Below are 72,089 nucleotides of genomic sequence, written 5' to 3' on the forward strand. Positions count from 1 at the left end.
TCAGAGTCAAAGTTTTCATTCAAAATATTTAAAGTCGGGTGGCACGGTGGTGTAGTGGTTAGCGCTGTCGCCTCACAGCAAGAAGGTCCGGGTTCGAGTCCCGTGGCTGGCGAGGGCCTTTCTGTGCGGAGTTTGCATGTTGTCCGCGTGGGTTTCCTCTGGGTGCTCCGGTTTCCCCCACAATCCAAAGACATGCAGGTTAGGTTAACTGGTGACCCTAAATTGACCATAGGTGTGAGTGTGAATGGTTGTCTGTGTCTATGTGTCAGCCCTGTGATGACCTGGCAACTTATCCAGGGTGTACCCCACCTTTTGCCCGTAGTCAGCTGGGATAGGCTCCAGCTTGCCGGCGACCCTGTAGAACAGGATAAAGCAGCTAGAGATAATGAGGTGAGATATCTAAAGCTTTAACATTCAACATGTATCTTCCCTGTTATGATTTCACTCTTTTATTACTTTGATGCATCCTGGACGTGAAATGTATAAAGCCATCACAAGTAATATATTATTTTCCCAACAAAACAATCCAGCAAAAGTCAGAACATTCTGGATTGCAATCCATTCAGTGGGCTTTTGTTAAGGATTATAATCAATTAAACAATAGACACTGTCACAATTATTCATGTCTTAAATATGTAAGAACAAACCATTTAGCTTTAATAAGGCCATCTGGAATGAGTTATTTTGATGATTATCATATTGATCATTGTTTCTTCTGATTATGAGAGACAGGAGTCTATGCATGCCTGTGTGAGAGATCATAGTAATGTGTTGCTTTATTAGTAAACAAAGTGATAACAAAGGAATTGTAGAGTTATGTCTTGCAGCAAAACATCTTCAAGGTTATAACACAATTCCAGGCAGCTTGACTTTTTGCAGCTATGAAACATGCAGCAAAAAAGAGAGCTGACTACACACCACTCCAAAATAGCTCCAAGGTGTTCAGGTGGATTGAGATCTGGTGAGTGTGAAGGACATAGCATGTGATTTACATTATTTTTATAGTCATCCAAACATTCAGTGAGTCCTCGGAGCCATCCTGGAAGAGATCACTTCCCCTGAGGAGAGAAATGCTTCATAATAGGATAAAGGTGAAAAGTTGGAATAATTTTTGTATTATTTTTATACACCTTGCTGTCTAAGTGGACAACTGGACCCAAACCATGCCAGCAAAATTCCTCAGCACAGCCATCTCCTTCAATTTGCCACTCATTTCATTGTCTATATTGTGTGTGTACACACAGCTATGGAAAAAGTTAAAAGACCACTTTTAAAGGATAGATAGACAGTGCCATCCACAATTATTGGCACCCCTTGTACAGATTAGTGTAAAAAAAAAAAGTTACCACTACCCCTTTTGGTGAAGTTGCTTCATCTTTGGAAAAATCCAAAGTTTAATTGAAATAAGTTTATTCAAAGAAAAACAAATAAATAAATAAATAAAAAAACACGTGCCACTATTATTGGCACCCCTGGAAATGATAGTGAACACATCCATCCATCCCATCCATTATCTGTAGCCGCTTATCCTGTGCAGGGTCGCAGGCAAGCTGAAGCCTATCCCAGCTGACTATGGGTGGGAGGCAGGGTATACCCTGGACAAGTCGCCAGGTCATTGCAGGGCTGACACAAAGACAAACAACCATTCACACTCACATATGGTCAATTTAGAGCCACCGATTAGCCTAATCTGCATGTCTTTGGACTGTGGGGGAAACCCGTGCAGACATGGGGAGAACATGCAAAATCCACACCGAACGGCCCCTGTCTGCCACTGAGCTTGAACCCAGAACCTTCTTGTTGTGAGGTGACTGTGCTAATCATTACACTACCGTGCTGCCGATAGTGAACACAATGTAACTGAAATGTTTCCCATTTAATAATACATTTTTAAGTTGACTCGAGTGTGTAGGAACTTTCAAGCTGTAATCCATGACTTCCTGATTAACAGGTACAAATATGAGGTGACCCAAATTCCATTAGTCATCCATCAACATTGGAAAGATAAGAGAACACACAAACCAAATGAGGGAACAGTGTGTAGACCTTTGTAAATCAGGGAATGGTACTTAAAAAAAAAAAAACTGCTTGCCTGAAAATATCCATTTCTACTGTTAGGGCAATAATAAAAACGTGGACAACTGAAACTGTTATAAACTTACCTGGAAGAGGACCCAAGTTTATTTTGCCCCCACGTACAGTGAGGAGGATGGTAAGAGAGGCAAATATATATATATATATATATATATATATATATATATATATATATATATATATATATATAATATAAGAGAGGCAAATATATATATATATATATATATATATATATATATATATATATATATGCTCTTTTTATACCCAGTCATGTTAATGACCTATTGACAACTGATCAGTTTTTGAGATTTGTAAATTATTGCATTCCGTTTTTATTTACAATTTGTACTTTGTCCCAACTTTTTTGGAATCGGGGTTGTGTGTGTGTGTGTGTGTGTGTGTGTGTGTACACATATATACACACACACACATATATATATAAAACCCCGATTCCAAAAAAGTTGGGACAAAGTACAAATTGTAAATAAAAATGGAATGCAATAATTTACAAATCTCAAAAACTGATATTGTATTCACAATAGAACATAGACAACATATCAAAATGTCGAAAGTGGGACATTTTGAAATTTCATGCCAAATATTGGCTCATTTGAAATTTCATGACAGCAACACATCTCAAAAAAGTTGGGACAGGGGCAATAAGAGGCTGGAAAAGTTAAAGGTACAAAAAAGGAACAGCTGGACCAAATTGCAACTCATTAGGTCAATTGGCAATAGGTCATTAACATGACTGGGTATAAAAAGAGCATCTTGGAGTGGCAGCAGCTCTCAGAAGTAAAGATGGGAAGAGGATCACCAATACCCCTAATTCTGTGCCGACAAATAGTGGAGCAATATCAGAAAAGAGTTCGACAGTGTGAAATTGCAAAGAGTTTGAACATATCATCATCTACAGTGCATAATATCATCAAAAGATTCAGAGAAACTGGAAGAATCTCTGTGCGTAAGGGTCAAGGCCAGAAAACCATACTGGGTGCCCGTGATCTTCGGGCGCTTAGACGGCACTGCATCACATACAGGCATGCTTCTGTATTGGAAATCACAAAATGGGCTCAGGATTATTTCCAGAGAACATTATCTGTGAACACAATTCACCGTGCCATCCGCCGTTGCCAGCTAAAACTCTATAGTTCAAAGAAGAAGCCGTATCTAAACATGATCCAGAAGCGCAGACATCTTCTCTGGGCCCAGGCTCATTTAAAATGGACTGTGGCAAAGTGGAAAACTGTTCTGTGGTCAGACAAATCAAAATTTGAAGTTCTTTTTGGAAATCAGGGACGCCGTGTCATTCGGACTAAAGAGGAGAAGGACGACCCAAGTTGTTATCAGCGCTCAGTTCAGAAGCCTGCATCTCTGATGGTATGGGGTTGCATTAGTGCGTGTGGCATGGGCAGCTTACACATCTGGAAAGGCACCATCAATGCTGAAAGGTATATCCAGGTTCTAGAGCAGACCTGGGCATTTTACGGCCCGCGGACCGCATCCGGCCCTTTGGTTCATTCTGACCGGCCCGCATAAGGTTAATTAGAAATTACAAAATAAATGTATTTTCTAATTTTACTTCATGCATGGACTGAATGTGCATTGCTTTTATTTTGAAGTTGTGTTCAACAAAAATGCAATGCGCGCGACATGAACATGATATGAAATCCTACTTCCGTAATTTGTCCAGACCAACCACAAACTTGTACGTCATCCTTCAAACGGTCCAGCCAATCACATAGTGTGACGTCACCAGCAGGCGCCGGAGCCCGAGCCAATCTGTAGATCTGATTCCTACACCGAATCGACTGATGATCATCTGTCAGCTGTGCTTCGCATCTCCACCTCAGACATTCAACCTGACTCTGATGCACTCGTTAAAGACCAACAGAGACTAGATTTCTCTCACTGAACAAATAAAAAACTGAAAAACACCAAATGAGGTGATTAGACTACAAATGTGGGCATCATTATTATAATATGATGTATCTTGCTTGATATTTGGAGTAGAAAGACAATATTGTGATGTCTTTATTGTGTTTTGGGGTGAATGTGACTGAAAAAAAAATGGTACAAACGTTCACATTTTGTTAACCATTGTTTTGGGAAATTTGATTGAATAAATGACATTTTTTGTAAGGTAACCTCGTTTTTTTTCCATACTCTTACCAGTCTTAGCAGCTTGTAAAAACAATGTTATTTACTGCTTTATACAAAGAAATACAATTAATATTATGCAGAATTTAGTTCAGCCTTTTGGTCCGGCCCTCCACAAAATTTTCTGTTTCTCATGTGGCCCCATGGAAAAAATAATTGCCCACCCCTGTTCTAGAGCAACATATGCTCCCATCCAGACAACGTCTCTTTCAGGAAAGACCTTGCATTTTCCAACATGACAATGCCAAACCACATACTGCATCAATTACAGCATCATAGCTGCGTAGAAGAAGGTACTGAACTGAACTGAACTGGCCAGCCTGCAGTCCAGATCTTTCACCCATAGAAAACATTTGGCGCATCATAAAATGGAAGATACGACAAAAAAGACCTAAGACAGTTGAGCAACTAGAATCCTACATTAGACAAGAATGGATTAACATTGCTATCCCTAAACTTGAGCAACTTGTCTCCTCAGTCCCCAGACGTTTACAGACTGTTGTAAAGAGAAAAGGGGATGTCTCACAGTGGTAAACATGGCCTTGTCCCAACTTTTTTGAGATGTGTTGTTGTCATGAAATTTAAAATCACCTAATTTTTCTCTTTAAATTATACATTTTCTCAGTTTAAACATTTGATATGTCATCTATGTTCTATTCTGAATAAAATATGGAATTTTGAAACTTCCACATCATTGCATTCCGTTTTTATTTACAATTTGTACTTTGTCCCAACTTTTTTGGAATCGGGGTTTTATATATATATATATATATATATATATATATATATATATATATATATATATATATATATATATATATATATATCCTCAAGGATCACTGGTGGTGAACCACAAGAAAAAGTAAACTCTTGGGGTTTTCAAGTCTCCAAAACCACCATCGGATTCCACCTCCATGCCAACAGATTATTTGGAAGGTATGCCAGAAAAAAAGCCTTTTCTTTCAGTTAACTACAAACATAAGCACCTGAAGTCTGTGAAATGTTCCTACAGCTTTAACTAGAACTGTGTTCTATGGTCTGATTGAACAAAAAAAAATGGAGCTTTTTGTCAGTAAACACTTAAGGTAGATTTGGTGTAAAAAGAAGGATGGCTATAATGAAAAGAACCCAATACCAACTGTAAAATATGGTGGAAGTTCTGTGATGTTTTGAGGCTGTTTTTCCTCCAGAGGCCCTGGAAACCTTGCTAGTGTGCATGGCATCATGGACTCCATGAAATACCAGGACGTTTTAAATCAAAATCTGTCTGCCTCTGCCAGGAAACTAAAGCTATCATCACTGGCTCTTCCAGCAAGACAGTGATCTGAAGCATATGTCCAAATCAACACAAAAATGATTAGCTGACCACAGAATGAAGCCTCTGCCATGGCCATCTCAGTCCCCTGACCTGAACCCCATTGAAACCCTGTGGGGTGAGCTGAAGAGGAGAGTGCACAAAAGAGGGCCAAGGACCCTGGATGATCTGGAGAGATTGTGTAAAAAGGAATTTTCTCAGATTCCCTGCTCTGTATCTCCAACCTTATAAAATGTTATAGGAGACTCAGTGCTGTTGTACTGGCAAAGGGAGGGTGTACAAAGTATTAAATGGCAGGATGCAAATAATAGCGGCACATGTTTTTGTTGAAAATAATTATTTCTTCATGAGGGATTTGTTTTTCTCTGAAATAAATTATTTCAATTTAAGGTTTGATATTTTTTCTCATTTTTTAGTGTGAGATAAAGCAACTTCACCAAAATTTGGATTTTTTTTTCCTAACTTTTTTGACTAATGTTTACGAGGGGAGGGGCAATAATCATGGAGGGAACGATAGATAGATAGTCAGTTAGTCAGTCATTCAGTCCTGTTCTTCTGTGAACTCTGGTTACTCTCTGACCAGCACTTTTTCAAATGTTAGCAATTATATGAGGGGTGAATATTGGGTGGATAGGTTTGCTCAGTTAACCAGGGAATTGTTTGTAAAATCTGTGGTTCTTTGAAAATCATGTCACTTCATGGTGTTGCATTGTCTCTGGGTGAACAATATTCCTGTTTGGACTGATTGAAAACCATAATCTTTATTGTGGCCAGAAACATAAATGAAAATTTTGCACCTTAACAAAAATGAAGTGAATAATTTCCAAATAATGTATTTTATATTGATAGACATTTTCAGAGTCACTGACCATGATGGAAATGTGTCTTATTTGCAAGGATAATCAAAATGATCCTCAAAGACAGATTCCTGGTGCTGTTATTCACTTCCTCTTCTGCCTGTTCCAGTACCAGGGACACTGACATAATATCTCTGCACAGCAAAAGTATAGTATATGTACTTGGACTTGACTTGGAATCTGAATTTAAAGGTGATGCTCTTCTGTGCTCATTAGCCACAATTCATTTTCTGTTTGTGCTCTGAGTCTTGACTTGCAAATTCTGCTCACCTACGCTCATTAACTGAAGAGTGTGAGGCACTCCGCCTCTTCCCTTTGAATGTCAGATGAGGAGGTATTTAAAAAGGCTCTCTACCCTCGTCAGAGCTGTTTTTAACTTGTAATGACTGTGGTGAAGTGGAAGCCATGCCACCAAAATCATTTCTGGCAGCATAAATGTGAAGCACAATCAATGAATTCATCAAGGCAACTCCATACTGGTAACAAATATTGCATTTGTGATATTAAGATATTATTGAAGGTCCAATTTGCCAACCCAGTCCACCTGATTAGTATCTTTCTTCAATTTTTTTTTTTTTTTTTTAAGTCTTAAGCCATTTCTGACCAAGTTTCTGACAGAAACCGTGTTTGATTTGTTGGGAGTAAATTTGTGTGAATCTGTCTCATCTGTGCATTACAAATGGTAATATTCTTTATTACAGTGCATGGTTGATGTATTGACAAGACACACACACCGAGTACAGCTCAGTCAGAACATTTACTTGAAGACTGCTTCGTAGTATATAACTTCCCTTTACCAGGTTATGGCCTAAACGTCACACTGCCAACTAGTGGTGAAACACATTTCACATCACATATCAATACATCTCCCTTTTTTCAAATAAGGTAATCTTGTCCAAACCATAAACTTAAGACTGTTGATATCCTTACAAAATAAAATCCATTTCTTCTGTTAACATCATACATCCTTGTGTCAACCTAATACATTGCATCATAAATTCCATTCAACAGTTTGACTGGTCACGATTCAACAAAACACTTTTTCCTTAACAGTTTTGAACTTTTTTTTCCACTTTCTCACATTTCCTCAATCAATCTCTTTGGTCTCACAATTAGTCTTTTTGAACCTTGACCCTGTGTTACATCAGTTTGTTCGTCTTCGTCTGTCTCTAGATTGTTCTGATTGTCTACCATTTTTGGTTGCTCTGTCTGGCTTGGAATTGTCATGTTATTTGTGTTACTGTCCATGACCCTGATTTCTTTCTGAGGCACTTTCAGTAGATGACGTCTATTTCGCCTCATTGTTTTCCCATGCTCTGTGAGGACTTCATATGATCTGGGTGTTGTCTCTTGGACCACTTTAGCCAGTGGTCCCCACTGCCCATCACATCTTACCTGCACTATATCCTCCTGTGCAAGTGGTCTCAGAGGCTTGGCTGTTCTGTTGTACAGTTCAGTTTGCCTCTCGTCTTGCCTCACATCATTCCTTTCCATCTGATGCATTGCAGATGGAAGTCTCGTTCTGAGCTTCCGGTTCATGAGCACTTCTGCTAGCGAAAGACCGTTCTCCAGTGGTGATGCTTGGTAGTTCAGAATAGCCAGATGAGGGTCTTCTGCATTGTCTGCAGCCTTTTTCAAAATTCGCTTCACAATTTGCACTCCTTTCTCTGCCAACCCATTTGACTGTGGGTACAGAGGGCTTGAGGTTATATGTTTGAAACCATATGCTTCTGCAAAGTCTTTAAAGCATTGGCTCGTGAATTGCGGTCCGTTATTGCTTATAACAGTCATTGGAATTCCATGGAGTGCAAACATGGCTTTTGTATGTGTGACAACCCTTTCTGCTGTTGTGTCACTCAGCCCTGCAAATTCAGGGTAGTTGGAATGATAGTCCATGGCTAACAGGTAGTCCTTGCCTTTTAGCTGAAATAGATCCATTCCAACTTTTCTCCAAGGTTCTTGAGGCTTTTCGTGTAGCCTCATTGGCTCCTTTGGCTGTTGGTATCTGTGGCGCTGACAGGTCTCACAGCGCTGCACATATGACTCAATGTCCTTGTGCATGCTTGGCCAATATAAAACATCACGTGCACATCTTTTGCACTTTTCAATTCCTAAATGTCCTTCATGAACTAATTTGACCATTTGTGATCTCATGGAGGTAGGTATGACTATTTTTGTGCCCTTTAACAGAACTTCATCTAACACTGACAGCTCCCCTTTAAAGTGTTGTTATGGCTTATCCAGCTTTACCTGACCTGGTAAGTGTACAGTATCTGTTCCATTACTCTCCTCAGCTTTTCACCCTTCTGTGTTTCTTTCACTATCTCTGCCCATTTTGCGTCTGACACTGGCATTTGAACTCTAATAGAGTCTACATGGATCTGCACAGCCTCTTCTGTCATGCTTTTGGTGTTGCTTAAGCTAGCCCTACTCAGTGCATCGGCTACCACTAGGTGTTTGCCAGGCTTAAACTCAAATGTCAAGTCATATTTCTGGAGTCTTAACATTAGGCGCTGGATGCATGGTGGTGCATCACCCAGTGGTTTCTGTGAGATCGCTATCAGTGGCTTGTAATCAGTTTCTAATATCACTGATCATCCATAGACATATTCATGAAACTTTTCACAGCCAAAGACTGCCCCTAGTGTTTCCTTCTCAATCTGTGCGTAATTTCTTTCTGCACTTGTCATAGTGCGTGATGCGTACGCAACTGGATACCACTCTGTGTCGTGCTTCTGAAGCAGCACAGCTCCTAGGCCTGCTTTGGACGCATCAGTGGACACCTTTAACAGCTTGTCCTGATCATAGAATTTTAAGGGTGTTTTCACACCTGGTCCCCTTTAAAGGAACCAGACTCAGTCCTCTTTAAGTGGACCAAAAAGTGGACCAACAGAAAAATAACTCAGTTCTTTTTGTGTTCACACTGTGAATTTATTACAAAGAGGACTGGGTTCTCTTTCTGGTCCAGTTAAGCTTTGATGGGGCCTCAGTCCTCTTTCTGTTCACACCAGGTCCTCTAGAGCCCTCAGACCCCCAGTGCATGGAATTCTGGGTAATATTCTCTTGAATCAAAATGTCTGCTGCCATGCTTGCCCTGTTGTATTCTTTGATCAAAATAGTGCGGATTAAGGAAAATAAATGTATTTTATATATATATATATATATATATATATATATATATATATATATATATATATATATATTTTTTTTTTTTTTTTTAAGATTTTTTGGGGGCTTTTTTCACCTTTATTGGATAGGACAGTGTAGAGACAGGAAATGAGCAGGAGAGAGATGGGGAGGGATCGGGAAATTACCTCGGGTCGGAATATATATATATATATATATATATATATATATATATATATATATAATATAGTTATATTATTGTGGACGACTCATCAGTCAGTAAGTTCAGAGAACTGTAAAGCGGCTGTGGTAAGTTCCAAAAGGAAGTTGAGTTTCCCTGCTACAGTCACGTGACCAACTACAGCAAACGAAGAAGGTTAAACTACAGTGAAAAAGGCGAAATGAACCCGGTGCGCTTTTTGTTCACAATGCGCAGATTAGGCGAACCGTACCATTGATTTTTAGCGACCTCCTGAGGTGGTCTCAGTTCGGTTCGCTTTAAAGGGGTCTGGGTACGGTTGGAGTGTTCACATATGTGCAAAAAATGCTGAGTCATCGATCTGAGTTTGGTTAGATGGCTGAAAGGGACCAAGTGTGAAAACACCCTAAAACTGGCTCTTGAGTTAAACTGTTTTTCAGCCACTCCCATTCTCTAGCATGTTCTGCCATCCACTGCCACATTGTGTTAGTCTCCAACAAGCTTCTCAGAGCTCTTGTGTTTGCTGATAAATTTGGAATAAATTTCCCTAAGTAGTTAACTAGCCCTAAGGCTCTCTGTAAGTCATTTTTCTCCTGCTATAGCCCGAACCTTCTCCAGATCCGGTTGAACTCCTGCCCCAGACAATTTCTCGCCCAGGTAAGTAATCTCTTGCACCCCAAATTGGCATTTACTTTTATTTAGTTTCAGACCTGATCTTTGCACCTGACTAAGAACCCTGTCCAATCTTTCATCATGCTCAGCTTTTGTTTTTCCCCAGACTACCACATCATCGATTAAGACTCCTACTCCTTCTATTCCATCGGAGTTGCTGCACAGTTCTATGAAAAACTTCAGGGGCTGAGCTAATCCCAAATGGTAATCGTAAAAAGCAATGCCTTCCAAATGGTGTATTAAATGTGCACAGTTTAGAGCTTTCCTCATCAAGCACAATTTGGTAGAACCCAGATGAAGCATCTAATTTAGTAAAATAGCATGCTTCACTCATTGTGCTGGTTACTGGTTATGTCTGATTTTGTCGGTAGCCTGTAGTGCTCTCGCTGAATCACTTTATTTAGATCTTTAGGATCTATGCACAGTCTCAGATCTCCATTGGGTTTCTCTATGATAACCAAGGAGTTCACCCATCCAGTGGGTTCCTCAATTTTCCTGACGACTCCTTCTGCTATCAGTGAGTCTAATTTTCCCTCAGTGTCTTTTTAAGCGCAACTGGCACTGTTCGTGTTGGATGTATAACTGTTCGTGCTGGATGTATAACTGGCTCTGTATTATCCTTAAGCCTTATTTTATGTTTGCCTGGTAGGCGGCCTATGCCTTTGAACACCTCTTTGTACTCTTTCACCCAGTCAGTGTGTTTAGTCCTACTTGTAGTAGCATCTGTGTTTTCACTTTGCCCACAGGCTGTCACTTTATCTGTGTCTATGACATGGATCCTCTTTATCAGACCTAGCTGATCACAGGTTTTCAACCCCAAAATTGCTTGTCTATTTTCCTCAACAAGCACAAACAATGCATTCACTTTCTGACCTTTGCTAGATAGTGTAACTCTACACATTCCCTTTGTAGGTATTGGCTTATCATCATATGTTCTGAGATTTATCTTTTTGTCTCTTACTTTAGGTTTGTTTATCAGTCTATTATAGTCTTTCATTGGCAGGATGTTTACCTGTGCCCCTGTGTCCAGCTTCAGTGAAATGTCCGTGCCATTCACGTTCAAGCATGCAATCCATTCATCGCTTGAAACACTGCTCTCCCTCAATTGCGTCCACGAAGAACGGTGTCTTGTCGTCCTCCTCGCTGTCGCTCTCCTTTTCCACAAGCTGCACCCTTTTCTTTGAGAAACAGCACTTAGCGAAGTGGTTCTTTCTGCCACATTTTCAGCATTCCTTCCCAAAGGCTGGGCACTGTCTCAGTGCATACTTCATTCTGCATCTTTCGCAGTTCCCGCTCTCTTGCTTGGGCCTTGCATCTTTTTTCTTTGCGTTTGTTGTTACTTTCAGTTTCGTTCGCTGCACTGCGTGGACCTCGACGGTCTCATTTTCCTTGCTGAAAGTCTTTATTTGCGCCTTTGCACTCTCTGATGCTTGGCATATTTTAATTGCCTTTTCTAGCATTAAGTCTGTCTCTTTCAAGAAATGCATCCTCACTTTATTGTCTTGGACTCCAATTACAATTTGGTCCCTTATCAACGAGTCACACAGTGGTCCGAAGTTGCATGACTGACTTTTCAGTCGTAGGTCTGTGACATACTATTCTATCGATTCTGACTCTTTCTGAAGCCGGTTCCTGAACACATGCCTCTCGTACGTTTCATTCTTTCTCGGTGTGCAATACTGTTCAAATTTCTCCATAACTACGTCGAACTTATCTTTCTGTTCTTCTGTGAAGACAAATGTATTGTACACATCCAGTGCACCGTGCCCTGCCACTGTTAACAGTAGTGCTATCTTCCTCTTGTCATTCCCTTGAAGACCAATAGCAAGCATATAAAGTTCAAAACTTTGTTTAAACACTTTCCAGTTCTTGTTGACATTACCGGTCAACTTTAACTCGTCAGGTTGACGGACGAAATCCATCTTTATAGTCGGTTTGAGATATTTTATCCTGGTACCATGTATTGACGACACACACACACACCCCAAGTACCGCTCAGTCAGAACACTTACTTGAAGACTGCTTCATAGTACATAACGTCCCTTTACCAGTTTATGGCCTAAACGTCACACTGCCAACTAGTGGTGAAACACATTTCACATCACATATCAATACAGTTGATACATTGTGTAGACTCAGTCAATATAAATTTCAGACTATTTGTCATGCTTGATTTAGAAAATGAAGAAATGAGCCCTTACAGTTCACTAACTAGCTTTGTATTAACTTTTTAATATGGCAAAAAATGTAAGCTTTAGCTAAACTGGCATTTGCTTTCTTTGGACAGAAATGCAATTTTATAATTGAATATTGAATTTGTCTTTTTCCCCAAAGTTTAACACAACTCAGGGAAATTCAGTCTGAAATTGATGTCAATAATGTCTGGAAATTGTAACTCTTTTACAACATTTGTTGCTTTTACATAAATGATTGGTGGGGGGGGGGGGGGGGAGTATAGACGGCTGACAAGTTACAGGAAAAACAAACCATAAAGTGTCTTAGTAAGGTGTTGGGCCACCACAAGCTGTCAGACCAGCTTTAATACCTCTTGGCACAGACACTGCACATCTCTGGAACTGTACTGGAGGAATAAACACCATTCTCCCAAAAGATATTCTCTCAGGTGATAGTGATGGAAAGTGCTGTCTAACACACCAGTCCCAAATCTCCCATCAGTGTTCAAATGGGTTACAATCTGATGACTATGGAGGGCATAGCATGTCATTTCTTATTTTTTTTAATTGCATAATTGTATCATTTAGTGCATCTGTCTGTATCTAGTGGGCTTTCTAGTTGTTTCTAGTTTATGTGTCATTCATTTAAATATGTGATTTTTACACCAACTGCAGTCGTTTGAGGCTAGCTAACATTTAAAACTGTCTAGGGATGGAAACCAGGTTTATCATTTGAGTTAAACAGTCTTAGGCTACAATCCACACGACAACGGCAACGAGATGTTATTTAAAAAAATATTGCATCCACATGAGCAACGATCAGTAAAATATTAGGTCCATGGAGCACTTGCATGTGACGTCACAGCCGATCAAGATTGTGACAGACGCCATCTTGTCGGTCAAACGCCATATTTCCGCCTTCTGGTTCTACTTCTGCTTCTACTTCTACCTTTTCTTCTGGAAAACCCTACTATATACAATTCTACAATTCAACGGCTGCGGCTACAAGCTCTCCCTACCTGTGCACGTTTTTTATGTTTTTTGTGTGTATTTTTGCGTGTTGTTCGTCTGTACTGGACTTCAATATCCACTACAACCGTATGGACTTACTGGACATTGGTTTCCAGCAGAAAATGACGGTTTGTAGCGATTTCCATCGCATGCACAACATTCCGGACGAGATCGCGAGACCAGCGGGGTCTCCGTGGATTGTTATCGGAAGCAAAGCGAAGGAGGCGGTGCCGGGAGCGGAAGCAAAAGCGAGGCTGCAGAGCCGGCCTGTTGACTAAGCTCAGAAAACAGCCACTCAAATCTCCACTGCTAAGCCTCTACCTCTCCAACGCCAGATCTATGGTAAACAAGACGGACGATTTGGAATTACAGCTGGAATTACCTTATTCTATAATCGGCTGGTCAGTGCTATACTAGATACTGATATAGTGTTAGTACTCAATACTTAAGTGACTTACCCGTCCAATGAGGATAGTTATTTTCTTGTTTACAAGATGCCACATCTGAGTCGCTGACAAATCCTGAATTTCTGTAAAGATAACTGTCCAGAGATTTATAAGCACGCAGTGCTTCACCACTGAACAGCGAGGGAAAGTTAATGAGGTAATTATACACATCCGGGTATTCCGCTGGCAGTTCCATATCCACTGACATGGTCATGAAAACCCACGTCCGGTAAGCCATAAGGGTCACTAATCTGTAGATCGTTTATTTTAGACATATCTAGTTATCTGTTCATTAGAAAAATGAGCTGTGTAGTCCGTCGGTTGAAATTGATCCATTCTGTACACGAGTGCAGCAGTATTCAGCTATGTTTTTTACCGACAAGATGGCGGCTGTGTACTTTCCGGTCACGTGACTGCAAGATCTCTATATGGCAACGCAACGCTTGCTGAAAACGATGCAATACACATGCCACACCTCTAGGGGCACTGTAAGACAGTCCCTTCGGAGACACCAGAACAATAGAAGAAGTAAGGACGCATGCGCATAAACTATTATGCATGAGACTTCATATTAGCCACAAAGTCAGAAAAATCTGTTCGTAAAATTACATTATAATGACCAAATACAATGAAAAGTATTTTTCCAGTCTCACCTGTGAAAGGTAATCCCATGTGATCTCGTTTGGACGGTAAACCTGTTGGTACAGTTAAACGCAGCACATGAATGAGGCATCTTTATTCTCCGCTTTGACCCATCCAATGTGGTGGCGAGGATGACGTATGATTCTATGTGGAAGGCGGCGTCTTTAATGGTCCGGAATAAATTGAATGCTACACGTTGATGGATTAATTTGTTCTTCTATGCCCTTTTTGAGGAATGTATTGTAGGACTTAAACCAACATCTGAAGAGGTGAGATCGCTCCTTTTTTTTCCCTATTTTTGCTGGCGGGATTGACTCTGCCCTAAGGGCTATTCTCTCTCTCTCTCTCTCTCTCTCTCTCTCTCTCTCTCTCTCACTTTGCACCATTACACAATAAATATTCAGAGTGAAAATATTTTGTAAGCGCGTTTCATGAACCAAGTTATAGGATTTGTTGACAACTCGCATTGAGTTCGTTACACTTCTACCCAGCGTGAAGCACTGACAGTCATGTGGTTGTGATGTCATCGTAAACAAATCCGTTCTACTCATCCAGATGACTTCGCAACGGCAACGTTGCCAGATCTTTCCACTCTGGAACTCGTTCTCAAAAGATTGCATTTTGGGGCACCCAAAACGCCGGTGCCGTGTGGACGCCAGGCCGAAACAATAAACGATTGTATCGGATTCACCTGAATCCGTTGCCGTGTGGACAGGGCCTTAAGCTATACTATCCTAGCACCCTTTAAGGATGCATTAGATCTGTGTAAAAGTGGGGTTCCCAATTTCAGGGCATTCACCCAATCATTTGGAGATCACGAGTTCTCAAGAGAGCAGAATTGGGCTATACTCTCCATCCCCTGTAATTACAGCAACAGTAGCCAATCATGGGCATCTTTGAGCTCATGCGTGTGGAGGTGGGTAGATAGCTCATTCTGCCAAGTGTGTTATGCCACCCTTGATGCTTCATGAGCAGTAGTTTGAAATAATGCAGTTGGCTGATGGGGAAGGATGTGATAGCCTTTGTAGTTCTTGTGTGATAGGGGAGAGCTGTCTGGTGGGTGGGAATTGGCCATGAATAAATTAGGGAGAAAATTGGAGGGAAAAAAACTTACTTACTTAAGGTGGCCTCAGCCGAACTGCACACCTCGAAGACCAGTCTCTGCGGTTGGACATGTAGGCGGCAAGCTCGGCATTGTTGGCTACCCCAACATCTCTCATGAGTGTATCGATGAGTGTAGTCACTGGATGACCAGGACACTGCAATCCATGCGTGGGCTCCCACAGAATGAGTTGACTAGCAGGGAGCTCATTGTTCCTAAAGCAGTGACCTGCCAGGCCAAGCCTCTTCCAGGCCACCTTGTTGGAGATCCTTGGGAGGTCACCGGAGAGCTCTTTGTTGGGAATGTGGTCCTGCCAACTGATGTTTAAGGCAACATGCAGCATGCGGGTGGTATGAGCCATCCAGCGACTTCTGGAGGGAGATGTTCAGGGCCCAGCACTCGCTACCATACAGGAGTATGGATTCCGCCATTACACAGAACAGCTTGATCTTGAGTTCTCGTGATATGGTGGATTTCCAGACAGCTCTCATGTTGTTAAGAGCCTTCCATGCAAGAGCCTTTCGGATCTTCATGTCATGTTCGGTGGAGCCAATCCATGAGCTAAGATATTTAAAATTGCTCATGACCTCAAGGAGCTTTCCAGTTTTTGTCCTAGGTGAAGCTGTGAGGGGAACATTGCAGGTCATAACTTTGGTTTTCTAGTCATTGACAAAGGACTTCAGTACACTCCTCTTCTACATGTAGCAGCAGTTCCTGGGCCTGCAGGATGTCATCAGAGAGCAAGGCAGTGTCATCAGCGAAGTCCAGATCTGCAAGTGCCTTCGGAGGGATCATGAAGGTTCATGATCTTCGGGGAGTGAGCATAAGACCAAGCTCAGTTTCTTTCCCATCAATGGCGTTCCTGAGAGCGTAGTCAAGAACCATCACAAACAAGAATGGAGCGAGTGTGTCCCCTTGGAGCACGCCTGCGATGATCTTGAACTCATCAGAAATACCATCAGCAGTGACAACTGTGGCTCTAGTGTTGGTGTATATTGCTCTGATGGCACTAAGCAACCTTGGTGGGATACCATACACTTTTAGGATCTTGAACATGTTGTCATGCCGGATGGAATCAAAAGCCTTCTTGCAGTCTAAGAATGTGATGACTGCTGAGAGATTGTTCTTCCATACTTCTTCAAGGATGTGGCGTAGTGCCAGGATGTGGCTCACTGTAGATCTGCCTTCCTGAAATCCATTCTGATTGAATCTAAGGTGAGGTTCAATGGGACCATGGATGTGATTGAGTATCATTCGGTTAAAGATCTTGGCAATGACACAAGTGAAGCTTATTCCTCTGTAATTGTTGGTGTTAGAGAGGTTGCCTGATTTGGGAAGTGAGATGACATTGGAGAGTGACCACTGATTTGGCTTTTCACTATACATCAGCACCTGGCTACAGAACAACAAGATTGTCATCCAGGTCACAGGTTTTGTAGATCTCTGGTGGAATGCCATCAGGGCCAGCACTTTTGCCCAGTTTCAGATCTCCCTTAACCTCAATGTACTGTTCCATAGAGAAAGGATCATCGTCAATGTCCAGATCGCATAAGACGTCAGGGATGTCGTAGGTGATGTCTGCTGTGTCTTGGGAACCTCCCAGGAGTTTGATGAAGTGATTGAGCCAGTTGGTAACACACTGATTAGATAATTGCATGGATGAATAGGTCTACAGGAATTCTGAATAAAGTGCTCTGAGTGTAAGAACAACCACTTTTGGTTGTTTGGTTCTTACAACCAAAAGTGTTGCTCTTACATCTAGCTCTTACAACTGTCCAGTTGTGAGAGCTAGAGAGAAGCTTAGGGAAAGGCCGAAGCTCTAGCTGTAACAGCATCTATAGAACAACAATTTGACACCCAGGTTGTGGAGGAGGCCAGAAAATCCCTCTATGGAGTGTACGACCAAATTCTAGCAGACGATCTACAGGAGAAAACTGAGAGAATTGAGCGGGCCCACTTAAGCAGACAGTACAGTGAGGCCTGGAGAGTAGTCAACGAAATTAGTGGCCAGAAAAGACTTCCCAGAGGCCAAATTGCTGGAGCTGGCCCTGAGGAGCGTGTTACCACCTGGAGGGAAAAAAAGATGTGCAAAAGTAATTGTTTCAAATTGAGACTAATCCCATGTGTGAGATGATAACAGACAATAATTGAGTGACATACATGATGTTCTTGTCAAACATGACTGACTCATGAAGGCTTTCTGTGATTTTTTTTTTTAAATGTTTAATCCACAATGCAGCCCACATAGATGTACTCAATATGAATCTTTGCCTTTACAAGTTTACCTTTACGGCCTGCCTTTAGCTATTATAAGCAAAGTCACCTGTATTTTAGAGCACAACGTAATCACAGCTAAAAGGAAAATTATTCTTTTTTTCATGCAGTGGTGTACTCATGAATATTGGTGTAGAGTAGGACATGATGAAGTAATAAGTAAAAAAAAATGTCATCAGCTTGAAATGGAAATGCTACAGCAGAATTCACTTGCAAATTATAAACCTGTGCTCGATTGCTTCTGATTTGCCATTTCTTTTGATGCCCCACTGCTTCAGAACAGAACTTTGTCAGCTATAGCTTGAGTTTATAATGAGGTTTCAGACTTTTTGTGGTCAAATAAAAAGAAAATGGGTACCAAGTGACAAAAGTGGTTGTTCTTACACTCATGGAGCACTTTATTAAGAATCCCTGTAGACCTATTCATTCATGCAATTATCTAATCAGCCAATCATGTGGCAGCAGCGTAATGCATAAAAGCATGCAGCTTCAGGCAATGTTCACATCAACCATCAGAATTTGGGGGATGTGATCTCCATAATTTTGACCGTGGCATGATTGTTGGTGCCAGATGGGTTAGTTTGAGTATTTCTATAACTGCTAATCTCCTGGGATTTTCACGCACAACAGTCTCCAACATTTCCACAGAATGGTACAATACAGAAAAAACATCCAGCAAGCAGCAGTTTTGTGGATGGAAACACCATGTCGATGAGAAAGGTCAACAGAGAATGGCCAGACTGGTTCAAGCTGACAGAAAAGTTACAGTCACTCAGATAACCACTCTGTACAATTGTGGTGAGCAGAAAAACATCTCATAACGCACAACATGTCAAACTTTGAAGCAGATGAGCTACAACAGTGGAAGACCACATCAGGTTCCACTTCTGTCAGCCAGAACAGAAAGCTGAAGCTACAGTGGGCACAGGCTCACCAAAACTGAACAGATTAATACTGGAAAAACATAACCTAGTCTGATTAATCTCGATTATTGTTGAGGCACACAGATGCACCAACAGCATGAATCCATGAGCCCAACCTGCTTGTGTCAACAGTCCAAGCTGGTGGAGGTGATGTAATGGTGTGGGGAGTATTTTCTTGACACACTTTGGCCTGTTAATACCAATCAATCATGGCTTGAATGCCAGAGCTTATTTGAATATTGTTGCTGATCATGTGCATCACTTTATGGTCACAATGTACCATCTTTAAATGGCTACTTCCAGCATGATATTCATCATGTCACAAATTAAATGAACATGACAATGAGATCAATGTTCTTCGGGGCCTTTCCAGTTACCACATCTGAATCCGATAGAACACCTACAGGATGTGGCAGAACATGAGATTTACAGAATGAAACTCCAACTGAAAAATCTGCAAGAATTGCATGATGCAGTTATGACAATATGGACTAGAATCTCAAAGGAATGTTTCTGGCATCTTGTGTAATCCAGGAAAACGTGTTTATAAAATTGTGTCAGTGTTTTAGCTGTACATTCAGTGATCTGACTTTCTCTTTTCTCAATAATTTTATGAGTGTGTGTGCATGTGTGTAATTTTCTTCAGTGGTACAAGTCAAGTGAAGTCAAGTTTATTTGTATAGCGCTTTTAACAATAAACATTGTCGCAAAGCAGCTTTACAGAATTTGAATGAATGAAAACATGAGCTAATTTTATCCCTAATCTATTCCCAATGAGCAAGCCTGTGACAACTGTGGCAAGGAAAAATTCCCTCAGACGACGAGAGGAACCAGACTCAAAAGGGAACCCATCCTCATTCGGGCAACAACAGACAACATGACTATAACATTAACAGTTTTAACATGAAGTCAGTTTCGTTGATGTTATATACGAATCTTCATTGATGGAAACTTGAGTGCAAAACTATTCATGACAACTGCAGTCCTAAAGTTAGCAAGTCAACTGTAGTCCTCAGCCATAAAAGTACATGGCTTACTGTATGGTCCATGGCTGCACCCTGTTTGCTCTCACAAAATACACAGTAGCTTTGTAACATCTTTTTCAGGCCTCTGAATTAACACTTGAATAAATTCCAGGGGGAAAACATGCATCTTAAAATCACTCATGATGAGACATTTAAACCATATTGTTGATAAAAGGTTCTACATTTATTACATGAACTCACAAGCTTCTGGTCATTTGCAAATAACTAACTTCCAGAGAACATGTAATGTGTGTAGACATTCTTAAAGTCTGTGGCTTTCAGTAACACATTTCTTATTATATAGTTTGAATACAACACCTATATAATCAGAACACACCCTATAAATGTGTTTTTTCCTCATCAACCCATTCAGCTACTGTTGTGTCTGAGAATATCTCCAACCTTATCTTAAATATAACAATGAAATGATTATTACAGTGGTTATAAAGTAACAAAGAATTAAATGGTTACAGATGTTACCTTTTACAACCCCGATTCTAAAAAAGTTGGGACAAAGTACAAATTGTAAATAAAAATGGAATGCAATGATGTGGAAGTTTCAAAATTCCATATTTTATTCAGAATAGAACATAGATGACTGTGGCAGCGGGGGCGTGGTCAAGCGCCGGTCTGTGACAGGAGGGTGGAGCCGGGGAAGGTGAGTGGCAGAATCGCGACACCTGAGGATAATTAACCTGTGTTTGTGTGTGTGTTTTCCCAGTAACCGCTCCCTATTTAAGGAGGCAGAGAGAGAGGAGAGGGAGCGCAACCCGGGACCAGACAAGTGTGCGTGTGTGTGTGTATGGAAGGAAATATTTAGACTGAAAAGTTGTTAAAATAAATAGATTCCTCTGCCTCCAAGCATTGTCCTGCCGTCCTCTGTGCTCCACCCACACTCGAAACTCGCTACAGTGGTGCTGAAACCCGGGAAAAGGTGGAGCACCAACACAGCAGCCCCATGGAATCCTCCCCGTTCGCGGACTTGGTCCACGCCCTCGCCACGGCTCAGCAGAGCCAGCACCAGGCACTTGTCACGCTCCGAAAGGAGCAGGAGCGCCACTTCGAAGCCCTGGTGCTGGCCCAGCAGGAAGATCGAGAGGCGTTCCGGCGTCTCCTCGCGGCGGCGGGGTCCACCAGCGCCTCGGCCGTGGGCCCGTCTCCCCTCACCGTGACCAAGATGGGCCCGCAGGACGACCCCAAGGCGTTCATCACATTGTTCGAGCAGGTCAGTGAAGCCTCGGGGTGGCCGATGGAGCAGCGCGCGGCGCGCCTCCTCCCCCTCCTGACGGGAGAGGCGCAGCTGGCCGCACTACAGCTCCCCGCCGACCGCAGGCTGGCGTACGCCGATCTTCGTCGGGCTGTCCTCCAGCGCGTGGGGCGCACGCCGGAGCAGCAGCGCCAGCGCTTCCGCGCGCTGCGGATGGAGGAAGTTGGCAGCCCGTTTGCGTTCGGCCAGCAGCTCCGGGACGCCTGTTGGCGGTGGCTGAGGGCCGAAGATCGCGACGCCGAGGGAATCATCGACCAGGTGGCGCTGGAACAGTTCATCGCCCGCTTACCAGCCGGAACCGCGGAGTGGGTCCAGTGCCACCGCCCGGCGTCGCTGGATCAGGCCGTAGGACTGGCGGAGGATCATCTGGCGGCTGTTCCGGTGGCAGGACAGCGGACGTCATCAGCTTCTCTCTCCTCTTCTCTCTCTCTTTCTCTCCCCCCTCCTCCCGTGTCCCGTCCTCTCCCCATTCCCCCACCGCGGAGGCGGGGGCCAGCTCCACCCCAGCCGGCCCGCCGCACAAATGGTGCCCTCCCGTTTCTCCCTTCTGTGTCTGTCTCTCCCCCCCCTCAGGTGAGTGAGCCCCAGAACACAGCTGCAGAAGGAAGGCCCGGGCCGGTCTGCTGGCGCTGCGGGGAACCGGGCCACCTGCAGCAACAGTGTGCAGCGATGGAAGTGGGGGCGGTGGTGCGGATCCCCGACGCGCCAGAGGCTGCCCTCGATCGGGCCGGAGCGTATCGCATACCGGTAAGTGTACAAGGGGCTACATATCAGGCGTTGGTGGATTCAGGTTGCAATCAGACCTCAATCCGCCAAAGCCTGGTGCAAGACGAGGCATTGGGGGGAGCACAAGGGGTGAAGGTGTTGTGTGTGCACGGGGATATTCACAGCTACCCGTTGGTGTCGGTCCACATACATTTCAGAGGGGAAAAATCGATAGTGAAGGCGGTGGTTAATCCTCGCCTTACCCACTCTTTGATTTTGGGGACTGATTGGCCGGGATTTCGGGGTTTAATGGCACGCCTAGTAAAGAGTGGGTCCTGCCAGTTGACAGGGGAGGGTCCCGGTGTCGCTTTGGCTGGAGCTGCGGTCGCAGAGCCGTCTACGTCATCTCCGCGACAGAGTGAGGAGCCACCGGCCCCTCCTCTGTCTATTGGGGAATCCCTCGCGGATTTCCCACTGGAACAATCGCGAGACGAGACTCTGCGACACGCGTTTGACCAAGTGAGAGTAATCGATGGTCAGACGCTCCAGCCGAACGCCACCCCGTCCTTCCCCTATTTTTCCATTTTGAAGGATAGGTTATACCGAGTGACGCAGGACACTCAGACAAAAGAGCGAGTCACCCAATTGTTAATTCCAAAGAGCCGCCGGGAATTGGTATTCCAGGCGGCTCACTTTAATCCCATGGCTGGACACCTCGGGCAGGATAAGACACTCGCCCGGATAATGGCCTGATTCTATTGGCCGGGGATTCGCGGCGATGTCCGTAAATGGTGTACGGCGTGCCGCGAATGCCAGTTAGTAAATCCAGCGGCCATTCCAAAAGCGCCCTTGCGCCCCCTACCATTAATCGAGACCCCGTTCGAGAGAATTGGGATGGATCTCGTCGGGCCATTAGATCGGTCAACACGAGGGTACCGCTTTATATTGGTTCTGGTGGACTATGCAACGCGATATCCGGAAGCGGTGCCTCTTTGCAATATCTCAGCATGCAGTATTGCGGAGGCCCTCTTCCACATCATCTCCCGGGTTGGAATCCCGAAAGAGATTCTGACTGACCAAGGCACCTCATTTATGTCACGGACACTGAGCGAACTGTATGGGCTACTGGGTATTAAGCCGATCCGCACCTGCGTGTATCACCCACAGACGGACGGTTTAGTTGAACGGTTCAATCGCACCCTCAAGAACATTATCAAAAAATTCGTAAGTGAGGATGCACGTAACTGGGATAAGTGGCTCGAACCCTTGTTGTTCGCAGTGCGAGAGGTCCCCCAAGCCTCCATGGGGTTCTCCCCGTTTGAATTATTATATGGGCGTAAGCCGCGCGGCATCTTAGATGTCCTGCGGGAAAATTGGGAGGAGGGACCTACACAGAGCAAAAACGAAATTCAGTACGTTATGGATCTGCGCGCAAAACTCCACACGCTCACCCACCTAACTCAGGAGAATTTGCGGCAGGCCCAGGAACGGCAAGCCCGCCTGTACAACAAGGGCACGCGCCTTAGAGAGTTCACTCCGGGAGATAAGGTACTCGTCCTGTTGCCCACGTCGAGCTCCAAATTAATCGCAAAGTGGCAAGGACCCTTTGAGGTCACACGGCGAGTCGGGGACGTCGACTATGAGGTTAGGCGAACGGACAGGGAGGGGGCGCTACAGATCTACCACCTCAATCTGCTGAAACTCTGGAATGAGGAGGTCCCCGTGGCGTTGGTGTCGGTAGTTCCGGAGAAGGCAGAGCTGGGGCCGGAGGTCCAAAAAGGGTCATTGGCAACACGTACCTCTCCGGTCCCCTGTGGAGACCACCTCTCCCTGACCCAACTCACGGAGGTCGCCCAGTTGCAGACCGAGTTTTCGGATGTGTTCTCGCCCCTGCCCGGTCGCACTAACCTCATAGAACACCACATAGAGACGCCCCCGGGGGTGGTAGTGCGGAGCCGTCCTTATAGATTACCCAAACACAAAAAAAAGGTGGTTCGGGAAGAACTTCAGGCCATGCTCGAAATGGGCATCGTCGAAGAGTCCCACAGTGACTGGAGCAGCCTGGTGGTCTTGGTTCCCAAGGCCGACGGCTCGGTCCGGTTCTGTGTGGACTATAGAAAAGTCAACGCGGTGTCTAAAATCGACGCGTACCCAATGCCTCGTATTGATGAGCTGCTCGATCGACTAGGCACGGCTCGCTTTTACTTGACACTGGATTTGACGAAGGGATATTGGCAGATCCCCTTGACTCCATTATCCCGAGAGAAAACGGCCTTTTCCACACCGTTCGGCTTACACCAGTTCGTCACACTTCCTTTTGGGCTGTTTGGGGCACCCGCTACGTTTCAGCGGCTGATGGACCGGGTCCTCCGGCCCCACGCCACCTATGCGGCCACTTACCTAGATGATATCATCATTTATAGTAATGATTGGCAGAGGCACCTACAACACCTGAGGGCCGTCCTTAGGTCGCTGAGGCAGGCGGGACTCACTGCCAACCCGAAGAAGTGTGCGATTGGGCGGGTGGAAGTACGGTATCTGGGCTTCCACTTGGGCAACGGGCAGGTGCGTCCCCAAATTAATAAGACAGCAGCGATTGCGGCCTGCCCGAGGCCCAAGACCAAAAAGGGGGTGAGGCAGTTCCTGGGGCTGGCTGGCTACTATCGTAGGTTTATACCTAATTATTCAGACGTCACCAGCCCGCTGACTGACCTCACTAAAAAGGGGGCACCAGATCCGGTCCAGTGGACAGAGCAGTGCCAGCGGGCTTTCTCTGAGGTAAAGGCTGCACTGTGTGGGGGGCCACTTTTACACTCCCCTGACTTCTCTCTCCCTTTTGTGTTGCAGACCGATACGTCGGACAGAGGGCTGGGGGCCGTTTTGTCCCAGCAGGTGGAGGGGGAGGACCGCCCGGTCCTGTACATCAGCCGGAAGCTGTCAGTGCGTGAGGGGCGCTACAGCACAATTGAAAAAGAGTGCCTGGCGATTAAGTGGGCGGTCCTCGCCCTCCGTTACTATCTGCTGGGGCGCTCTTTCACTCTCTGTTCGGACCACGCGCCCCTCCAGTGGCTCCACCGCATGAAGGATGCCAACGCGCGGATCACCCGTTGGTATCTGGCACTCCAACCCTTCAACTTCAAGGTAGTCCACAGGCCGGGGGCGCAGATGGTCGTGGCGGACTTCCTCTCCCGTCAAGGGGGGGGGGGAGTCGGCTGCGGGCCGGACGAGCGCCCGGCCTGAGTTGGGCGGTGGGGGTATGTGGCAGCGGGGGCGTGGTCAAGCGCCGGTCTGTGACAGGAGGGTGGAGCCGGGGAAGGTGAGTGGCAGAATCGCGACACCTGAGGATAATTAACCTGTGTTTGTGTGTGTGTTTTCCCAGTAACCGCTCCCTATTTAAGGAGGCAGAGAGAGAGGAGAGGGAGCGCAACCCGGGACCAGACAAGTGTGTGTGTGTGCGTATGGAAGGAAATATTTAGACTGGAAAGTTGTTAAAATAAATAGATTCCTCTGCCTCCAAGCATTGTCCTGCCGTCCTCTGTGCTCCACCCACACTCGAAACTCGCTACAATGACATATCAAATGTTTAAACTGAGAAAATGTATCATTTAAAGAGAAAAAATAGGTGATTTTAAATTTCATGACAACACCACATCTCAAAAAAGTTGGGACAAGGCCATGTTTACCACTATGAGACATTCCCTTTTCTCTTTACAACAGTCTGTAAACATCTGGGGACTGAGGAAACAAGTTGCTCAAGTTTAGGGATAAGAATGTTAACCCATTCTTGTCTAATGTAGGATTCTAGTTGCTCAACTGTCTTAGGTCTTTTTTGTCGTATCTTCCGTTTTATGATGCGCCAAATATTTTCTATGGGTGAAAGATCTGGACTGCAGGCTGGCCAGTTCAGTACCCGGACCCTTCTTCTACGCAGCCTTGATGCTGTAATTGATGCAGTATGTGGTTTGGCATTGTCATGTTGGAAAATGCAAGGTCTTCCCTGAAAGAGATGTCGTCTGGATGGGAGCATATGTTGCTCTAGAACCTGGATATACCTTTCAGCATTGATGGTGTCTTTCCAGATGTGTAAGCTGCCCATGCCACACGCACTAATGCAACCCCATACCATCAGAGATGCAGGCTTCTGAACTGAGCGCTGATAACAACTTGGGTCGTCCTTCTCCTCTTTAGTCCGAATGGCACGGGGTCCCTGATTTTCAAAAATAACTTCAAATTTTGATTCGTCTGACCACAGAACAGTTTTCCACTTTGCCACAGTCCATTTTAAATGAGCCTTGGCCCAGAGAAGACGTCTGCGCTTCTGGATCATGTTTAGATACGGCTTCTTCTTTGAACTATAGAGTTTTAGCTGGCAACGGCGGATGGCACGGTGAATTGTGTTCACAGAAAATGTTCTCTGGAAATATTCCTGAGCCCATTTTGTGATTTCCAATACAGAAGCATGCCTATACAGTGGGGCAAAAAAGTATTTAGTCAGTCACCAATTGTGCAAGTTCTCCCACTTAAAAAGATGAGAGAGGCCTGTAATTTTCATCATAGGTATACCTCAAATATGAGCGACAAAATGAGAAAAAAAAATCCAGAAAATCACATTGTCTGTCTGATTTTTAAAGAATTTATTTGCAAATTATGGTGGAAAATAAGTATTTGGTCAATAACAAAAGTTCATCTCAATACTTTGTTATATACCCTTTGTTGGCAATGACAGAGGTCAAACGTTTTCTGTAAGTCTTCACAAGATTTTCACACACTGTTGCTGGTATTTTGGCCCATTCCTCCATGCAGATCTCCTCTAGAGCAGTGATGTTTTGGGGCTGTCGCTGGGCAACACGGACTTTCAACTCCCTCCAAAGATTTTCTATCTGGAGACTGGCTAGGCCACTCCAGGACCTTGAAATGCTTCTTATGAAGCCACTCCTTCGTTGCCTGGGTGGTGTGTTTGGGATCATTGTCATGCTGAAAGACCCAGCCACGTTTCATCTTCAATGCCCTTGCTGATGGAAGGAGGTTTTCACTCAAAATCTCACAATACATGGCCCCATTCATTCTTTCCTTTACATGGATCAGTCATCCTGGTCCCTTTGCAGAAAAACAGCCCCAAAGCATGATGTTTCCACCCCCATGCTTCACAGTAGGTATGGTGTTCTTTGGATGTAACTCAGCATTCTCAAATCATTAGTTTTCTTTTGTTTCAGACATGTAAAAGTTTTTTACCTTTACCTGACATGTTTCGACGGTGTAACTTCCGTCTTCATCAGAGGGTCACCTGGATGTTGGTGTGTGACGTGCCTTTATAATCAGCTGATGTTGACGGAATGATGAAGAAGAATGATGAAGACTCTGATGAAGACGGAAGTTACACCGTCAAAACATGCCAGGTAAAGGTAAAAAACTTTTACATGTCTGAAACAAAAGAAAACTAATGATTTGATTTAAGAAGAAGACATAATGAACATAATATATTTATTAAACTCAGCATTCTTTCTCCTCCAAGCATGACAAGTTGAGTTTTTACCAAAAAGTTCTATTTTGGTTTCATCTGACCATATGACATTCTCCCAATCCTCTTCTGGATCATCCAAATGCTCTCTAGCAAACTTCAGACGGGCCTGAACATGTACTGGCTTAAGCAGGGGGACACGTCTGGCACTGCAGGATTTGAGTCCCTAGCGGCGTAGTGTGTTACTGATGGTAGCCTTTGTTACTTTGGTCCCAGCTCTCTGCAGGTCATTCACTAGGTCCCCCCGTGTGGTTCTGGGATTTTTGCTCACCGTTCTTGTGATCATTTTGACCCCACGGGGTGAGATCTTGCGTGGAGCCCCAGATTGAGGGAGATTATCAGTGGTCTTGTATGTCTTCCATTTTCTAATAATTGCTCCTGCAGTTGATTACTTCACACCAAGCTGCTTACCTATTGCAGATTCAGTCTTCCCAGCCTGGTGCAGGTCTACAATTTTGTTTCTGGTGTCCTTTGACAGCTCTTTGGTCTTGGACATAGTGGAGTTTGGAGTGTGACTGTTTGAGGTTGTGGACAGGTGTATTTTATACTGATAACGAGTTCAAACAGGTGCCATTAATACAGTTAATGAGTGGAGAACAGAGGAGCCTCTTAAAGTTGTTGTTACAGGTCTGTGAGAGTCATAAATCTTGCTTGTTTGTAGGTGACCAAATACTTATTTTACCGAGGAATTTACCAATTAATTCATTAAAAATCCTACAATGTGATTTCCTGGATTCTTTCCCCCCATTCTGTCTCTCATAGTTGAAGTGTACCTATGATGAAAATTACAGGCCTCTCTCATCTTTTTAAGTGGGAGAACTTGCACAATTGGTGGCTGACTAAATACTTTTTTGCCCCACTGTATGTGATGCAGTGCCATCTAAGGGCCCGAAGAGCACGGGCATCCAGTATGGTTTTCCGGCCTTGACCCTTACGTACAGAGATTCTTCCAGTTTCTCTGAATCTTTTGATGATATTATGCACTGTAGATGATGATATGTTCAAACTCTTTGCAATTTTACACTGTCGAACTCCTTTCTGATATTGCTCCACTATTTGTCGGCGCAGAATTAGGGGGATTGGTGATCCTCTTCCCATCTTTACTTCTGAGAGCCGCTGCCACTCCAAGATGTTCTTTTTATACCCAGTCATGTTAATGACCTATTGCCAATTGACCTATTGAGTTGCAATTTGCTCCTCCAGCTGTTCCTTTTTTGTACCTTTAACTTTTCCAGCCTCTTATTGCCCCTGTCCCAACTTTTTTTGAGACATGTTGCTGTCATGAAATTTCAAATGAGCCAATATTTGGCATGAAATTTCAAAATGTCCCACTTTCGACATTTTGATATGTTGTCTATGTTCTATTGTGAATACAATATCAGTTTTTTGAGATTTATAAATTATTGCATTCCGTTTTTATTTACAATTTGTACTTTGTCCCAACTTTTTTGGAATCGGGGTTGTAAGATTAAAGCTGATATTTATTATGAAAGAGTCTCTGTGATCAGTCCTTAAACTACATTGGTACACTATTCTACCCAACTTAGTTCAATTTGGAAGCATAAGTGTGTGAAATAACAATGTGAAATGCTTGACACTTTGCAACATCTTTCTCCCTGCCTTGATGTTACTGTGAACAACAATGAAAAATATCAGTGGAAAGCCACTATTCTGGAAATTTATTTCTGCAATTGACAGAATGGCAGTTTTTGCTACCATTTGCTACCATTGAGAGACTAATGTGGCAATAGTTGCTATATTTTTGAATTAGCAGTTTCAGTACCTCATTTCCTCATGTTCCTCTTATGTGAGGGCATGACTAGGTGAGCAGGGTCCTTTCAGGTTACAGAGGTAGGGCTGACTTTGTGAACATGGATTGATAGCTAAAATATTAGCTGTGAATTATTGGATGGAGAACTCCTTAAAGACGCCAAGGTCATCTGTAGGTGGAACTTTGCTTTTATTTTTCCACTGATTGATGTTAACTTTTTATTAAATGTGCCTCAGTCCTCATTTGACATTTTGGGCTGTTCCAGGATAAATCATTTAATATCTTTTGGCTTTTCCTTGCATTTCATTTTCTGGTTTTTTTTTTTTGTGTGTGTGTGTCTGTAGCTGGATGAAGCGCACATGTATGTGGGTGCTTTTACTTGTTCTGCTCAACATTATTTTTTATTTCACCACACAAGCTACAAGTCAATCGCTGGTTTTAGTTCAACTTTCCCCAGCCCATAATGTGATTTGCTGCACACCAGAGGCCTTTTATGAGGTTTCTCACCATCAAGCGGCTATGGCAGATATTACTGAATCCAGTGACATTTCAGAGGAAATAATTTGATTACAGACACAGAAAGATCGATTGTTTTATAGACTAAATTGAGTTTGAAATCCATTTCTACCACGTGTATGTGCACCATGACTTATTGTCCATTATTATGAAAAGACAACATGCCCTTAATGAAGGAGAATGTTAACAATTTGGGCTCCACTAATGGGCCGTTAATGGTTTGGACATTTATTGGGCCATATGTCTCAGAAGAGAGGATTAAATTTGTAATGATGCCATCATCATAATCATCATCATAATATGCATACTATAATATGCTCAGCTTTTCAGAGCAGAGTTAGCATACTTACATATTAGAGTGCTATTAAAGTTCTATGGATAGAGGTGGAGAGTCAGCATTTCTGGATGTTGAAGTGTGTAGTGTAGTGACTATTATTGAACAGGAAAGATAGTAAATGGCATTTAGCTGCAGAAAAGGCAGGGTTTTGCCCAAATGCCACCTTCTGCTCTGTACAGAAAGCCATATACCAAGGAACACAGATTAAATATATTTAGAAACTGTTTTATAAGGCAGTTAATTTTCCTGCTCACATCCTACATTTTTTTCAATGCATTTCATAAGTTTAGCATTTTCAGTGGATTACTAAATAGCATAATTTTGTGGTGGCCTGGGAAAAGTCATCAAATGGTGAAATAACCATTTCCATGTTATTTCAGTGAAAAATAGGCTGGTTTAATTTTCATTATTAAATTGGAGTTGTTAATATAAGTTATATGCATAAAAACTTGATCATTTCTGGCTGTTCAGTCACAGTGACATCCAGGAATTTTCCTGTACATATAGCAGAATCCTACTGGTGAAAAGAATAGGCAAAGAAAAGGTCTCTAATAAATCCTCCAATGAATAATGTGTTAAAAAGACAACACAGATATTGTAATTATAGTGTAGCTACATTTTTACACTGGATGATACAATGTCTTATCTTTATAAGCTAGTTACTTTTCAGAGGAACGTATAATTCCATATGCATTATCACATTATCATCTTCCTACTTTTTAATCACAGAACATTTTACACTGTATATTTCACTGATCCTATTGGAGTGTTTATTTAAACAGAAATACACTATAAGGCAGTTAATTTTCCTGCTCACATCCTACATTAACTGTTAACTGTTCATTAACTGTTCAACTGTTCATTAACTGTTTATTTATCCTTAACCATGTTAATCAGCTACAGATCTGCACACAGCCTGCACAATATCTATTACAATAGATATTGTTCATTAGTTCTGAATTGGCTGTTTTTTTTCTTCTTTTTTAAACAATTTCTGTTGGAAAACAAAACAGAAACATTAGTTACAGAGCAAAACCTATTAACTAACTTTCTGCTAATGCAGAATTTAATGTAATGTTTTAATGCTAGTATTTGTCTGGCCAGAGAAATGTCTTTAAAGGTCATAGGCAAGGGTCAGAGGTGGAACGTAGAATATCAACTTTATTGTCTAGAAGAACGACCCAAAAAGTGAATTCAATCTTCCTGGTGTCTAATTTGCACCCTAAAATTGAATAAAATGGTTAAAATATACTGGTTTGCGCAAGTTACGAAGGTTTGTTTACATCTCACTTATGCGCACTTTTACCGCCAGGGGACAGTCGTCGTGACATCATTCAAGGCAAACAGACTGGGAATAGTTCTGTGTTTACTTGCAAACCGAGCACACGTGTACGGACTTTGGTCGTGAGAGGTTGTGTAAAATGTCTGAAAGCGATAGCAATTGTGAAGTAGGAACTCTCCAAATTGAATATCTAGAGGTGAAACCATATATGTATGAACCTATGGCCATTGCGAAGCAATCGGTGAATGTGGCTCACTGGTTTGACCGTGCAGCTTCGGAATCGGACAGTGACTCTGCCTACTCTGATCGTGGTGACCCCAGACCTCAACAAGACTCGCACCCAAACGATTTATCCTGGTAGTTATGATAAATTCTTACTTTCATCGTAATACTAAATAAGAGCCCTTTTGAAGAACAATTAAACCGCCCTCCCTCGTGGATCTAGGTAACAATTACTTGACAGTGCGCCGGTAGGCCACATTAGCCTGCCATCCATGGCATTATACTGTTTGTAGCCTACTCTAAGTGAGGAAATATCCCTTTTGTCTCATTTCCACAATGATTGTACAGGATCCCTCAGGATTCTTGACTTGTTAATTGCAAGCAAAAGTAAAAATGCTTACCTCCAATCTTCTCCTTTGTGCTTGAGCGTTGCTGGTCCGTTTCTTCTTTGACTGCTTGATTTTGTGTTCGGATTTTGTCGAAACAGCGTCAGGTTTGAGCCTTCTCTGTCCGACACTGACACCTAAACTCTCCAACAGATGGGGATTCTTCAAAAAGTGATCGGAGCACAGAGTGGCGTATTTACCCGGCTGCCGACCCTCTAGCTTCACGCGCACAATCCACTCTCTCTGCCTCTTCTCTTCTCTCGGAAAAAGGTAAAAACTTCTTCCTGAACCGGTCCCGTTGTTACAGTTCACTGCACAACAATAAGGCATGTTTTTTCTTTGGAAATTCCCGAATGCATGTCTGTACTCAAGCCGAACGGCAATGCAAATAAACAGAAGTGGACTCAACTCAAGCGATTTGTTTGTCTTGAATGACGTCACGCGCTGAGTGGTCACGAAAACCGCCGAGCAGAAATTCGCCACGATCCGCGCTAACTTATTTTAATTATTACTTAGAACAGGATAAAGTGGCTAGAGATAATGAGATGAGATTAGACTTATTAACTATACTTCTTGGGACCAGAAGAAAATTACAGAGGGTTTTTTAACATATAAAGTTTCAAATGTGCATAAATTTAAAACCTTTGCCTATGACCTTTAAGACTGTGGATAGGAATGTGGGTGTGTCTTTGAGTCCATATATGGAACTTTTAAATTAGGAATAAGGAATTTGTAGGCATTCAGATATATACTCACTGGCTACTTTATTTAATAGGAAGACCTGTACATCTGCTCATTTGTACAATTATCAAATCATGTAGCAGCAGCATATTTTGTTTAAAATGATGCAGTTACAGGTCAAGCGTTTCAGTTCATGTTCATAGTAAACATCCGAATGAAGAAAAAATGTCAGTGACTTTGTCATGGTTGGTGGTGTAAGACGGAGTGAGGTTTTCACACACAACAGTCTCTAGAGTTTACAGAAAATGGTGTTAAAAAAACTAAAAACATCCAGTTAGCAGCAGTTCTGTGGGTGGAAACACCTTGTTAATGCTCAGCGGAGAACAAGCTGGACTGGTTTGAGCTGGTAACTCAAATAACAACTCTTTACAACTGTGGTGGGCAGAAAAGCATCTCGGAAAGTATTCCATTTTTAAGTCATATTTTTAAGTGTTTATTAGCACAGAGTAGTTCTAAACCAGGACTCTTTAAATTTTATCTGAAGGATGATAATACTGCTACTACTACTACTACTACTACTAATAATAATAATAGGAAGTTCAATTTATATAGCGCCTTTCACAAAACCCAAGGTTGCTTTACAGTTATAAATAAAGTACGTCAGTCCACCAAATAGAGGTCAGGATGTCATTCCAATGGTGTAGCAGCCACAGTCCCACCAAAAGGTGCACGAAAACAAGTCCCACACCACCAGCACAGCCGCCGGCAACATCACTCGGAACACCACGCCATGGATCCACAAAGTGAGCACAGAAGCACCGCCACGCAGAGCGCTGGTACAACCCAAACCACCTGCACAGCCGCCGGGACGTCACTGAGCAACATCGCTCGGAACATCACACCAAGCACTAAAGCACAGAGCGCTGGACAACCCCGATGTTAAAATGAGCAACAAGCTCACTGCAGTCCATAGCTAGGAGCACAGGCATCACCCACGGTGAACCAAGGCCTGGAGGGAACTGACGCCCAAAACTGGGTCCGGAGCTACACCACAACCGGCGGACAAAAACACTCAAACAAAAACATCAAATTACACAAACACACACACACACACACACACACATATAAAATAAAAAAGAGAGAGAAAATAAAAAAGCTCCGGTGAGAAGTGGCAGCCAGAATGCGCACGACGTACTCTCAACCGGAAGTGGGAAAAGGATGTCTTCTTTTTCCTCATGACTGGATATTCATTGTATTTTCTTAACATTGTACTCTTCCAATGTTGTAGTACATGTTGTTGTTGTTAATAATAATCTATTGGCTTTATGGTGTTTATATCATGCTTCAGAGAGGAGACTTAGAGTGCCAAGGTGGTATAAAGAAGGGAGTGAGCATGAAACCCACGTTTTGTTCCGCTATTCAATTTCCTGTAAGCAGGCGTGTAGTAAAGCAAAATCAGTGCACTGTGGGTGTATAGTTTGCATTCTGTTGAGTCTGCTATAGACTCACAGTTCTCTGGTCAAGGTCCTGGCTGCTTAAACAGGTTTGTCAGTACTTTTCATCTGATTGATTGCTCCCACCATTTGCTAGTCTTTGTGTTCAAACCCACCATACAACACAGTCTGATTTGCTTTTTGCTTGTTTAAACACATACAGACACATTTTCTAAGATTCCATTCTGATTTTTAGAGTCAAAGGACAGAAATCTACCATCTCTCCCCAATCACAGCTATACACATACTTAGTGTGGCCTGCTTTTATACAGGCTCAGTATAGAGTGAAAAAAAAATCCTTAATGTGTGCCACAGATGCCTTATATATGCAGACTCGCACTTTTCTTACAATGAAATCGATAAATTCATATTTGACAGAGAACTATTGATCTGAGCTTGAGGTCATTTTTTCCACCATGTGTCAGTAAAGATGCATTATTTTAATCAGCAACATGCTTCGTCTGGCAAATTTCTCCTATTCAAACAGACAGGAGATGGAAAAGTGGCCCATAAGAGATTAAGACACAAAAGCAGATATGAGTAATAGAAAAGCAGCTTAAAAGGAAAAATGTGGCTTCTGTTCAAGAAAAAAACCAAAACCTGAAGACCATTTTCTTGTGTTTGCTTATATATTAAATCTATTTAATTATGCACTCTTGGAAGCTTAATACATAAGTCTATTTGTGGATTCATCAACAGCGCTGTCTGACAGTCTTTCATGGTCAGTGTGGTTATCTTCTTTGGGCAATGTTCCATTTGTTCATCAGGAGTGTCCTTCAGAGCCTCCCTGAGTAATGGATGGTAATAAATGAGAAGAGGTTAATGGGTGATAATGCATCTGCAAATACAGTACTGGTTTGTTTGATGGTTTTAAACAGACTGACAGTGTTCAAATAATTAATGAGCTTGAAGTATGTATGTTAGAAAACATTGCTAACCCCATCAATCACCTTTCACATCTCAAGCTGAAGCTTTCAGGAAGTCTTATTTTCCATTTTTACAAAACCTTTTTTATATACTTATATTCCAATCATAGTGTATGGAGGGTGGTGGTAAAAGCTATTTCTATGGAGGACAATGTGCCAGCTGTCTCGGTCTGACGCACAGTCAATTGTGTAGCAATTTTACACTGATGGAACCTGCAGCCATGCCCTTCACGACTTTAATTCACCAACAGCTTGGGGCTGCTGCAGAATTGCAACTGAATCCCATATTTTAGCTGTAATGCTGCCTCCTCTACCTCCTGCTACTTTTCCACGCCTGCATGGTCACCACTATCAGCAAAATCATCATCATTGCCATTGTCATCATCTGCCATGGGGGTGTCTCAATATGTGAGCTCCTCTGGCACAAAGATAATGTCAAGAGCATAAACAGCTGTCATGGATAGGACAAAGAGATGCACTGAAATCAGTATAAATCTGGTGTGGGGGATAGAGTGGTGTTAAATGGGAATGGCTGACCGGCTGTGTAATTAACTCAGACAGAGTGTCCTTCCTGTCCTATTTCACCTGCTCTGGGCAAGGTGAAGTTATTTTCTTCTTCAGGAGTTTAATCCTGAGATTAATCACGTCTACAGTCTACAAATGAAATTTATCTTTTCAGATTATTTGATGATGAAAGCTAAAATGTAAAGTATTGGGTAAATGATAATCACACAGGCTGAGTATATTATTGTCTTACTAGTAGAATTGTAATACATTAGTGCAAGGGCATTAGCCTTAGTATTATCACTAAGTAAAACTCCATCTACTACTGATAAGCAGTCCACTTAAGTTTCATATTTAATAATAATAATAATAATAATAAGCATGTTCTCCCGTGTCTGCGTGGGTTTCCTCTGGGTGCTCCGGTTTCCCCCACAGTCCAAAGACATGCAGGTTAGGTTAACTGGTGACTCTAAATTCACCGTAGGTGTGAATGTGAGTGTGAACGGTTGTCTGTGTCTATGTGTCAGCCCTGTGATGACCTGGCGACTTGTCCAGGGTGTACCCCGCCTTTCGCCCATAGTCAGCTGGGATAGGCTCCAGCTTGCCTGCGACCCTGTAGAACAGGATAAAGCGGCTACAGATAATGAGATGGATGGAAGAGCGATAGTGCCACTAAGAAATACATATATTTTTTTAAATTTCTGAGAAAAAAACTCAGAATTTTTGAGATTAAAGTCGAAATTTTCGAGAAAAAAAGTCGAAATTTTTGAGAAAAAAAAGTCGAAATTTTCGAGAAAAAAAAGTCGAAATTTTCGAGAAAAAAGTCAGAAACCTGTAGAAGGCGGGCTTCCATACAGAAGTGACACTCACTCGCGGCCGGTAGACATGAATGGCTGAGACCAGAGCCATGGAATTTAGAGTTGTGACAACCGGGGTACAGGAAGTCGGTTGGTGATGTGATTCACGTAGATTCAAATACTTCTAGGCAGCGGCTTTCTGTTTGCTAGAGATGAACACAGAACCACTACATAAGCAAAACCCAATCCTGAAATAACATTTGATTAAGTCGTCCATTTCAGCAGCACTAAACACAGTAGTATCAGACTGTGGCAGCGGGGGCGTGGTCAAGCGCCGGTCTGTGGCAGGAGGGCAGAGTCAGGGAAGGTAAGTGGCAGAATCACTACACCTGACGGCAATTAACCTGTGTTTGTGTGTGTCTTCCCAGTGACTGCGCCCTACTTAAAGAGAGAGAGCAGAGGAGCTCATCCCCGAACCAGACGCCGGTTGTGTGTGTCTGTGTTAGTCACTGGATGTTTCACTGAAAAGTGTGGCAATAAAAGCCGTGTTTGCGAACCTGATCTCTGTCCTGCCGTCCTCTGTGCTCCACCCTTCGTTAGTTCTAAAAAGCCGTGTTTGCGAACCTGATCTCTGTCCTGCCGTCCTCTGTGCTCCACCCTTCGTTAGTTCTAACGAAGGGTGGAGCACAGAGGATGGCAGGACAGAGATCAGGTTCGCAAACACGGCTTTTATTGCCACACTTTTCAGTGAAACATCCAGTGACTAACACACACACAACCGGCGTTTGGTTCGGGGATGAGCTTCTCTGCTCTCCCTCTTTAAGTAGGGCGCGGTCACTGGGAAGACACACACAAACACAGGTTAATTGCCGTCAGGTGTAGTGATTCTGCCACTTACCTTCCCTGAGTCCGCCCTCCTGCCACAGACCGGCGCTTGACCACGCCCCCGCTGCCACAGTCTGCTACTACTGTGTTTAGTGCTGCTGAAATGGACGACTTAATCAAATGTTATTTTGGGATTGGGTTTTGCTTGTTATGTAGTGGTTCCGTGTTAGTCTCTAGCAAACAGAAAGCCGCTGCCTAGAAGTATTTGAATCTACATGAATCACACCACCAACTGACTTCCTGTACCCTGGTTGTCACAACTCTGAATTCCATGGCTCTGGTCTCAGTCATTCATGTCTACCGGCCACGAGTGAGTGTCACTTCCGTATGGAAGCCCGCCCTCTACAGATTTCTGACTTTTTTTCTCGAAAATTTCGACTTTAATCTCAAAAATTCTGAGTTTTTTTTCTCAGAAGTTTCCAAATAAAATATAAAACCCTGGCCCTATTGCTCTGCCGTAGAGATGAGATGAGATAATAATAATAAGGCACATGCACTCTCATGGGGATAAATAACCTTGCCACTGATGGGGTGGTATAGCAATCCAAATTTTCATATTTTCCCAACCCTATTTTACAAAAAATCATCATACATTTCTATTTTTGTATTTTCTGTGCATTACTCTTACCAGGTAACTGCATTCATGTTCACAATTTTTCTGAATAGCAAAAAAGGAAGTGACATTTCTGATATACATGAAATATGAATCAAGGTGGTCGTGATTCAGGCAGCATGTACATAACAGGTCACATATTTCATAATAATAATAATAATAATAATAATAATAATAATAGTCTGGACCATGTGTCTGCACATGGTCCAGACTATAACGTTTAATGGATGCACCAGAATACATTTTTAGTAAAAATAACCACAGTAAGTGTTGATGCCAAAAGTCACATCATATGGCTTTCATTCACAAAGAAAGTATGACAAGCAATGAAACCATGTGTCATGGGGAAGCTACTGTATGCCATGTCTGTTTCAGACTGCTGTTTTCAGAGCAATATTTTCACTGAGATCTCCATAAAACCCAGTGCCATCTTAAACAAATCTCATTTGTATTTGGCATCTTTCTTGCCATAATAGTTTTCTTATTGCTTATGGGTGATAAGTGGTCGATTACAATGTGGGTTACTGAATAACATAAGAGTTTATCAGAAAGTGTCTAAGAAAACATCTGTTTTCAGCAGAGAATAAAAATGTATTATAATTCTAGTTTGTTTTTTCACATTTACATACTGACATATCAAACCTACTTGATTCTCCTTGGACAAGACTATTGCCAAAAGGCCTCAACCTGGCATTTAAAATTCATGTCACTTGCGAAAGTTTCTTCATAGTGACCTTTCCTTCAGCCCCTTCCACTTCAGTTTCCAACAGTGTTTGCCCTGCAGACATGCACACTGAGAAAAACACTTAGAAAATTGCCTCTGACCCAAACAATTAAATTAGAGACATTATAAAAGCAATTGAAGGAGGATCAGGCTGCCCTCCAAAATGCATGCATTTTTAATTTGTCCATACACTTCATCCAAAGCTTAAATTATGATGGTACTATTTGTTTCCAGCTTGCCAATATTGGAAGTCAAATTATTTCCTATTGCTTCTCCAGTCAACCCTATCTACAGTGCCCTCCACAATTATTGGCACCCCTTGTAAAGATTAGTTAAAAAAAAGGTTAGAAAAAAGCCACCTTTTGGTGGTCACTTCATCTCACACTGAAAAAAGAGAAAAATTCAAATTTTAATTGAAATAGACTGATTCAGGGAAAAGCAAATCCCTCATCAAGAAAGAATTATTTTCAACAAAAATGCAAGTGTCACTATTATTGGCACCCATGCATATAATACTTTGTACAACCTCACTTTGCCAGTAAAACAGCACTAAGTCTTCTCCTATAAAATTTTGTAAGGTTGGAGAAAACAGGGGTGCCAATAATCATGGAGGGCACTGTGGACTCGGATGAAGAGGTGCATTGAGGTCAGACTTGGTGGGTGGAATTAGAAAGTGGCTCCACGGATTGGGAGGTTTGACTGACAGCTTGGGAGCTCAGCAGGATTGTCCTCATGTCTCTTGTGTGCGAAGACAGGTGAGACATAAGGAGAAATTTTTTGACTAGGAAAGCCAGTGGTGCTTTATCTCAGCATAAGTGCTTACTGCTGGATCACTGGAATTAAGACGAATAGACACCAAACCAAATCCGCCATGGGGTAAGAAAAGCACAAGCAGAAACTGTAAACCTGAAGTTAGACACATGCAGACACACACTGTTTTAGATTGCTCATTACAAGCTTATTCCAATGCATGCATACATGTTCTTGTGGAAAAAGGGTTCCTCTAGGGTTCCTTAAGTTTTTTCCTTAAGATTTTCTTACATAGAAAATTGATCAGTGATCAGTTGTAGAGTTCTACCCAGTGTAGTTTAGTAGATTCACCATATTTAGTCTGAGAATCTTGTTACCTACCTAAGTGAGCTCGCTTGTAACCGATCATTGACTAGCTGCCTCCATGAATTCCTGTCTTCCATCACTTTCTTTTTAAAGATATTTTTTTGGGCTTTTTGCACCTTTATTGGATAGGACAGTGTAGAGACAGGAAATGAGCGGGAGAGAGAGAGACGGGAAGGGATTGGGAAATGACCTCGGGCCGGAATCGAACCCGGGTCGCCCGCATTCATGGTATGGCACCTTAACCACCTGAGCCACGACGCCCCCTCCATCACTTTCACCAAGTTCCTCCTGTTCATATCTGTATCTTTTTGGAGCTGATTAATGTAGCTTTTTCTTGGTCTCTCACAACTTCTTCTTCCATGAGTTGGATCCCACAGCACCAGTTTGTGATCTAATTCATCCTTTTTTCCTCCAACAGTGACCTGCAAATCTCAATCTGCATTTAAAGATGGTTTCACTAAGAGGTGGTAGATCTTTGTATAATGCATTGTTTGTGAGTTTTTGCCACCATGATACATTCAGAATGATTCTGAGCATTTTTGTGGAAGTCCCATTGAGCCTTCTCTCAAGACCTTCTGTTAGTGTCCAGCATTTGGCTCCATATAGCAATAGGCTCTCCACTGTTGCTCTGAAGAAGTTGATTTTCACAGATTGACTCTGACTGGACTTCCAGATCAATGACAATTTATTCATGGCTCCCCATGCTAGTGCGATTCTTACATCAATGTCTTTACTGGAGCTGCTAATCCAAGACCCTAGGTACTTGAAGTCTTCCACACAATTCAATAGCTGGTGTTTTGTTGATGTTAAATTACCTTCAGGTTGAGGGAATACCATATATTCTGTCTTCAAATCATTGACATGAAGACTCAAGTTTTGCAGCCTCTTCTACTTTATGAAGGAGTAACTTGGCTTCAGCAATGGTATTACAGTGGTGCTTGAAAGTTTGTGAACCCTTTAGAATTTTCTATATTTCTGCATAAATATGACCTAAAACATCATCAGATTTTCACACAAGTCCTAAAAGTAGATAAAGAGAACCCAGTTAAACAAATGAGACAAAAATATTATAGGGGAGAGCGGGGTAAGATGAGCCACTTTTTACATTTTTCATCATAACGACATGTTAAAGCCATTTTTGCTTCCAGTCTACACACCATACCAAATTTCAAAGTGTACTGTTACTATCTGAGCAAAAAATAATTGATAAGCTCTTATGGTTAGAGTGATATTACCTCTTGAAAAAAAAATGTCAAGTGGCTCAACTTACCCCATGCACGGGGTAAGATGAGCCACTGTGTGGGGTAAATTGAGCCAACACAAAACATGTTAGGTTAACAAAGTAAACAACTTTTATTATTAGAAATGCAATCAGTGAATCAAGTCAAGTCAAGCAAGTGGGGGATAGGGCCGTTGCATAGAGAAGGGGAGATGAAGAGAGAGGTGATAGAACGAGATGGGATAGGGAGGGATAGATAGATGGATAGAGAGAGAGATATGCATAGATAGATAGAAAGAGGGATGGTTAGAGAGGGAATGAGAGATATACTATATTATAGAAATTACTAAAACAGTAGAACAGTGCCAAAAAATCTTATTTCTTTCAGTAGGTTAAAACATTGCTAAAACATGCAGCAATCATTCCATCAATCATTTCATCATTATTCAATGTTCCAAGCATTCAAATTGCAAGGGAACACCATTTGCCTCTCCCTCCGTGCTGTCCCCCCAACAGTAAAGGGGTGGGGCAATTTTTTCACAATATCCTGTCTTGACAGGACAGCCTTATCTTTCTCTTTGAAGACAAAGGTCGGCTTTCTTGCAGAGCCATGGCATGACCGGCTTCTTTTGACAAATCTTGCCTCTATTTCGAAGACATCCAATTTGATTATCTGGCCAATGAAGAAATGCACTTTCTTCTTCCCCGTGAATTTTGCCACAACATAATCCCCCACATCTAACAACTGGTCTTCCTCATCTGATGTCATATATATATATATATATATATATATATATGTTGTTGTCATATATGACCAGTAAATGTGAAAACTTAAGTGTCATCCATATTGGGTAAGCTCAGCCACCAATGGGGTAAGTTGAGCCAGTGGCTCAACTTGCCCCACATCTAATGGCTCGTCTTACCCCGTGGCCACCATTTTGTAGAAAAATGCTAATAAAGGGGATTAGGCTAATCAAAATTATTTTTATTAGCATTCATATCATAGCTTAGAAAGCCACTAACTTAACCCTAATGTGTCTAAATATTATTCTACTTTTGTCTTCTCTAAATTATCTTTACTGTGGACAAACATGGAATTGAATTAGAAAGCACAAAAACACATTTTTATAAATATCTCCCTCACCTAGTTTGACATGTGGTGCTCCTCTCCACAAGTGTAAGTAAATGGTCCCGCCCCCCTTTGAATGTGGTCACATGGTCACATTTGTTTACTGTTTCTTAGAAACAGGGGGTGGCTCATCTTACCCTCTGGCTCATCTTACCCCGCTCTCCCCTACTTGGTCATTTATTAATTGAGGAAAATGATCCAATATTACATATCTGTGAGTGGCAAAAGTATGTGAACCTCTAGGATTAGCAATTAATTTGAAGGTGAAATTAGAGTCAGGTGTTTTCAATCAATGGGATGACAATCAGGTGTGAGTGGGCACCCTGTTTTATTTAAAGAACAGGGATCTATCAAAGTCTGATCTACACAACACATGTTTGTGGAAGTGTATCATGGCACAAACAAAGGAGATTTCTGAGGACCTCAGAAAAGGCGTTGTTGATGCTCATCAGACTGGAAAAGATTACAAAACCATCTCTAAAGAGTTTGGACTCCACCAATCCACAGTCAGACAGACTGTGTACAAATGGAGGAAATTCAAGACCATTGTTACCTTCCCCAGGAGTGGTTGACCAACAAAGATCACTCCAACAGCAAGGCATGTAATAGTCGGCGAGGTCTAGTTAACCCCAGGGTAACTTCTAAGCAACTGAAGGCCTCTCTCACATTGGCTAATGTTAATGTTCATGAGTCCACCATCAGGAGAACACTGAACAACAATGGTGTGCATGGCAGGGTTGCAAGGAGAAAGCCACTGCTCTCCAAAAAGAACATTGCTGCTCGTCTGCAGTTTGCTAAAGATCACATGGACAAGCCAGAAAGCTATTGGAAGAAAGTTTTGTGGATGGATGAAACCGAAATATAATTTTTTGGTTTAAATGAAAAGCGTTATGTTTGGAGAAAGGAAAACACTGCATTCCAGCATAAGAACCTTATCCCATCTGTGAAACATGGTGGTGGTAGTATCATGGTTTGGGCCTGTTTTGCTGCATCTGGGCCAGGACGGCTTGCCATCATTGATGGAACAATTAATTCTGAATTATACCAGCGAATTCTAAAGGAAAATGTCAGAACATCTATCCATGAACTGAATCTCAAGAGAAGGTGGGTCATGCAGCAAGACAACGACCCTAAGCACACAAGTCGTTCTACCAAAGAATGGTTAAAGTTAAAAAACTTAATGTTTTGGAATGGCCAAGTCAAAGTCCTGACCTTAATCCAGTCGAAATGTTGTGGAAGGACCTGAAGCGAGCAGTTCATGTGAGGAAACCCACCAACATCCCAGAGTTGAAGCTGTACTGTACGGAGGAATGGGCTAAAATTCCTCCAAGCCGGTGTGCAGGACTGATCAACAGTTACCGCAAACGTTTAGTTGCAGTTATTGCTGCACAAGGGGGTCACACCAGATACTGAAAGCAAAGGTTCACATACTTTTGCCACTCACAGATATGTAATATTGGATCATTTTCCTCAATAAATAAATAACCAAGTATAATATTTTTGTCTCATTTGTTTAACTGGGTTCTCTTTATCTACTTTTAGGACTTGTGTGAAAATCTGATAATGTTTTAGGTTGTATTTATGCAGAAATTTAGAAAATTCTAAAGAGTTCACAAACTTTCAAGCACCACTGTAGAAGTCAGCGCAATGTCATCAGCAAAGTGGATCACTGGAATTAAGACGAATAGACACCAAACCAAATCCGCCATGGGGTAAGAAAAGCACAAGCAGAAACTGTAAACCTGAAGGTCTAATTCCACCCACCAATATGTCTGCTACTTTGCCTTGGGTTAAGCATGAATCTGCTGTCTTCACGTTTGTCAGTAGCAAGGTCTGACTGCATAGTCAAGTGCTATAATGAAGAAGAAAGGAGCTAAGGTATCTTCTTGCAATACACCAGCAAGTTTCTTGAAGAATTCTGTGTCCCTGTCAGGTGACAGAATCTGAGCTACTGTGTCTTTATATAAAACACTGATTGTGTCAATTGTTCTTTTTTGTAACACCATATGCCTTGAGTATCTCCATCAGCTTTTTCCAGTGTATTGAGTCAAACACTTTGTGAAAGTTGACAAATGTTAGAACTGCTTTCAGATTTTGATCTCGAATGCCCTCAATGAGTCTTCTCAATGTTAGGATTTGTGAAACAGTTGACCTGCCAGGACAAAAGCCATTCTGATATATTCGCATCAGCATTTTGTTGTATACTTCTGCAGCAATAACTGAGAGGCTGATTCCACGATAGTTCTTGGTATTACCGAGATCACCTTTCCTTGGAAGAAGACCACTTTTTGCCCAGATCTCAGGTTATCCTTGTGAAGTGTTCTATTGCAGACCTCTAGAAGTGGGTCAATCGAAACCTCTGTTTTCCATACTTCAATTGGAATGGTATCAAGGTCTGGTGCTTTGCCATACTTGAAAGTCTTGATACAAATCAATGAGTTCCTCTTTGGTAAAATCATCTGAGTTAATGGGCAAGCTTTCTTTGGCTACCTGTATAACTGGTTTGTCTGTGATGTTTGGTGGCTCCCCAAGGAAGTTTGAGCAGTGATCTTTCCATAATCTGACCCTCTCTTGGGGACTCTTTGCCTTGAATTTTCATTGTTTTGATTTTTTACCTGAAGTCATTTCATTCACTGTAACCCATGCCAGAGCTGCCTGAAGATTTTCAGAGGCATTTTGAATGATGTTTGATTTTTTTTCCCTTCATATATGTTTCAAAATCTTTCTGATCTTTCTGTTAAAAAAGCAGTAAGAGAGCGCAGTAATGATAATGTCTTGAAACAAATGAAATATGAACTGCTGGGCTGCCAACTCTCACGCAATGAGCGTGAGACACACGCATTTGATTGTCTTCACACACTCACACGCCATACCTCCGATTTCTCATGCTAGAAAAAAATCTAGTTTATCTATCTGATCTAGGCTACCCATTGCGTCGCGCCAACCACTTGCGATCGATCAATTATGCCTTATGCACAGCTAAACAGGCAGAGAGGCGTTCCCTTTTGTACACACTCCCCTATGGTAGGTGGTGCATCTAATGCTGTTGCACTCGCCGGAAGTTGGATAATTGCCTACCGTCAATTTAGAGGAAGAGGAGAGAGAAGAAGGTATCCGAGTTGAAGATGGGTGTCTCAGACAGGTTTGTACATATGCATGGCAATAAAATGTGACACCGTGCTGTCTTGACAATGTGCAATATTATAACAATATTGCATGCTCATTCTCCATTGGGGAGAGTGGCGTAATACATGGAGGATAAGCAATATGATAGCAATATTACATGCCATCAATAAACCCGCTAGAAGGGAATATGTTTTAATTCCACGGAAAAAGTGGCCCGTATGTATAATAATTACTGATATTTCACTCCAATAACATCACTCCCAGTGTTTTCCCACTGACTTGACGTGCGTTGTCAAAATGGTGAACTGGTTCAAAATTAAAATTCTTTTGATTAACTTGCATATTTTTTTGTGTGGATGTATCTATATAATATAAAGAACATTACGCATTACAACATTACATCTTCCTGTGTTGAAAAATATATTCACTCCTTTGCTTCACTCACACACATTATATGTGTGTGTGTGTGTATATATATTCACCAGTCGAAGATAAACTTCATATCTTCATGCAGCAGTGTAATATCCTCTATGTATGTATGTATGTATGTATGTATGTATGTATGTATGTATGTATGTATGTATGTATACACTCATGGTTTTTTTTTCTATATTTTGACTGCAACCCCGATTCCAAAAAAGTTGGGACAAAGTACAAATTGTAAATAAAAACGGAATGCAATAATTTACAAATCTCAAAAACTGATATTGTATTCACAATAGAACATAGACAACATATCAAATGTCAAAAGTGAGACATTTTGAAATTTCATGCCAAATATTGGCTCATTTGAAATTTCATGACAGCAACACATCTCAAAGAAGTTGGGACAGGGGCAATAAGAGGCTGGAAAAGTTAAAGGTACGAAAAAGGAACAGCTGGAGGACCAAATTGCAACTCATGAGGTCAATTGGCAATAGGTCATTAACATGACTGGGTATAAAAAGAGCATCTTGGAGTGGCAGCGGCTCTCAGAAGTAAAGCTGGGAAGAGGATCACCAACCCCCCTAATTCTGCGCTGACAAATAGTGGAGCAATATCAGAAAGGAGTTCGACAGTGTAAAATTGCAAAGAGTTTGAACATATCATCATCTACAGTGCATAATATCATCAAAAGATTCAGAGAATCTGGAAGAATCTCTGTGCGTAAGGGTCAAGGCCGGAAAACCATACTGGGTGCCCGTGATCTTCAGGCCCTTAAACGGGACTGCATCACATATAGGCATGCTTCTATATTAGAAATCACAAAATGGGCTCAGGAATATTTCCAGAGAACATTATCTGTGAACACAATTCACCGTGCCATCCGCTGTTGCCAGCTAAAACTCTATAGTTCAAAGAAAAAGCTGTATCTAAACATGATCCAGAAGCGCAGACGTCTTCTCTGGGCCCAGGCTCATTTAAAATGGACTGTGGCAAAGTGGAAAACTGTTCTGTGGTCAGACGAATCAAAATTTGAAGTTCTTTATGGAAATCAGGGACGCCGTGTCATTCGGACTAAAGAGGAGAAGGACGACCCAAGTTGTTATCAGTGCTCAGTTCAGAAGCCTGCATCTCTGATGGTACGGGGTTGCATTAGTGCGTGTGGCATGGGCAGCTTACACATCTGGAAAGACACCATCAATGCTGAAAGGTATATCCAGGTTCTAGAGCAACATATGCTCCCATCCAGACGACATCTCTTTCAGGGAAGACCTTGCATTTTCCAACATGACAAGGCCAAACCACATACTGCATCAGTTACAGCATCATGGCTGCGTAGAAGAAGGGTCCGGGTACTGAACTGGCCAGCCTGCAGTCCAGATCTTTCACCCATAGAAAACATTTGGCACATCATAAAATGGAAGATACGACAAAAAAGACCTAAGACAGTTGAGCAACTAGAATCCTACATTAGACAAGAATGGGTTAACATTCCTATCCCTAAACTTGAGCAACTTGTCTCCTCTGTCCCCAGACGTTTACAGACTGTTGTAAAGAGAAAAGGGGATGTCTCACAGTGGTAAACATGGCCTTGTCCCAACTTTTTTGAGATGTGTTGTTGTCATGAAATTTAAAATCACCTCATTTTTCTCTTTAAAGGATACATTTTCTCAGTTTAAACATTTGATATGTCATCTATGTTCTCTTCTGAATAAAATATGGAATTTTGAAACTTCCACATCATTGCATTCCGTTTTTATTTACAATTTGTACTTTGTCCCAACTTTTTTGGAATCGGGGTTGTATTTTTGACATTATAAAACAATACTGAAGTTATTAAAACTACAAAATAACTCGGAACATATGTGGAATTATGTGGTTAAACACATTTTTTAAAAATAGGTACCCTATGGGTACATGTGGCTACTGCTTATAAATAAATTGTTTTCTGATACAATGTCCATACAGTAAATATAGCATATGTGACCCCTCACCGAATCCAGGGACACATGTCGGCCGAAACGAATCCGAGATAATCGCAAAAGAAGCATTTTTTTTCGAAATTTGTGATTTTTGTTTTTTTCCATCATGTGCAAGCTGAGATCTTGAAGAATGCAATCAGTATTTCAGATAATAGATTGTTTTGTTGGAAAAGCATACATTTTTTGTTGCAAATTATCTCGTTTTTGTCAGGACTGTAGCCTGCTGGGGGGTGTGGGTAAATTACCATATGGGCCATTCACATGATGATTTAAGTCTTTTGTTTTTTTTTCCGCGAATCAGCTGTATGATCCGGGCTGAGCGCATGGCTACGTAACTGCATACAGGCGTGTGATTTCACTATGGAATGAGTTACTAAACAGAGCGCACAGGAGCTGACACACCGCGAAGCAAACAGACACACGGTATTTACATCGGAGATTTCTAGCAAAAAAAACCCGCAACCTCATTTTCCAGATTGAATGGAATACTTGAATGATCGGATGATACACAGACCGTTCTACGTAGGATTACATTCCATCGGAGGCATTGGTGTGTGCAAGGCGCCGTTTCTCTTTCTGATGGGGTAAGTTTATTAATCTAAGGCTGTGTGGTTATTTTTGCATGTAACGGAGAGTGTTGTGGTTTGGTTAAGCCTAGGTCACAACCGGACGTACGATTTTTTGGCCGTGTGATTTTTGGCGTTTCCCAAATTGCTGCATTTTTTTTTTTGTTCACGGAGAAAGACGCGCGTTGGCCGTAAGTTTGTCTTGCAACCTGAAAAAAACGTAAGCACCCGTAGAGTTTGTTTGACATGACAAAGAACCTCTGCGGCCGGTCTGCGGCTCGAAAATCATCACATCACACGCGCGCTCTCGTGCTTTTCACACGCGCGCTCTCGTGCGTTTCATGCGCGCTCTCCTTGTGTTTCTTGCGTTTTTTGCATGTAGACCGGCTGTAGGCGCACATACGGCCAGTTGTGACCGAGGCTTTACATGAAACTAGTGTTGTGTTAGTTGTGTCATCATCGTGCTATCTTTCTTTCCTACGGTGTGAGTAATTTTTCAACCACAAAACGTTAAAGTATACTTTAGGACTTATTTTTGCACTTCATAATTGTTTTGCGCATACTTTGCATGGAAGGAAAATTGACGTGGTGATCTTTGTTTACATGAAAGTAGTACGTATTGTGCTAGCTCGTAGAGGGTAGGGCTTTCCTTAATATCATGCAAATGAGCACCATTATGTGCCCGCCCTACACCCAGAGTAGCTGAGATGGAAAACTTTGAGGGCGATTTTCTCCCTTTTCTGTTTTAAGAAGTATACACTTTCAAAAGGCCACACATTCTTCAAATATTGTCAGATCTTCACATGGAAGGCATCATTGGAAAGCTTAGAAACTGTAATTTCTGAATCTGTCAATAACTCAAAATGCCCCCGGGCAGACATGTGTCCCTGGATTCTGTGATCTGCCACATATATACATGTTATCAATTATACTAACCTCATTTCTTGCAAGCATCACCAGGCTATGAGCTAAATACAGTGCTGTGAACTATATCTACTTTCAAAATAGTAAGAAAGCACTTGTTCATGAATTGTCTTAGAAGCATTATTTAGTACTAATGAGCACATTTTGTTTCACAAGTGTAAAAATTCTAAAATAAAAAAAATTAAAAATTAAAGCAAATAGCAGAAGCTTGACCAATTATACTTTTAACTTTTACTCTTAGTTTTCATGTTTGTCAAAGACGATGTCAGAAATTTATTTTAAAAAAAATTATTAATTGAAAAACGCAAGTACTCATTCCAACTCTTGTTGAATAGCTGGAATTCTTAGCCTAAATATCGGCCAAAAAGCTAAAATAATAATAATATTATTATTATTATTATTATTATTTATTATTATTATTATTATTATTATCATTATTATTACAAAACCTTTTAGAAGAACCAAACAAAAGCTGTGATAATCAAAAAGTAAATTTTCTTAAAATAAAAACCACTAGCCAGAAAAAAAAACAAAATACGTTTCATATTTTAGATTCTTCAAAGTAGCCACCGTTTACCTTGATGATGCTTTGCACACTACTGGCATTATCTTAGGCCCACTTTACACGGGGACAGTATAAAACAAAAACGCAAAAGTCCGTTTTCGTTCTCACTTTTTTCCGCGTCTACACGACCGTTTTCAAGGAGGAAATCTACGGTGACGCACAAATGTCTCCGCTATGTCTGCACGCATGCGCAACATCTTCCGTCTTGTCTGATCTGCACATCTGCGCCGCTGTTCTGTCAAGTTATCCTACCAAGCCTACTACACATGCGCGAAATCCAGGAGGGTAGGAAAATTTAACAGAAGTTTTGTCCCACCAATCAGCTGGGCTGATAGAAAATCGGTGAGAATTTCATGCATTTGCCGATTTTTATGTTTTGTGCGTATTGGTCGAGTCTTTGGCCGAGTCAAATAATTTGTAATGACTTGTTTTAAATAATAAAACGGTCTGTATGAGAACTTGCTAGGATAACTTTACAGAACACCGGTCCGGCTGAGGTACTGTAGTGCTCGAGGGAGGAGCAGGAGCAAACCGAAACTCTTTTAATCTGCCTTTATTAAGTAACACTCACTCTTGTTTCGGTGAAGAAGAGAAAAGGCAGTGTCCATCTCAGCAAAATAAATCCGTTCGGCTGCTAGTTTTGTTTTCAGTCTCGGGTTTATGGTTTCACGAGCGGCTTGAATAGGCGGCGCGCGCGTGCGTGTGTGTGTAACTTGGCGACACCAAACTGAGGAGCTCCAGCTGGGCGAGTGAGCAGGAAAACACATCTACTGCATTAAAACACAGAGCAGCTTGAAGGTCCGTTGGATCGATGTAATCAGACATGCTCTTACTTTTTTACTTACTTTCTTACTTCCCGGGCTGGCATGTGCAGTATATGACATATGTATGACGTAAACGCGTACCCGACGTGAGCAGATCCGAGCAGAGTTTCGCGTATTGGGTAGTTTAGACGGATATGCAACGGGGGCCGTTTTTAATTTATCCACTCTGGAAGGCGTTTTCAATTTTATCCGTTTTTCAGCCTCGGAAACGCCGTCCCCGTGTAAACGAAAGGCACTTCTGATAAAATATTTAGTCGTTTTTACCCGACAGCGTCCTCGTGTAAACGGGCCCTTAACCAGCTTCATGAGATAGTCACCTGGAATGCTTTTCAATTAACAGGTGTGTCTCATCAAAAGTTAAATTAGTTAGTGAAATTTCTTGCCTTCTTAATGTGTTTGAGATCAAACAGTAAATACAAAATAATAAAAATAAAGTAAAAAGCCCTATTCCAAAATTGTAGGAATACATATTATGTCAAAAACTGCTCAACTAAGTAAAAAGAAATGACATCCATGTCAGGGTGCAGGCACTTACAGATGTATGTGTAGGGGAGAATGGAGATACAAATAGGAAACGTAGCCAAATTACAAAACTAGAAAAGTAGTCAAAGGCAGGCAAGGGTCGGTCGATCGGCAAACAGGGCAATGAAGAGAAAACTAGAGACATAGAAGATAGCAAGGGTCAAAGAAACTAGAGGCAGGCAGAACAGGAAAGGCTTTGTATGACTGGGTAAACTCAGAACGATACTTCACAATGAGAGTGAATGTGAGAGAAGCTTAAGTAGCGTGGCTGATTAGACGTGAATGAGAGGCAGCTGCACTCAATAAGCTGGTGACGGGGGTGCTATGATTCTTGGGCGTTGTAGTTTGGTTAGAGCTGTCGCTCTCAATGCCATTACTGACAGAACCCCCCACCCCCACAGCTCCCTTTGGGAGCTACATTCTTTCTGGGGCACCCTCTCCCCCTTGGTGCAGGCTTGTCAGGGTATTGTGTGTGGAACTCCTGTGTCAGAAGAGGGTCCAGAATGTCCTTGCTCCCACCCAGTTTCATTCCTCTGGTCCATATCCTTCCCAGTCTACCAGATACTCTATTTGACCTCTTCTGCATCTAAAGTCAAGTATTCTGTTTAACTGGTAGATGGGTTCTCCTTCTAAGCTTAGATGCAGGTGATCTTGGACAGGAGTATTCTCAGCAAGAGGACCCTGATAATAGCAGGTTTCAGGCATGAGACATGGAAAGTGGGGGGTATATGGCTGTGAGGTGTGAGCTCTAGTCTGTATGAGACTTTGCTGATATGCCAGAGTACCTTGTAGGGACTGATGTAGTGTGCCTGTAGCTTTTTGCACATGTTGGGTTCCTTGAGGTCTCTCATAGAGACCCATAGTCTGTCGCCTGGAGAAAATTCTGGGTTGCTACTTCTGTGCTTATCGGCATACTCTTTACACTTGGCATTTGCAGACTCTATGCATTGGTGAACCTCTTCCCATATTGCTTGACTCCATGAAAACCACTCCTCAACTGCTTGTACCTGTGTTGGTGCATCGTCCCATGGGAACAGGGGTGGTTGGTAACCGAGCATACACTGAAATGGTGTTAGTTGCATAGCAGAGTGCTTGAGCAAGTTCTGTGCATACTTGGCCCATGGGATGAATCAGGACCAGTCCCCCGGTTCCTCATGCAGAAAATCCTTAGAAAACAACCAATTTCCTGGTTTGCCCATTCCACCTGGCCATTGGACTGGGGTTGATATCCAGATGTAAGGCTCACTGAGACTCCTAATCATTCCATGAAACAGGCCCATAATCATGAAATGAACTGCGGACCACGGTTGCTGCCTATGTCCTCTGGGATGCCAAAATATCTGAATACATTCTGAAATAACAATTCAGCTGTCTGAAATGCACACTGTAAAAAATGTCTGTAGAATTAACAGGGAATTTATGTAAAATCATGACATAAAAAAACTGTAAATACAAAAACAATGAAGCAGTGTGTAATTTACATCAATATACTGTAAAACTCCTCACCAAATACCACTGTTAATTTAACAGTAAGAATATGTTGAATTGATCATATTTTTTTGTAGAATTTACAAATTGTTGTAGTTTAAACACAGACAAACTGTAATACTAAAACAGAATGTGATAGTTAAAATTACATAATTGCCCTGTTAAAAAAAATACAAAAACGGCCACTGTCGTGGCTCAGTCGACTAAGGCGCCATACTGTGAATCTGGGGACCCGGGTTCGATTCTGACCCAAGGTCATTTCCCAGTCTCTCTCTAGCTCATTTCCTGTCTCTACACTGTCCTATTCAATAAAGGTGAAAAAAGCCCCCCCAAAAAAATATCTGTCTAGTAGATCATTGAAACCAGCATACAAAAATCCCGTTGTTCTTACGGAAAAAAACTGGCAGCTGGAGTCACCAGAAAAAATCCATAAAATATACAGCAAAACGGTAATTGCTTTTACGGTACAGCTTGTACATTTTACAGTTAAATCCAGCATATAAAACACTGGACTTCTGTTATATTTGCTACTTTAAACTGTAAAATGTACATGCTGTGCTGTAAAAGCAATTACCGTTTTGCTGTATATTTTACGGATTTTTTCTGGTGACTCCAGCTGCCAGTTTTTTTCCGTAAAAACAACGGGATTTTTTTTACAGTGCAGTGGGGATGCCAGGTAGTCTCAGTGCCTTAGAAAATCTGTCCAGTTACCATGATGGTGGTTTTACTTTGATATGGTGACAAGTCTGTGATGAAGTCAATGGCCGGGTGGGATCAGGGTCTCTGAGATACAGGGAGGGGACAAAAGCTTACCAGAGGGAGGGGTTCATGGAACTTTGGTCTGGGCACCCTCAGAGCAGGAGGCAATGAAATGGTTGATTTCAGTTCACATGTTCTCCCACCAGTACTTGTTCTTTAGCATCTGGTGAGTCCACTGACTGCTAGGATGACCCACGGCAGGGGATGCATGTACCCATGTGATGAGTCTCCCTTGGAGGTGCTTAGCAACATAAAGGAGGCCAGGCGGACAGTTCACTGGACTTTTGTGAGGTTGAGAGGTTCTTATCTCCTGGTCCAAGTCCCAGGTGATGGCCTGAATGAAACAGTCAGGTGTGAGAATGGGGTGAGATTCGGGGTTACAAAGTGACAAGTTGAAGGTTCGCGACAGGGCGTCCACCTTGGTGTTCTTGGAGCCTGGATGAAAGGAGATTATGAAATTAAAGCGTGTGAAGAAGAGTGCCCACCCAGCAAACACACAATGTATATACGACGTAGTGGTTAGGTAGAGGTTTGGTAACATCAGGGAAATATGTCGTCATTATGTAGTAGGCACGTCCTAATACAATGTCGTGACAATACGTAACGACAACGGAGTGGTAATACGTAACGACAACGTAGTGGTAATACCTAATGACAACGTAGTGGTAATACCTAATGACAACGTAGTGGTAATACTTCAGCGACCAGGGGAGGGGGGGAGGTATAAAAGAGTAAACACAACAGAAAGCTTGAAGCAAGCAAAATTATTCAAAAAATGCTCAAATTCACTGAATGAACATGTACAGTTTCATTTTCCAGGGCACCTTCGGGCCGTTCGCCAATGCTTTTCATAGAAATTATCAATATCCCCCCACTTTCTTTCCAAATCCAATACCCGCCCCATCCCGTGACCCCCTCCACCACCCCACCCCGTTAACTTGGCGGGAAAAGGGCATATGCTGGCTGACCTCTATCCAATCATGCTTTAAGGCTCCGGATCGCCTCGGTCTTTCAAAACCTGTTGGAGCGACTTCCGGCCTCCCAGTTTTTTTTTATTCATGCGAAGGGAAGGTGTTTCGTTATAATTGGAGAGCTTTGATCAACAGAATCTTTCAAGGTAAGAATGTTACCCTTGCTATTGTTGTCACTAATCACCTTACATTCACATAGTGACAACAATAGCAAGGCCCTGTCCACATGGCAACAGATTCAGGTGAATCCGATACAATTGTTTATCGTTTCGGCCTGGCGTCCACACGGCACCGGTGTTTTGGATGCCCCAAAACGCAATCTTTTGAGAACGGGTTCCAGAGTGGAAAGATCTGGCAACGTTGCCGTTGCGAAGTCGTCTGGATGAGTAGAACGGATTTGTTTACGATGATGTCACAACCACATGACTGTCAGTGCTTCACGCCGAGTAGAAGTGTAACGAACTCGATGCGAGTTGTCAACAAATCCTATAACTTGGTTCATGAAACGCGCTTACAAAATATTTTCACTGTGAATATTTATTGTGTAATGGTGCAAAATGAGAGAGAGAGAGAGAGAGAGAGAGAGAGAGAGAGAGAGAGAGAATAGCCCTTAGGGCAGAGTCAATCCTGCCAGCAAAAATAGGGAAAAAAAGGAGCGATCTCACCTCTTCAGATGTTGGTTTAAGTCCTACAATACATTCCTCAAAAAGGGCGTAGAACAACAAATTAATCCATCAACGTGTAGCATTCAATTTATTCCGGACCATTAAAGACGCCGCCTTCCGCGTAGAATCACACGTCATCCTCGCCGCCATATTGGATGGGTCAAAGCGGAGAATGCATCATTCATGTGCTGCGTTTAACTGTCCCAACAGGTGTACCGTCCAAATGAGATCACATGGGATTACCTTTCACAGGTGAGACTGGAAAAATACTTTTCATTGTATTTGGTCATTATAATGTAATTTTACAAACAGATTTTTCTGACTTTGTGGCTAATATGAAGTCTCGCGCATAATAGTTTATGCGCATGCGTCCTTACTTCTTCTATTGTTCTGGTGTCTCCGAAGGGACCGTCTTACAGCACCCCTAGAGGTGTGGCATGTGTATTGCATCGTTTTCAGCAAGCGTTGCGTTGCCATATGGACCTGATATTTTACTGATCGTTGCCCATTTGGACGCAATATTTTTTTAAATAACATCTTGTTGCCGTGTGGATGTAGCTTGTGTTTGATGATACATTGTATGCAAATGTTATCGTTAAATGTTTATTTTAATGAATGTTAGTGTGTGAGTCTCCCCCACAGGAAAGCGTGCCGCAGCGCCATGTTGTTTGTGGGGGATGATGTGTGTGGTGGAGATCGTTTTATGAAAATATAGAAACACTACTTGAATAAATGACTTACATTTGTGATCTGTCAGTCTGAATATCTGTGCAATGACATCCAGTACTAATAATGTTACTTTTTGATGTGTGGTATTTTATCATAAAATCCAACCATTTTTTTAAATTTATGTCTTTAATTCATAATTGCATAATGCTCACTTGTTTTTATGTGGCCCATGACACTTAGCATTTCCTTTTTATGTGTTTTTATAGATTATTAGAGAAAGGTTCTGATGCGCCTAGATGAAATAGTGCAGAATTATCTGTAGGTACGTACCTCTTGCAAATATTTTATGTGTACATACATCACTTAATCTGACCATATAATGGTAAACAAGGATTTCCCAATTTATCATTGATTATAATTATATTTGCAGGCTCGCGCTGCTAAGGAGACAACTACTGTACCAACCCACCATTCATCTGATTCAGAAACCAGAGACAGCTGTTCGCTCTTTCACTGCTAGAATTTCTATTATTGAATACTGGTTCACCATTAAATATTTTCTAGAGCCAGAACAAAAATAATGGTTGGCATGTGTGTAAATATTGGAGTCAGTCTATGTAGGTTTTTATGCCATTTTAGTGTAATGTAATATCTGACCAGCGGCCATCATAAAAGTGCAGAATAATACCTTTAAGTTCCTTTGCATATTCATGATTACATTTGATTCAGGTAATGCATGTATGAATCTATTTCATCCTGTGAAACTACAACACATGACCTGTTATAATTGTCCTCGTACATACAGTTATCTTTTATATATAGTTTTATATATAACTACAACACATGACCTGTTATGATTGTCAAGTGTAATAGTACACACGGTTTTATATATCACATTTCTAACCTAACCTGGCTGATGCAGCTATTTTTTTTGTTGAAATAAATGCACCAACTATGCAAAATATTGTTGCTTCTTCCATGTTTTCTGCATATTACTACTCAGGTTTTGTAAGGTAGTAGAAAGGATGTGAAAATGTAAGGTGGTGAGAATGTGCCCACATGAGTGTGAAAGTATCCATAGGGTAGTGGGAAGGTCCCCATAGGGTAGTGGGAAGGTGCCCATAAGGTAATGGGAAGGTGGTGGGTACGTAATTTCTCTACTTACGACGTAGTAAAAACGTTGCTGGTAGTCCAGAATTTTACACAGTAACTACGTAAAAACACTACGCAACATCTACCAAACCACTACGTTGTAAGTAAGTAGTTACTACGTAAAATTGTTACCTGGGCATCTGGCTTGGCGTGGATTCAGTCTTTTGGCCTTCTTGAGATATTCTAGGTTCTTTTGGTTGGGCCATTATTAAAAAATGTTCTGTTTCTGGTCCACCGGCCAGGTGAGTGCCGTTTGTGCGGTTGAAATTTTTTTTTAAACGCGGTTTTTCGACATTTTTTTCAGGTTCGTAAATCTAAAATCGAACTTGACATTTACGCATTCCCAGGGCTTTCCACTAAGGCTCATACTAGCCAGCCATGACAAATAAGGAGATGACAATTCCCCTGTGAGAAATCGTGAGAGTGATGCAGTGCGCGTAGCAGCCGCTATCTCAGGCTATGAGGTTATGATGCTATGAGCCTGTGTGTGTTTGAGAGAGAGAGCAGCCCCTCCCCTTTCTGCTCCCTGAGTGGAGCTCGTCGCCTTGGTAACGGTGCTCAGGTGCAGGGAAGAGACACAATATGACAAGCAAAGAGCGCTTTTTCTCAGAGTTCCCTCTCCTCGAACAACAGTGATTTACACGGAAATGAAAGGAGCTATTCACAAAATTCTTTCACAGTGAGCGCTACAAGGCTCTCATGAACACATTGATGTAATTTTTTTTGTCTCTAGTGTAAAAAATGTGGACAATAGAGTGAGTTGAAAACAAGTGATTTTGTAGTAAAAGTGTTGTCAGGATTATAATGGGAGTCAATGGGGCAGCGCGCCTGTCCTCTTGTTACTTTCAGGCTTCTCATTCAAAAACTGTAAATCCTATCGTTTAGGTAGACACATTGTGTGAATCAAGACAAGTGTGACTCCCACTTTTGAGAAAATTATGTCTGTAGAGTGAAATTTGTGGCTGAAAACACAGTTTAAATGAGAAAGTTTGAGGTACTTTTTCAAGCTCTCTACACTCTAATTTAATGAGCTCCACTGAAGTGTAACGCCATAGACACCCATTATAAAGTCTGACTTTCTCCAGAATTGATCGGGAGTAAACACAAAATAAACTCCTGTGCACGCCGTTCCCAGGATTAAATGTATTTTCCACAGACCATTTATTTATTCACTTTACTCAAATACAAAGTAAAATGGCAGTAAATCTTTCTTTTCTTGCGTATTGCATCATGAGGCGTTCCTAGCTTGTAAATCTCTTATTTTCGGTGCATGACACATTCATGCAGCTGAGCATGCTATGAATTAACAACGACAACGGTCTGCAGTGGTGGCTACACAATTAAACACTCAGCGAACATTTCTCCATTTGTGTATGGAAATACACTCCAACGACTCAGTTTGGTTTCATTTACAACCAACGGTGTCTTTTGATGCCAGCACGTAATTGACCGAGAGAAGACTGGTTTACCGGAGACAAAATAAGCGTTCTCTCTGCTTCTGTTCCCTCCGATGTCGCCTCCGACACACTATTGCCTCCGCTGAGTGCACGCGCACACCGCATGTCGGGGCTGCGGATGAGTTACTCTCCCCTGATCAGCAAAGTCGGCGGGGAATTTGTGGTTATTATCGGTACAAACAGCGCGAATCACAACTTAAATGAGTGTGGTTCAGTTTGACATTGTCAGTCCGTTAGATAAACATTTAATTTTATTAAAATCAAAAATTAATATTTAGAGCAGGGGTGTCCAAACTGATCCATAAAGGGCCGTGTGGCTGCAGGTTTTCATTCCAGCCATGCAGCAGCACACCTGACTTGGCTCATTCAATCAACTGAACTGTCTTCACACAGTCAAATACTTGCAGCCACACCCACCCTTGATTAAAGGGTGGGTGTGTCAGTTGATTGAATAAGCCAAATCAGGTGTGCTGCTGCATGGCTGGAATGAAAACCTGCAGCCACACGGCCCTTTATGGATCAGTTTGGACACCCCTGATTTAGAGCCTGTGGGCTACAAAAATAATAGTCATTAAAGTAGCCGGCTGGACTTAATTGTGTAGTCAGCTGTATGGCCGGCAGCCGGCGCTTGTGGAAAGCCCTGCATTCCGCGCAGAATATAAAATTGAATCAGCTCTGCGCATTCGCCATGCAGCACAAAAAAATGGCAGCCACCATGAAGGAATGAGATCTGGAGTTTTCAAACATTTGCTTAAGTGTGAAATCACAAAATGGTATTCTAGCGAACAACAAAATAGTAAAGACTCAGAAAAACAAATCATTCAGTGATCATTTTAATAGTGTAATTTTATCCAAACTAGGCCTAACAGTCGATTTAGAACTACAAAAAGTCCGTGTGTCGGACATTTTAAGTACCTTTGTAAAAGTTTTGCAAATGTTGCAGTCAGCATTAAAAATGCTAACTTAAAGTTTTTGTACAAGTTTCAGTTGATTTAACTGTCATATTTTATTAAATGTGTCTGCTTTTGTAATAAAAAAGTACTGAAAGAAAAAGCAAACACAGCATTGCGATTTCTTATCCATCCATCCATATATATATATATATATATATATATATATATATATATATATATATATATATATAAAAAATCCCTCCCTCCCGACTGAAAATTTTTTTGCTCACCCGGTGGACAGGAAATGGAATTTTTTTTAAGGATGGCCTTGGTTAATTTCATGAAGGGGTGTGTGGCTCCCTCTAGCCATTGCCTCCACTCCTCAAGAGCAAGTTTGATAGCTAATAGTTCTCTATTCCCGACGTCATAGTTTCTCTCTGCAGAAGTAAGTAAATTTAATTTGTATAGCACATTTAAACACCGCATGCACTGACCAAAGTGCTGTACAGAGTCAGTATTAAAAGACAAATGATCAAATAAAAAGAAAAAGAAAAAATAAAACTCTAATAATAACAACAATAACAATAAGCTGATGGTTAGGGAAAAGCCAAGGAGTAGAGATGGGTTTTTAGCCTAGATTTAAAGGCAGAGATGGAGGGGGCAGATCTGATCTCCGGTGGGAGCTGATTCCAGAGGCGTGGAGCAGCAACAGAGAAAGCTCTGTCACCTCTCTGCTTCAGCCGCGAGCAAGGTACATAAAGAAGCCCTGCGTTAGAGGATCTTAGGGACCTTTGGACTGAGTGGGGCTGTAAAAGGTCATTGATGTAGGCTGGGGCCAGCCCATTAAGTGCTTTAAAAACAAATAATAAGACTTTAAATTGTATTCTAAAAAAAACTGGGAGCCAGTGCAAGGAGGCCAGAATGGGAGTAATGTGCTCACGTCTCCTGGTACCAGTTAAAAGACGTGCAGCTGCGTTTTGGACCAGCTGGAAACGTCTAAGTGAGGTTTGAGGGAGGCCAAGATAAAGGGAATTGCAGTAATCCAGTCGTGATGTGATTAAAGCATGGATGACTATTTCAAGGTCATTATGAGATAGGAAGGATTTGAGGCGGGAGATCACTCGGAGTTGGTAAAAACTATTTTTGACCACAGTGCTAATCTGTTTGTCAAAACAGAGATCGGAGTCAAGGAAGATACCCAGGTTTCTGGCAGAGGGTGTGACATGAGGAGTGAGGTGACCTAAATCGTTCACTATAGTGCATCTTGCCTTGGAGGGACCAAAAATAATGACTTCAGCTTGTCACCATTTAGCTGGAGGAAGTTGTTAGCCATCCAATTTCTGATGTCTTCAAGACAGACAAGGAGAGATTGGATGGAGTCCCTAGATTTTAAGGGCAAATACAATTGAGAGTCATCTGCATAAAGGTGAAAGGAAATGTTGTGCTTTCTAATGATGTCACCAAGTGGGAGCATGTACAGACTGAAAAGCATGGGACCCAAGATGGACCCCTGGGGGACCCCATAGGAGACAGAGGCAGTTGATGAGGAGAAATGGCCAATGGAAACAGAAAAGATCCTATGTTTAAGGTAGGACCTGAACCAGAGAAGAGCAGTGTCCCTGATGCCCACCTGCTGGTCTAGACGGCTGAGAAGAATGTTGTGGTCAACAGTGCCAAACGCAGCGCTAAGGTCGAGTAAAACCAAAATGGCATTGTCACCAGAATCTAAAGTGAGGAGCAGATCATTGGTTACTTTAAGCAGGGCTGTTTTGGTGCTGTGAAGGGATCTGAATCCTGACTGAAAAGGTTCAAGTATGTTGTGGATGGTCAGAAAAGGAATCAGCTGTGACAGTATAGCTTTTTCTAGAACTTTTGAAAAAAAAAGGGAGCTTGGAGATGGGGCGATAATTTTGCAAACATTGGGCATCGAGGTTGGGTTTTTTAAGCAGGGGTTGAACAACTGCATGCTTAAAAAAGGTAGGGACAGTGCCGGATGTGAGACATGAATTTAGAATTATTTGAATCGATGGCCCAACAGCATCAAAAACATCCTTTATAATACAGGAAGGAATAGCATCATAGGGGGATCCAGTAGGTTTCATATGTAAAACTAGTTCCCGCAATTCACTGAGAGAAATAGGCTGAAATTGGTTAAAAGTAGAAATAGCTGGTGCACGAGAGTGAACAGGTGGAACAGTTGATAAAGAGGGCGTAAACACTGATCTGATGTTCTCTATTTTATCAGTGAAAAACTTGAATTTTTCACAGGTCTCAGTAGATACGTCAGCAACTGGAGAGTTAGGAGGGTTGAGAAAGGAATTAATAGTGCTAAACAGAATGTTGGGTCTGTTGGAGTGTGTACTGATCAGGTCAGAGAGGTGCTTAGTTCTAGCTTTTTTAGCCACTTTTTTAGTCGTACTCTTCTCGAAGAAACTCATGGTGGAGCTTGGGTTTCTCGCCAAAATGCTGAGACCAGGGTATCTGCACATTTTTCAAGTACAAATTTAAAGACTTTTAAAGACCTTTTCAAGACCTCTAAATGGAAAAATTAAGACAAAGATAATGATAAATACAACAACTTAAAACTGTTTTCTGCAATAGTTTTTTTTTTACTAACTTTAAGAAGAATGCACACAATTGGTGAACAACAGGGTGCATCAAAGGCAACTGTTAGACATGCAAACAGCTGAAGCAAAGTTGTGTGTTTTGCGCCTGCAGAACTACTGTAGCAGCAAGGAGAAGACTGGTGTTTACTGGAGAAAACACCATGAATCATTTCAAAAATGAAAACAATAAACGGCAAGTAGAACCAGCTGAACAACCTTAGCTGGCATTACTTCAATCCCCAAAGATTATCTTTGATGTGTGATTTTGTGTCCGACGGCAAAATCAGTCTGAGTGTCGTACAGTATACAGCTGGCTGAGGAAGTTCTCAAGTATCTTCTGCATTATAGCAGGTAACAGCATAAACCTGTTTATGCAGTCATACAATCATCAGAGCATTACATTAAACACAAAAAAAACAACTGTCACCTTTCATAACCATTATCATCAATATTAATCAATGTGTTGTAATAACTGTAAACTAATTATCATCAATGCAATTGTTATATCAATGTTCATTATTCAAAAATATTCATTAATTATTATCTATAATCCATGAATAATTGTTTGTATTACTACTACTAATAATAATAATAACTACTTTTTTAATAATTTAAAAAATGAGCTCAATTTTATAGCATTTTAATTACTACTTAATTAATAAGCAGTGATTATCAAAATGTAATTTAATAATTAATAAGTAGTAATTATGAACTACTACTTAATTATACTAATAATTCAGTGTTTCCCACAGACCAGGTAGCAATTTGTGGTGCTCCACTGTGCCGATGAGGGAATCGTGCGCGGTGGTGTCGTGGCGGTCAGTGGAGTCGGTCATTGGGGTGTATGCAAAGTGTTTACAGCGGGCGGTGTTCAAACACAGTATTTTTCTTCAGAGTCACCTGCTGGAACTATTTTAAAGCTACAAGAAGCATTTGAGATTATTCAGTTCAATCTAAATTCTTTTAAGTTCTTTAAGAGAAGACAGCTAAAACAATTTTTACCAGAACCCTGCCTGGTTTCATTCCTCGACCCAACTTTACATTACAGGGCAGGCCATTAGTTTGCTGGGCTTGATGTTGGTGGAAAACCTGTCTTTTAAATTTATGGAAATTACTCACCAAAATTGAAGTTAAAATTTAGTTTTTACTAGAGATGCACCGATTGCAATTTTTTGGGCCGATTCAGATTTCACATGGAGTGTGACCTGCCGATACCGATTTTGGCCAATTCCAATTTCGTTTTTCAAACCACTTCACAGCACACACAAAGACTATTTTCTTTTTATCTTTTCTTTAACAGAACATTCTGCCAGATTTTCAGTAATAAATTTTCAACACTTCAAAGGTTGAAAACAAACAAAAAGACATTGTTCTTTGTAAAATCTTTCTTCATGTTTGGTATTAACATATTAATTCCTGAAATAGGAAATTCACACAAACATTTTTTCTTTTCCCATCCAATATCTGGCACAAAAACAACTTCCCCCTCATATATTATTTGCCTACTGCTATGGAACACACTTTCATAAGCCTATTTAGATCTGAAAACTTATGCCTTATAGAACAACCCATTTCTTCATTCAATATCAAAATACAAAAATAATTTCCAGTCATACTTATACCATAGCCATTCTATCATCTTTGTCAAATGTGTATTTGTAGAGTAATTTCCAATGGAATCAAGTGCAACCAAGGTTGTCAAACAAAAAGACATTTTTTTTCTCTCTCTCTTTGTACAAATCTAACTAAATGTTTGGTAATAGGCTAACGTATTAATTCCTGTAATGGGAAATTCACACAACCACAAACATTTTCTTCTTTTCACATCCAATATCTGGCACAAAAAAAAAAAAAAATTCACTATATTTGGATATATAATACATCCAAATATAGTGAATTTTTTTTTTGTTAATGGCACGCACGCCGGAGCTCGTTAGGCGCGCAGGACTGATACTGTTCTGCGCAAGTGCAACACAATCGCACTAGAAAGCATGTTCAAGCTGCCAGTGTAGCTGCAGTCTTTTTAGTTGCGAATTACAAGTATTTCCACTTTCATCACTATGTGATACACAAGTTTTGATCGGCAGAAAATATTTTAATTTTGACCCATGGCCGATCACGTGAAAATCGGCCGATTCCGATCGGCAGCCGGTCAATCAGTGCATCTCTGGTTTTTACCTTAGTTTTTTGCCTTTTTGGTGGCAATCTTTCAATCATTCTTTAGTTGACATTCAAGGAATAAATTGCAAAAAACAAGCTGGAGGTTTTTATTTTAAATATTGAACTCAACACTTACCTCAACCAATACTAAAATGAAATAAATAGTATAATGTAACAAAATAATAATAAAATATCATAATTAGATGTAAGAAACCACTTAAGGTAACACCAAGGCAACTAACAATAATGAAAAAGCATTATCCTAATTGGTGCAAAGCCTGCATGCCCTATCAGAACATTTAATTCTGCGTGGCTTCCTAAAAAAAAAAATACCCAAGTGCCCTATCGTAAGGGAAGTCATTGCTGAAGCGGGATAAACGGGATAATGCAATAAGGCCGGTTCCTCGCGTCAAGCTGCTGCTGTATGCATCAAAATTGGTTGATAGCCTGACTCAGGGATGTCCGTTTCCTGTAAGCCAAGAAGGCTATGATAAAGCTCATCATGAGCACGACATAGGCTACCTTTTAAAATAAGGGGTCGGAAGGCGAATCGGGAAGGCTGCGTTATTTTTAATTAGCCTAACAGGCCTACCTGCAGTCCGGGTATATGCACAACGGCAGGCCTGTGTACACGCCTCTCCATCTCTCTCTCTCTCTCTCTCTTTGTGTGGGTGTGCGCGTGTATGAACGAGAAGAAAGAGCACTATGAATGAACGGAACGATACGCAGCGGAATTTTTTTTTTCCAAAATCACGAGTCTGATTGTGTGACGATAGGAATCCATTGTGTGGCGCTGCGCCACACAATGGTCTATGTATGGGAAACCCTGTAATTAATAAGCAGTGATTATTAAAATGCTATAAAATTGAGTTATAAGATTAGTTAAAGTTATTATTAAAAAGTAGTAATTATTATTATTATTATTATTATTATTATTAGTAGTAGTAGTAGTAGTAGTAGTAGTGGTGATACAAACAATTCATGGATTATAATAATTTGTTTTTAATAGTGAACATTGATATAACAATTGTACTGATAACATTAACAAGTATTACTAGTAGTATTATTGTTTATTAGTCGTAGTAGTAGAGTTATTTTATATCAATGTTCACTATTTTAAAAAATTATCTATAATCCATGAGTATTTGTTTGTATTCTACCAATTACTACTTTTTAATAATTATTTGTGATAATTTGTAATAACTTAATTTTATAACATTTAATAATCCCTAGTACTTATTAATCACTAATTCATAAGTAATAATGATTAATAATCAATAATAATTACTACTACTAATTATTATTATTCGTGGTTGTTAATATTATTCTTATATTAAAAACACTGTTGTAGACGATAGGTAATAAAACTAAAAAAAAACCTTTTTGTACAAATTATTTATATCGTACTATATTTAGAATTATTGTATTTTCTGTAGTTCTTTTTAATTGAGGTTTATATATTTATATTAAACTTAGTACAATAAACAATGTTAATTATGTAAAAAAAAATGATGCTAATCATTATTATTAGTAGTATTATGTCCTATAAGTCCCATTTTCCACCGGACTCGTGCGCATGCGCGAACTCCCTTGCGTTTCACTCTGGAGCGCTTGACCTCTAACACATGCGCGCGCCTCGTGTCCGTGAAAAGCCAGTTTCCCAGTCCGCCGTGTCCCCAGCGCTGAATTACCATCTTTAAACACATTTGTGCGATCCAGCACTTTTTAATCGCAAACTATTCTTCTCCTTATTTTGGGGGCGCTTTCTAGCGCCCACATAAGCTACCTGCGTATCTCTCATTCTTCACACCACCACACCACACCACACTTCCTCCAGTAGCCTCCTAACGTTAGTTCTTGATCTATGGAATGCACAGAACCAATGCTGCCCCCAAAAGGTACGCTGGTCACTTTTAAAATTACAGTTAAAAAAATACCCCAAACCAGATGGAGACATTTCACTCGTTCGGTCCAATATTAAATTTAATACCTCCCTTTCGAAAATTCCAGTCATTCCAAACAATTTAAGATGTTTTTAGGCCTTGAAAACCGAAAGTTGTATTTAAAACTTTAAGACTTTTTAAGGACCTGCGGGAACCCTGTGAGACAGGATCCCTCCTACCCCAGTCTCAGAGGCATCTACCTCAACCATGAATAGTTTGGTTGAGTCAGGGTGTTGCAGGATCGGGGCTGAAGTGAAGGCAGGCTTGAGCCGATTGAAGGCTTCCTCTGCCGTGATGTTCCAGTGGAGGCATTTGGGTCCTTTCTTTAACAAAGTTGTTAGGGGAGCAGCAATCGTACTAAAGCCTCTGATAAAGCGACGATAGAAGTTGGTGAAACCTAGCCTGGGAAATCCCATGCTGCTTTGCACAATCGTTCCGATCTGAAAAGACAGCATGGAAACTATGGTCTAAAGGCTCGCCTGAGTTAGGGAGCCAATCAGAGAGTGGGGAGGGGTGGAAAGATGGTGACGCGTACTACTCGACAAACGGAAGCTTGTAGTTTATTTGGGACTGTTTACGGATCACATTTAACATGGCGGCGAGCGATACGAACCAAACTTTCGATCAAGCTTTGTCTTGCACAAACGGCAGTAATCGTTCAGTGCCATTGTTTTCCTATTTTTGTTTTGCCTTCTCTTTCTCTTTCCTTCTCTTCTTCGCCTCTTTGTCTTCTTCGTCGCTCTAACTACGTCACCGGGTACAACTGCCATGATTGGCCATGGGCTACGCAGGGTTTTTTCTAGAAAAATTTAGTATGAGGGCGCTCACCATGGTGAGGGAGCGAGGGGGGGGGGATGGTGCCGGTTGTCCCCCCCCCCCCCCGCCATGCAAAGCCTTTGAAAAATGCTCCAATGGGACATTCTGAGGCTATCTGAGAGGGAAATTGTAACAAATTGTCTGTCAACATTGAAAAAGAAAGAAGTAATCTTCTTCTGCCCCGGACAGTCTTTGGCTTTCTTCCGCTTCGTGCCGAGGGATGACATCTTTAAATGCCCAAGTGTCAACAAAAACAACTCGCGAACTACTTCTGTCAAAAGCTCCCGCGCCGGTGGGTGAAAGGTCATTCAGTCTCAAGAAATCTCGCTCTACAAGTCAGCTGACCTTGTATGTAACCCATGTCAAATCTCACGAGAGCAGCCGCGACAAGTAAACAACTAAACAACATGGCGCCTCAGTCTGGAAAACACCAATTCGGATTGTTTTTGCACCGTCTGGCGGTGTATCTACTATGATTGGAATATTTTTGGAGCAATTATAACGTATTTGATGATCAGACACATTGTCATGTAGTGTTGCTGGGATGTTTTCACGGAGTCGGTAAGGGGGCGCACGCCGAGAGTAAGAGGGCGCAGCGCCCCTGTTCCCCCGTTTAGACGAAAGCCTGGGCTACGTATATGCCAAATGATAGACATTCGCAACATCCAATAAACGGCCGTTGACAATCGTAAACCACACCTCCCCTACGAGAAATTCAATAGGCGGATTCCAGACCATATTTCACTTGTGATATGGTCTGGTGTTAACCAGACTAGGTGAAACCTAGGAAATGTTGGAACTCCTTCACAGATGTGGGTATGGGCCAGGACGTGACAGCAGATTGTAGCACCAATATCACACCACCTACTACGCCACTGGACCAGTTCTAGGTTCTAAGGAGTGGGGAGCAAAAATAATTACACCACAGACCGTTGCTTTAAATACAAAAGGATGGCAATTTACTGAATGCAAAAACACACATATAAAATACAGTACACAAAACAAAAATACCCTGCAGGTTCCCAATATTGAGGTAAGTACAATAAATGAAAAGGTATTTCACTCTTTTTGTTCTTTAGTTCACCTAGTTTACTTTAGTAAAGCTAATCTAAGTTAGGAAGAAAAATAGGAATTCTAAAATAGGTGCAACATAGGAAAAAGAGACTGGTCTAACTAACTTAACTCTTTTTTCTGGTAAGAGAATACCTTCAATTGCACAATCAAATCAAAGTGGACCACAATCATTTCAATTCACATTCACAAATATAAACTCAATATGAAAATAAAAGTATGACACTTTCAATTCAAGTTCAAGTCCAAATGTGAGCTCAAGTGTTAAGTTCAATTCAATCCAAAAATAATAATTCAATCAGTTCTCAGTTCAGTTCAACTCCTGATACTCCTACCACTCTGGCAGCGAGTCACCATACGCGGAAGATCCCTTCACTAATGCAATGGAGAAGATGAGTTGAAGTTCTGGATCTGGCTCGCCATCTTGAATCCCGCCTGCGCAAGCCCGCACACTGCAGACCAACTCCCGCTCCGACCGAACTTCAAACCAAGCAAAAAAACCTGACCTGTGTAACAGGTCATAAACACAATAAATCTCTTTTTTAAATCCTCAAATCACACAAATAAATGTTTCAGTCTCCGAGTTGTAACATTACTGCTACGGTGCTTTTTCATCTCAAAATGGCAGCGGAGCGGTCTCTTTTAACTCACGGCTCCGTCTCCCACAATAACTACTGCACACACCTTTCGTTTACACGGTTTAAAGTCACTTTTATAACATTCGCAGTCTTCATAACCCAAAATATTAACTGGTAAACAGTTTATGATGGAGCATTTCCTTTTAAACAGCTCCGTTTTTTAGCGTTAGCTCTTTAGCTCTTCGCTGGAGGAAAAAAAAAGTACAACACGGTAAATATGCAAGAAAATAAGCACAAAACTCACCAAAACTGGTGTGGCTTAACTCTCATAAAATCCCCGTCAGTTCCCGACTAGGTAAGTTATGTTTTTCAACCTCAAAATCAACTTTTCACTCCTTTTTCTGCTTATTAATCACCGCTCATTTTCTCCAATTTCTCCTCTGCTCTCTCCCTCAGGTCTCGCGCCACTGAGATGCTGCGTCTAGCGCCACAAGTCCCTTAAAGGGGCAGCGACATGAATTTTCTGTCAGCATACTTTTAATCTTAAACATTAAATTATTGTTGTATTAACATTTTTAATTCACTCTGATGAATTAATTTACATTAAATGGATCACTTTTAACTTTTAAACTTATTTATGCAGCTTTTAAACTATTTATTCTTATTTATGTCATATTTTAACATGGGTTACAAGATACCTTGGAGGAATCCATGCTGACTCCTTCTGCACTAATGACATACCCCAAAAAGGAGATTTGACGCAAGTGAAACTCACACTTCTTGGCTTTCCCATAGAGGTGATTCTCTAACAAGCATTGGAGAACTGATCTGACGTGTTCCAGATGGCTTTCTTCACTGGGAAAATAGATCAAGATATCATCAACGTATGCTATCAGGAATTTCCCCAACATGTCCCGAAGCACATAATTTATGAGACATTGGAAGACGCTTGGCACTGAAGAAAGGCCATAGGGCATTACCTGGTACTCAAAATGGCTGGTGGTAGTGCTGAAGGCGGTCTTCCATTCGTCTCTGTGGGAGACCGAGCGGCAAGCAGAGAGAGACAGTGCTTCCAAATCCAATTTCAAATTTATTTTTTTCCAAAAGTTTTAAATGTCCAAACAACAAAAGAAAATAAAAACCAAATTCAACTAAAAGAGTTCTAGGCCTATAAAAAAGGTCAACATAAGAGAACTTAAAGTAAATTAAGGAGCTAAACAAAACGTGACTGAACTCAAAAAAACTGACTCTCCAAATGAAACACTGAAGGGATACATATACCTGGCTGGCCAGCCCATGGAGACACACAGGGAAGACAAAGACCAACCACAGTCAACAACACTCCTCCGACACGGACAAAGGCCAGCCAAAAACAAAGACAAAGGTAAGTAAACATAATTTTCTAAATCAAAATAATTATATTTAACGTCAATAACAAATAAACAATATAATTCCAACAACACTGCACTTCCTATTCCCCCATGACGTTCCCGAGGAGTTGGACCACGCCACCGGACTCTTAACGTGAAGCGGTACCAACAGGAAGCCCTTTGCCCGGATGACGCCAGGAGGAAGTTGGGAGCCGCAGCTGCTTCACACCGGGAATTTCTCCACCAACAGCACGATAACTTAAATAAACTCAGAAACACAAAATGTAAGTAACGGAACTCAAAAGAACAATTATGTGCACGTAGCTGTAACTTAAGTATGAACCACTAAATAAAGTGTAAACTGAGACATCAGTGTTGCGTGCTAATTGTTTGTTTGTTTAATGTCTCGCCTGTATGTTATGTAAAGTGTATGCCAGATAGTTGTGACAGTAACTGAATAAAACAGTGTGTAATGTTAAATGGGAGTCAAATAAATGCTAACTAAATGTGCAAAAATGTAACAAAACAAAAGAAATATGGTGCAAGGGAGAGTGCAACTACAGCGCCTTGCCTTTTAACAATGTGCGGCTGCAGGGCCGGCCGTCACAGTCTCCCCCTTGGATTCTGACAAGGTTATAGCCACTGCACAGGTCAAGTTTAGAAAAGATCTTGGTTGTACAAAGTTACTCTAAAGCAGAGGGAACCAGTGGAAGAGGATAGGGATACTTGACAGAGATTTGATTAAATCCTCTAAAGTCAATGCAGGGTCGGAGGCCTCCTCCTTTTTTCTCCACAAAGTAGAACCTTGCTGAGGCTGGTGACTTTGACAGACATATGTACCCCTGCTTGAGGGCCTCTTGGATGTACTCCTCCATGGCAGTCTGTACCTTCTGAGAAAGGGGGTAAATATGACTGCATGGAGGTGACGTACCTGGCAGAAGATCGATGGCACAGTCTTATGGATGATGTGGTGGTAAGCCACAAGCTTTACCCTTACTAAAAACCTCCTTCAGGTCAGAATAACATTCAGGAATATTCTCCAAGGAATCAGGCTGTGGACTTTCTACTGAAGTAGAGGAGAGACAGAACTGGGGACATAAGACACAGTTCTGAAAACACGTGGATGACCACTGGAAGATCTCTTTATTTTGCCAAGAGATTAGTGGATCATGGAGCTGCAACCATGGATATCCCAGGATGATATCATGGTTAACAGTGGAGGTCACATAGAGAGAAATGAGTTCAGAATGGAGTGTTCCTACCTGAATATGAATGGGAGCAGTTCTAGTGGTGATAAGACCATCCCCTATTGGTCCTCCGTTGATAGTCCTGATGCTGAGTGGACTTTGCAGAGGGGTTGTGGGCAGATCAAACTTCTGGATGATCAAGCTGTCAATGAAATTCCCCTCCTCCCCCGAGTCCACAAAGGCAGACAGCACGTGGGTTGAGGATGCCAGTTTCAGAAATACAGGTACTTTGAAAGATTGTGAGTTGAAGTTTCTCACTGGACTCACCGAGTTGGATGTGGTTTCAGCTGGGCTGGTGCAAGATGGACGAATGGGACACTGGGTGATGTGATGACCTGAACTCCCACAGTAGAAACATAGACCCTCTCATCTCCTCCTCTCTTGTTTAGAATGTTTCAAACGGGTTTGTGAAACCTCTGTGGGTGTGGAGGCATCAGTAGACAGATCAGGTTTGGTGTCCTCCTTGAGAGAGGGTCGGTTGGAGAGTAGATGATCCAGTCGAATTGCTAAGTCAATGAGGGAGTCCAAGGTGAGGTGTTCATCTCTACACAACAGTTCACTTAATATCTCAGGGTGAAGACCTTGGCAAAACACCACCTTTAAAGCCGGCTCATTCCATCCACTGGCTACTGCTAGAGTTCTGAAGTCCAGAGCATACTCTGCGACTCCCCTTGAACCTTGTGTGATGGTGAGTAAACTCTCACCAACTTCAATCCCCTCAGGTTCATGATCGAACACTCACTTAAATCATTCAAGGAAACATTCATAGGGAATCATGTGCTCCTCTCCATTCTTCTACACTGCGCTAGCCCACTATACTTTGCCAGTGAAAAACAAAAGGAATTTAGCAATCTTACGTTCTTCAGAGATGTTAGGCATAGTTGAGAAGTACATGGAGCACTGAAGTAGAAATCCCTTACAACTGAGGGCATCCCCGGCATATTTCTTGGGAATAGGGAGCAGTTGTGCAGGACTCAGAGAAGCTTCAGAGCACATTAGGAGGGCCTACGACATCACAGCTGCTAGCTGTGCCATCCTGGTGTTGAGGTCTGTAAGCATCTGTTGATGTTCTCCCAAGAGGCTTCCCTGAGCATTCAGAGCTGTTTGCTTCGCCTCCTCTGCTGCATCCATATCAGGCAAAGTATCCTGTCAGGGTGCAGGCACTTACGGATGAATGTGCAGGGGAGAGCAGGGATGCAAA

The 72,089-nt window shown here is 41.7% G+C and overlaps 1 long non-coding RNA gene across 1 annotated transcript; it reads left to right on the plus strand.

The window, feature by feature from the left end:
* Window positions 1-10,256: 10,256 nt before the first annotated feature.
* Window positions 10,257-56,362, plus strand: LOC132892518 (uncharacterized). Its single transcript, XR_009655451.1, has 4 exons — window positions 10,257-10,408; window positions 10,530-10,627; window positions 55,862-55,917; window positions 56,026-56,362. It is a non-coding gene; the product is annotated as an uncharacterized LOC132892518 (long non-coding RNA).
* The last annotated feature ends 15,727 nt before the right edge of the window (window positions 56,363-72,089 follow it).

Source organism: Neoarius graeffei, chromosome 10, assembly GCF_027579695.1.
Source record: "Neoarius graeffei isolate fNeoGra1 chromosome 10, fNeoGra1.pri, whole genome shotgun sequence".
NCBI lineage: Eukaryota > Metazoa > Chordata > Actinopteri > Siluriformes > Ariidae > Neoarius > Neoarius graeffei.